Source organism: Vitis vinifera, chromosome 16 (genome assembly GCF_030704535.1).
Source record: "Vitis vinifera cultivar Pinot Noir 40024 chromosome 16, ASM3070453v1".
Taxonomy (NCBI): Eukaryota; Viridiplantae; Streptophyta; class Magnoliopsida; order Vitales; family Vitaceae; genus Vitis; species Vitis vinifera.
This window is the reverse complement of record NC_081820.1, coordinates 21,919,027-21,981,465: the sequence shown is the minus strand read 5'-3', so window position 1 is coordinate 21,981,465 and position 62,439 is coordinate 21,919,027. Positions and strand designations below refer to the sequence as shown.

General features: G+C 32.8%; 9 protein-coding genes across 14 annotated transcripts; 2 read left to right on the top strand and 7 right to left on the bottom strand.

The window, feature by feature from the left end:
- Positions 1-7,526: 7,526 nt before the first annotated feature.
- On the bottom strand, positions 7,527-9,822 carry LOC104882202 (receptor-like protein EIX2). 2 transcript variants are annotated; one of them, XM_010664452.3, is made up of 3 exons: positions 8,290-9,822; positions 8,072-8,178; positions 7,527-7,736 (listed from the first exon to the last, which is right to left on the bottom strand). In XM_010664452.3, the coding sequence occupies exons 1-2, from the start codon at positions 9,788-9,790 to the stop codon at positions 8,087-8,089; spliced, it is 1,593 nt and encodes a 530-aa protein (XP_010662754.2). In that variant the 5' UTR covers positions 9,791-9,822; the 3' UTR covers positions 7,527-7,736; positions 8,072-8,086. The 2 variants fall into 2 exon arrangements, with proteins under 2 accessions (XP_010662754.2, XP_010662755.2); XM_010664453.3 differs by having other exon boundaries at positions 8,072-8,151; positions 8,290-9,816.
- Positions 9,823-12,401: 2,579 nt separating this feature from the next.
- On the bottom strand, positions 12,402-16,583 carry LOC100257448 (receptor-like protein EIX2). The gene is made up of 4 exons (XM_010664458.3): positions 16,474-16,583; positions 13,141-15,835; positions 12,876-12,960; positions 12,402-12,687 (listed from the first exon to the last, which is right to left on the bottom strand). The coding sequence occupies exons 2-3, from the start codon at positions 15,779-15,781 to the stop codon at positions 12,899-12,901; spliced, it is 2,703 nt and encodes a 900-aa protein (XP_010662760.1). The 5' UTR covers positions 15,782-15,835; positions 16,474-16,583; the 3' UTR covers positions 12,402-12,687; positions 12,876-12,898.
- Positions 16,584-17,966: 1,383 nt separating this feature from the next.
- LOC132255311 (uncharacterized) lies at positions 17,967-20,893 on the bottom strand. The gene is made up of 6 exons (XM_059743403.1): positions 20,884-20,893; positions 20,693-20,760; positions 19,109-19,411; positions 18,940-19,004; positions 18,651-18,861; positions 17,967-18,554 (listed from the first exon to the last, which is right to left on the bottom strand). The coding sequence occupies exons 1-6, from the start codon at positions 20,891-20,893 to the stop codon at positions 18,198-18,200; spliced, it is 1,014 nt and encodes a 337-aa protein (XP_059599386.1). The 3' UTR covers positions 17,967-18,197.
- On the bottom strand, positions 20,551-24,199 carry LOC100267733 (receptor-like protein EIX2). Of its 2 annotated transcripts, none has more exons than XM_010664457.3 (3): positions 21,315-24,199; positions 21,096-21,202; positions 20,551-20,760 (listed from the first exon to the last, which is right to left on the bottom strand). In XM_010664457.3, the coding sequence occupies exons 1-2, from the start codon at positions 24,166-24,168 to the stop codon at positions 21,111-21,113; spliced, it is 2,946 nt and encodes a 981-aa protein (XP_010662759.1). In that variant the 5' UTR covers positions 24,169-24,199; the 3' UTR covers positions 20,551-20,760; positions 21,096-21,110. The 2 variants fall into 2 exon arrangements, with proteins under 2 accessions (XP_010662759.1, XP_002268320.3); XM_002268284.5 differs by having other exon boundaries at positions 21,096-21,175.
- Positions 24,200-32,507: 8,308 nt separating this feature from the next.
- On the bottom strand, positions 32,508-35,856 carry LOC100245414 (receptor-like protein EIX2). 2 transcript variants are annotated; one of them, XM_010664456.3, is made up of 4 exons: positions 35,794-35,856; positions 33,107-35,676; positions 32,845-32,929; positions 32,508-32,656 (listed from the first exon to the last, which is right to left on the bottom strand). In XM_010664456.3, coding segments are annotated over exons 1-3 (2,634 nt in total). In that variant the 5' UTR covers positions 35,796-35,856; the 3' UTR covers positions 32,508-32,656; positions 32,845-32,867. The 2 variants fall into 2 exon arrangements, with proteins under 2 accessions (XP_010662758.1, XP_010662757.1); XM_010664455.3 differs by having other exon boundaries at positions 33,107-35,846.
- A 1,970-nt stretch (positions 35,857-37,826) lies between these two features.
- LOC100250543 (uncharacterized) lies at positions 37,827-41,041 on the bottom strand. Its single transcript, XM_002268209.4, has 6 exons — positions 40,419-41,041; positions 39,164-39,741; positions 38,867-39,059; positions 38,694-38,758; positions 38,405-38,615; positions 37,827-38,308 (listed from the first exon to the last, which is right to left on the bottom strand). Exons 1-6 carry the CDS (start codon positions 40,590-40,592, stop codon positions 37,952-37,954), a joined length of 1,578 nt encoding a protein of 525 aa, XP_002268245.1. The 5' UTR covers positions 40,593-41,041; the 3' UTR covers positions 37,827-37,951.
- A 6,490-nt stretch (positions 41,042-47,531) lies between these two features.
- Positions 47,532-50,169, top strand: LOC100245535 (heavy metal-associated isoprenylated plant protein 31). The gene is made up of 3 exons (XM_002268320.4): positions 47,532-48,099; positions 48,180-48,258; positions 49,614-50,169. Exons 1-3 carry the CDS (start codon positions 48,094-48,096, stop codon positions 49,940-49,942), a joined length of 414 nt encoding a protein of 137 aa, XP_002268356.1. The 5' UTR covers positions 47,532-48,093; the 3' UTR covers positions 49,943-50,169.
- Positions 50,170-55,304: 5,135 nt separating this feature from the next.
- Positions 55,305-56,489, top strand: LOC100250657 (uncharacterized). 2 transcript variants are annotated; one of them, XM_010664461.3, is made up of 3 exons: positions 55,305-55,622; positions 55,708-55,786; positions 56,031-56,489. In XM_010664461.3, the coding sequence occupies exons 1-3, from the start codon at positions 55,614-55,616 to the stop codon at positions 56,270-56,272; spliced, it is 330 nt and encodes a 109-aa protein (XP_010662763.1). In that variant the 5' UTR covers positions 55,305-55,613; the 3' UTR covers positions 56,273-56,489. The 2 variants fall into 2 exon arrangements, with proteins under 2 accessions (XP_010662763.1, XP_002268244.1); XM_002268208.4 differs by having other exon boundaries at positions 55,328-55,622; positions 55,705-55,786.
- A 1,068-nt stretch (positions 56,490-57,557) lies between these two features.
- Positions 57,558-61,876, bottom strand: LOC100255723 (pentatricopeptide repeat-containing protein At1g55630). 2 transcript variants are annotated; one of them, XM_002268175.4, is made up of 3 exons: positions 61,727-61,876; positions 59,756-61,596; positions 57,558-58,474 (listed from the first exon to the last, which is right to left on the bottom strand). In XM_002268175.4, exon 2 carries the CDS (start codon positions 61,414-61,416, stop codon positions 59,860-59,862), a length of 1,557 nt encoding a protein of 518 aa, XP_002268211.2. In that variant the 5' UTR covers positions 61,417-61,596; positions 61,727-61,876; the 3' UTR covers positions 57,558-58,474; positions 59,756-59,859. The 2 variants fall into 2 exon arrangements, with proteins under 2 accessions (XP_002268211.2, XP_019081843.1); XM_019226298.2 differs by having other exon boundaries at positions 59,756-60,487; positions 60,668-61,859.
- Between the last annotated feature and the right edge of the window lie 563 nt (positions 61,877-62,439).

Sequence of the window (62,439 nt, the reverse complement as noted above, 5' to 3'; positions counted from 1 at the left end):
GTTCTACGAAGACTTCAAAATAAAGAGCTTCTACTTTATTCTGCGCTTATGGCAACAACTAAGTGGAAGCAACGAACAAGACGCTACTATATGCCTTCAAGAAACAGCTTCAATGGTCTAAGTGTAGATGGGTGGAAGAGCTACTAAGGTCTTATGTGTGGGACCCCATGGTTGTCTAGACGCTAGTTGTGCAAAGAGGCATGCGGGTGACATCCTGATTTACTGCATGCAATAAAGACTTGGAAACGTTGCACAAGAATTAACTCCAACAAATAATTGTCCACGAACTGTTCATCTTTAGGCTAAGAACCATTAGAGCCAATTATTAACAATTATGATATTAATGAAACATCAAAAACGTTGAAGACCACATGCCATCAAACAATCATAGCAAGGTAAGCTCGACAGTTCCATACTAAATGTCACACCCCTGAAGATCACACTAAATTTTTCACAAGTGTGCGATGCTAAGGACCCTTCCTTAGCCAACCTTCCTTCCCAGCCTTTTCAAAAACAAAGTAAGAGCAAAGTAACAGGGACACCAACGATTTACAGGAAACCTTTCCCAACTTGTATTAATTCACTCTACAAGACAAAATTGTTTCCCCTGAGTCAGAGTACAAATCTTCACACCCCAAGCATTAAGAGAACCCTATTCCAATCTCTCACTCTCTGTTTCAAGGATGTAGGAGCCCTTTTAAAAGACTCAGACTACAGTTACATTTTTGAATTTCCAAATTCAAAAGTTGGAGCCAATCTAGTGGTTATGCAACTGGTCAGAACCGCCCATAACTGCCTTGCATAACCACCCACCACCCAAATAGTGGCCTGCTCGTGAACCACCCACTTGCACCAACCATCAGCACCTCAACCAACTGCAAGTCAATTGACTGCTTGACTTGATCACTTGATGTCCCAACTAGCTGCCACTAGCTAGCTGCACTGCCATCTCCTCAAGCCTTTCTCACCAAGCTGTTGGAGAGTCTCCCTAACAAGCTGTCTCATTCCCAGCAAGGTGCCTCTTATGACCGCGTGCCCATCAGCGTGTCTTTGATCAAGGCCTTCTAAGCCAGGCAGCGTGCACCAATCAGCTGACCAAGTGTCTGGTGCATCAGTGTGCCTTCCCCCACACTGATGTGTGAACCCATGTCATATCTAGGTGCCCATGGTTTGGGCATGTTGCTTGCTTCCACTGTCATGTCCAGCTCCATAGCAACGAGCCATGACATTGCGTCCATGGTTAATCCTTCTTGGTGCATAGGGCATTGCGCCCTTGTGTTGTGCGTAGACATCATGGGTGTGAGTCAGTTGTTGTCTAGTGCGCCATCAAGCCATGACATTGCACCCATGGCTTCCTCAGGTGGCTCATCGCACAAGGTTTAGGCGTCCTCGTGCCTACACGGGGAAGAGGTAGGTTGCACCAGGACCCGTGCCATTACGGTCACGAGGTGCACACCGCACATGTCGTGAAGCCCATGTGTGCGTTCTCGAGTGTCGTCCGTGTGTCCTAGGCACGCCCAAGGTCATGTCATGGTGCCCCCTTGGTGTGGTCAAGGTTGTGCTCCCCCCTTTGAGTCACTTATCCCCCCTCCCCCCCTTAAAGAGCAATACGGGTCATTTTCATTGTTTCTAGATGAGACATCAATATGCCTGAGGAGACATAATGGAATATTAAATAAATATAAATTAAATTCTAAAAGTAGCCCTCAACCTTCATCTACACCACCTAAGTCTGGTGCGCACGCGGTGCCCATTTTGTGCGCACGCGATGCCCATCTGGTGCGCGTGCGGTGCACATTTGGCTCGTTCGCAGTGCATGTCTGGCCTGCTCGCGATGTGCGTATGGCTCGCCCGCAGTGTGTGTCTGGCTCACACATGGCCTCCTCACTAGCTCCTAGAGTTTGAACCACCAAACCTCCAGGTTTTCCTTGCTTTCTCCATCTAGGCTCTCATGGGTGCAAGGCCTACCCATGAGGCCTTTTCCTCCATGGTAGAGTTAAGTGGCTAAGGAGCTGACACTAAACCTATACCAACTTTTCCAAGGAATGACATAAGCTTTGAAGGGGCATGAATGGAAAACCCATCCGAACACTTCTTATTGTAAGAACATTTGCTACTTGAATTCAGACACTCCTTGTTGCAGCCACTTTGATTTGCGAGGGTAATTGAATGAGAATATTGTTGGCCTTGTACCATATAGAACCACCTAAAAAAAGCTAATAAGGGAAACACCGTTCTTTGTGACATATGGTGTGGAAGCTATAATCCCAATAAAGATAGGGATGTGCACTCTTCTGGCTACTTTTTTTTCTAAGCCCGAGCACGAAGATACCCAACTTGCAACACTTTGGGCAGATGAAACCTAAGAAACTTCAAAGATCTAGTTGATGACAACTTATTGTCGCAAGTTATGATGCAATATGAAAAGAGGGAAAAAGCTAAGTGCTTCCAAGCGGAGGGAGCAGAAGCCTCAAATCAACATTGAATTGCTCGAGTTAAGTACATCTCACTTGCTAAGGAGTTGGTCATAAAATCCAACTCCTAGGTTTCTATTGGGGACCAAACGCCCATGTTGTTTTGGATAGAATATACTGACTTGAATTTGGACACAATTGACTCCTCCCTACATTCCCCGGTGCATTGGCCCCTCTTCTCTTAGATTTTTGTGTCTGCTAGAGGATCCTATCTCACTAACTCTATCTTATACAATGAAGGCAAGGAGCTCAATAGGAACATGTCACTTCTTGGAACCAACAAAACATAGGAGTTAGATCCTCGTACTTGGTCCTAAGATGACCACATGCACAAGCCTATCTAGGTCAAATATGAGATTTGGGCTTGACATTCAAGGCAATTAAAAAAACTCTCCCTAGGACACTCCTTTGGTCACTCAAGCATAAGTAGCATGGGGCACCAAAGGCCACTTTATGTCAAAGTTTGAAGAAAAAGAAAGGATAAACCATGAAGGTATAACTAACATATGTTAAGATATGTAGAATCTAATTATTATGCTAATAGTGAGGGTATTTTAAGTTAGGGTATTTTTGAGATTTTACACATGTGATTTAGTTACCCTATTTATATTATATATTTAGGGTAGTAACTTTTAGACAGAGATAAGTTTTTTTTTTTTTGGTATTGAGAGAGATTAAAAAATGTAGAGAGAAAAACTTAGAGGGTGAGACGTTTTGGGATTCTCTTGTACTCTCTTTTTATCATAATGAAAATTTGTATTGGCTATAAGTAAATGTAACTCTCACATTATTCAAGACTTCTTTCCTTCTGGTAAAAAACATGCAACAAGAAATAGTACTAGGAACCCCCTTCTTAAAGTCTCTTTTCCGTATATAGAAGGATTCAATGAAAATCAAATCCCTACTAAGGCAAGATTGATTCAAATGAACCTAGAAATATTATAATATTGTAAAAAAGAGGGATACAAGATCTCTAAAAACTTAATTAGAGAAAACCACTCTCCTTGGAATTGTATTGCTTTTTATGTTAAAAAATCCTTCGAGATTGAAAGAGGTGACTTGTAATCAATTATAAGCCTTTAAATAAGGTTCTCAAATGGATTAGGTACCCTATACCTAATAAAATAGACCTTATTGGATGTCCACATAATGCTTCAATCTTTTCAAAATTTGATATAAAGTCAAGATTTTGGCAAATCCAACTTCATGAAAAAGACATGTATAAAACTACTTTCACTGTTCCATTTGGATATTATGGATGTAATGTGATAACATTTGGTTTGAAGAATGCTTCTTTAGAATTTCAAAATATAATGAACAAAATCTTCAATCCCCAAATTAGTTTTACTAATATATATTGATGATGTGCTTATATTTTCAAATTATATTAAGCATCACTTCAAACACTTAACTATTTTTTAAAAGATTATTAAGGAAAATGGATTGGTTGTATGGCCCCTAGGATTCAATTGTTTCAACCTAAGATAAGATTCTTAGGATTTGAGATATATCAAGAGATGATCAAGCCAATTCAAAGATCAATTGAATTTGCAAACAAGTTTTCTGATGAAATAAAAGACAAAAATCAACTTCAAAATTTTTAGGAAGTCTAAATTATGTATCAAACTTCTATCCTAACCTTAGAACAATAATCAAACATGATCAAATTTGAAAGACGCCCCACACTCGTAGGAAGAGTTCCATTAATCAACGGATTATCATCAAGATTTAACACACTCAAGGAGGATAAGTTTCCTATGGATGAAGGAATGTTGCCATGAAGGGAATTGATAGAAAGATCAAGATATTCTAGATATTTGAATTGCCCCAAGGACTTTGGAATTTGCCCCTTGAATTGATAGAAAGATTGAGATATTCTAGATATTTGAAAACGCAAGACTACTGAGATTAAACAACCAATTTGGCAATTCTTGATTGGTACTGTTGTAAGACAAATCAAGGAATGTGAGTGATGAGAAATTGGCATATCCGAGAGATGAAGTCATATTGCTATCAAGTTGATAATCCGACAAGTGCAGCTCTAAAGGGGAAGGGAGCATACCTATGGGTTCAAGCCAGTGGCGTCCCCTGTGAAGGTCAATCCCATCTATGTCTAAGTATTTCAATGAAGAAAGATGAGAAATCCAACTCAAGTTTTCAATAAAAAGCCCATTACCTCTCAGATTCAGGTGACGAAGGTTGGATATATTTCCAAGCTGAGGAGGAACTAGTCCACCAAAACAGGCAGAGGAGAGGTCCAGGAATCTTATACTCCCCATGGAACCCAAAAAACTTGGAATGCTGATCAAGTCCCAGTGAGCCAAAAACTCTAGTTTGAGCAAAGCAGAACTAATCTCACCTCCCAAATTCAAATCAGCAAGTTTGAGTTTGAGAACTCGAGAACTGGCATTGCTGCAGTGGACTCCTCGCCATCCACAACAGTCTTTAATAGACCAAGAAGAGAGCTGGTTTTCAGGGTCAAGGAGAGCTTGTTTCTCCTTTTCATTACAAACCAAGTTGTTTGCCCTGCATGAACGTAAAATTGTTGAGCACAGCAACCAAAGCAAGAGAACACACAGAATTATTGCTTTCAATTTTCTCATGACGGCTGAACGGCACAGTAGAGGAAGAGTTCAGAAAACGAAAACAAAATATTCGTCCACTAGCTGGGGCGTTGAGTATTTATTTAAGGTGGATTTGGCCTATCCCAGCTCCATAATCTTTAGAGTCCATCCGTCTCCTGGAAATTTAGTGGAAAAGAAGGAAGGAAAGAAGATAGTGAGGATGAATTGAAGTGCAACGAAAAAGGAAAAAGAAAAATTAGGAGTCAATAAATTGTTATTATTATTATTATTATGTTTATCCAAATTTACTTTTTATTTTCTCTTTTGTATAAGGAATGAAATCTCTTTCAAATATATAAAATATTGAATAAATTTTATTATACTTGTGTTTTTTCTTTCTTAGTAAATATAAATTCTCTGATACTGTTTTTTTCTTTCTTATTATTTTGGAAAATTCTATGGTACTGAAGCATTTCTTCACATGTGACTTATTACCCTTGGTGGAAAATTGTGGGTATGGTACAGAAAATGAGATTTTGGTGCAAGCATTACCCATTTTGGAAAAGGAGATTTTGATACCAAAGCATTATACATTTTGTAATCATACATTTATAGGCTTTCACATTTGAGCTTTTAAGACTTTGGATGGGAGTTGGTGGTTCCACCCTAGAATTGGGCATAAGTCCTAAAATTTCCGGTCAACAAAAATTATTAATGAACATATGAGATGTTAACAATTATGATGGAAAGTTATTTGCTCCCATTTAAATGGTTTAGTTTGGGGTTAATGACTAATTTAGAAAAAATAATTTGTTTTAGCATTTTAATCATACCTCAATCATAAATATATGTAAATGATTCAAATATTAATTACTCATACTTGAAATCAAACTAATTAATAAATTTAATTATAATAACTGAATAAATTAATTATGATAAAATTAATGAAGACTATCATTTCCTGAGTTATCTTAAGTTCAACTTTATAATTCACTTAACACAAAAAATTGTTCATGCTAAGGAAAAATTTTTAAAAATATTAATTATCATAATAAAATATTTTTGTTTGAAAGTCTACCAATACTAAGAAAAATAGAGATGCAACAAAAACTAGGTAAATTATATACAAAGAAGGATATGAATTAAAAAAACATAAGTGATATTAAAGTTTAGAATCAACTCAAAAAGAACTATTTATGTTGATAAAAAAGTTTAAAGATATATTAGTTATTTAGAAAATTCTTTTTTTCTTTTTTCATTCCTAGAACCAAGGCTATCAAATTTGCAAGACGCCTCACTCTTGTCAAAAAAATTTAACATGCTCAAGGAGAATAAGTTTCCTATAGGTGAAAGATTAATGTTGCCACAAAGAGAGTCGATGAAAAGATCAAGATATTCTAGATATTTGAATTGCCCCAAGGACTTTGATATTTGATAAGACTTAAAATCTTTAGTACCAAGATTAAAAAACCAATTTGGCATTTTTTTGATTGAAATTGTTCTTAGAGAGATTAAGGAAATTGAGAGATGTGAAATTGATATTCCTGAGAGATGAAACCATTTTTCTATCAAGTGATATGCCAACAAGTGCAACTCTGAAAGAGAAGAAACATAGACATAGATTCAAGCATATGGACTTCCTTGTGAAGGTCAACTTTTACCATGTTTAGGTACTTCAAAAAAGAAAGATGAGAAATCTAAAGAAAATGTTCAAGAAAATTATTTTCTCCTATTGGAATATCTCATGAAAAAATATTAAAGAAAATTAAATATAGTTCAAATTAATTTAAAATTTATTTATTTTTAAATTATTTAATTTTTGTATCAAAGAGTTAAAATAAGAAAAATAATTTTAAAATAGCATATAAAAATAATTTATTCATTTTAAATCTTTTTTTTTTCTTTACTTTTTCTCTTTATTTTTTTCTTCACATTTTCTTTCAAATTTCTTGGGAACTCAACATAGCCTAAAAGTTTCTAAAAATATATTACATTATTATCTTTTAATCGATGTGCGGGTAAAGGAGAAACAACTTTGAGTCTCGTAGGTTGAATCTCGGAGCCAATTCCAAACAATGTGTATAACTAGTCTCTCCACTACATATTGATATGTCTTCATTTTTAAAGATAAATTTATATTATGAAATTGTGAATGTGTAACTTTATTTCGTTCATAAATTGTAAAATGTTTTGTCTTTATTTGTATTTAGTTGAATATATATAATTCTATATATTCAAAATGATATATTGCTAATTTTAATGATGACTAATTAAGAAAAATTAAAAAAGAAAAAAAAATCCATCCAAATGGAACCTAAAGACAAAATAAGAGAAATAAAATGTTATTGCCCCTGGGTCTTAGCTTCACCTCACATTAAAATGGCAAGCAACTGACATTATGGTTGAACACAACTACTGAAGGGTCTTTTATTAATTGAAGGGCTAGAATTGCAAGTTTAATAAGGTATGAAGTTGGTACCTTAGAATATTACGTTAAAACACACCACATGTTGACTTTATTATGATATAACAACCCATGACCAAGTAGCAGTGATTAGGATACAACAGGAAATAAAAGAGTAGCAACTACATCATGATGAACAAGAACATCAATAAAGTTGATAAATTACTGCAATTCCAAGTACATTCCACTTGAGTACAGATCTTTCCACCACGCCATTGAAGTATGGACTGCACCCTGAAACATATTTGGAACAAGCTTAAACAACTATAATATGTAGAGCATGTCTATTATATGATTGACATTCTTAGGGATGAGCCCATGATGAATGTTCAGAAGAAAAATATTCCAAGTGGTTACACGATTCCATCATAAAAATATATATATATAGTTCTTCTCCATGATCTTTCACCTATCCCCTCCTATTCTGTGAGCATTATCCTTTTGCATATGCTGATGAAAAATACTTGTAAGTCATAGATCATTTAGTGAGCTTAAAAGCTTTGGAAGACTACTACTATATATAACAAGCAAGTGGCAGGTCTAGATTAAGAGCTAAGAAGGCACTTCACCTGGACATGTTTTTCTTAAGATTCACCACTACCTCTTTCCTCCATTCTTTCCTGTTTGCAGCTCCTTGGACATCTCAAACCTGTCAAAATCGAATTCCATTTTATTCCTGAAATTTGGTCATAGTGGGTTAATGTTTGTATTTGAAAACGAAGTACTCTGCTGAAGCATTTGAATAAATGAATGAGAGGAAGATGGAAAACCTATATCTTTCACTTACTGATGCGGTATCTTCTGAAATGGTAGCGGAGCCAGCTCAGTTTTAGCACTGTCGCCAAATAAACCCGGTCTTTGATGTTGTCAAGGAACTTGAAGTAAGCATGCCTCCAAGCTCTCTTGCATAGAAGAGCACCACAGACTCCCCAAAAGCTCACTATGAATCCAGTTCCCATACCAATATAAAACCATGATCTTTCGAAGCCGTCTCCATTTTCATCACTGGGATTCGGATTTTCATTCTCTGTGCAGTTTTTCAAGAGAGGAGCTCCACAAAGTTCAGGGTTGCCAATGAAATCAAGAGCATCAAAGCTCTGAAGCTGTGTGCTTGAAGGAATTCTTCCAGAGAAATTGTTGTATGACAAGTCCAAGTGACTAAGAAATGTCAAATTAATGATGCTTTGAGGAATTTCACCCGAAAGATGGTTGTTCGAGAGATCTAGAGACTCTAAATATCCAATAACCCCGATTTTCTCTGGCATCCTTCCCATTAAATTATTTCGAGACAAGTTCAAAGACTGCAATCCAAAAAGACTATAGATTTCAGAAGGGATTCCTCCTGACAAATTGTTACTTGAAAGGTCGACTATCCTCACTAATGGAAGGATACTACCGTATCTTGATTCCCTGCCTTTAATGACCAACAAAATATTCTCTGTGTATCGAATGTAAATTATATGATATTTTAAAGCATTAAATTTATCATCAATTGGACTGGGACTTGTAGCCATTGCACTGATATTTTTCAAGCACTTCGGTATGAATCCAGATAACCTGTTATCAGCAAGATCCAATACTATAAGAGAAGAAAGTCGGCATATCTGTGGAGGAATATCCCCAAAGAATTCATTGGATCTTAACCGTAGAACCATTAGATGTGTTCTTTCTCCTATCCAGCTAGGTATGTTTCCGGTAAGTTTATTTCCAGCAAAATCTATGAGGCCCAAAAATGTGCAGTTTCTGAGTGACAATGGTATACCTCCTGAAAAGCTATTATTGTGCAAATGCAATGCCTTGAGAGAAAATAAAGAGCCAATCAATTCAGGAATTTTACCTGATAGATTGTTGCTTCCCAAGTTTAAATGAGTCAAAGATTGCCAGTGCAGCAAACAATGAGGAAGTTCCCCTGACAAAGCGTTATATGGTATGTAGAGTATCTCCAGTTTGCTTCTTCCATTCATCTTTTGGCACAAGAAAGAGGAAATCTGTCCGGATAATGAATTATTGGACATACGCAACGCAACAACATTTGGTGACAAATGTGGTAATTGACCCGTGAAGCAATTAGAATTTATAGAGAAGATAGTACTATTTAGCAGAACTTGGGATAAATCTCCACTTATCTGGTTATGATCAAGATTGATAGTTTGAAGATGTGAAGCCCACTTCCAGAACCACTTTGGAGCTGTGTCCACAATTCCTGCCTCGTACAACTCTAAAATCTGCAGGGATCTTTGTGTTTGTAGCCATAGAGGAAACCTGGGACCCATCTTGCAAAAACCCATTCCTGGAAGAACATGGTATCATTTATCAGACTACTTGTTCCAATACACCCCAGCAAAATGGAGTCGCTGAATGGAAAAATCGGCACTTGTTAGAGGTTGTTCGTGCTTCCTTGATATGAGCAAAAATATTAAGGAAACTAATTTTTTGTATTTAGTTTTACGATGAAAAATATAAAAGAAAATCATTTGACCCCATTGGTTTGAATTTTATCAAATACTTCTCTTATTTTCAGTAAAAGATAAGGTGAATAAAAATTATAAATAAAAAAAATATAAAAGGTATTTAATGAAATTTTAAACCAATAAGGGTTAGATGTTTCTATCCAAAACCATAAAGAAGATGAATGAAATTAACCTTCTAAAATAATTAATTGGTTTCAATTTTTTTTTTCACTTTTTCTTTCCTTATATTTTCCTCTTTATTTTCTTTCCTTCACATTCTCCCTTATATTTACAAAAACCAAACTTAGCCTAAAGGTAATCAACTGCCCCCCAAAATCTTCACTATTATCCAAATACAAGGACTTATAGTCCATGTAAATGCATCAAGACAAATTTTACAAGACCTCAAAAAAGATGACTCATGCCAAGGGAGAAACTGGGATCCAAAATGCAAGAACTTAATGTCATACAATCAATGTTTAAAACAAGTAGAGGGGCCTTTTGAGTTCATATAATTGATTACTTAAAAGTTGTGGTTTGCTAAAGTAGAATGACAATTGTTCCTCACTAATTTCTTTCCCTTCCATTCTCCCTCAAATTTTTCAAAAACCAAACTTAGCCTAAAGTTAATCAACTAAACGCAAAGTCTTCACTATTATCAAATGCAAGGACTTATAGTTCATGGTAAATGCATAGAGACAAACTGCCCAAGACCTCCATAAAGATGACTTATGCCAAGGGAGAAATTGTGATCCAAAATGTAATATTTTAATGCCACATAATACATGTTTAAAACAAGTGGAGGGGCCTTTAAGTTCATATAGTTGATTACTTGAAAGCTATGGGTTTTCTAATGCAAATTTCTAAGTTTAGAATGACAATTTTTTTTCTTTGTATTTATTTCCAATGCCCTCTCAAGTTTTCCAAAAACCATACCTAACCTAAAGTTAATCAACTAATCCAAAAGTCTTCACAATTATCAAATACAAAGACTTGTAGTTCATGGTAAACACATGAAGACAAACTTCCTAAGACTTCCATAAAGATGACGCAAAATGACAATTTCCCCTCACTATTTTATTTCCCTCCCATTCTCCCTCAAATTTCCAAAAATCAAACTTAACCTTAAAGTCATTCAACTGATCCCAAAAGTCTTTACTATAATTAAATACAATGATTTATAGTTCACGATAAACGCATGGTGACAAACTTCCTAAGACCTCCACAAAAGATGACTCATGCCAAGCAATCCAAAATGCAAGAATTTAATGCCATATAATTGATGTTTAAAACACGTGGAGGGGCCCTTTGAGTTCATATAGTTGATTACTTGAAAGCTATGGATTTGCTAATGCAGATTTCTAGGTTTAGAATGACAATTTTTTTTCCCTTATATTTATTTCCTATGCATTCCCTCTCAAATTTTCTAAAAACCAAACCTAGCATAAAGTTAATCAACTAACCCCAAAGTCTTCACTACTATCAAATACAAGGACTTATAGTTCATGGTAAACGCATGGAGACAAACTTCCCAAGACCTCCATAAATATGACTTTTACCAAGGGAGAAATTGTGACCCAAAATGCAAGAATTTAATGTCATATAATCAATGTTTAAAACAAGTGGGGGGCCCGTTGAGTTCATATAATTGATTACTTGAAAGTTATGGTTTGCTTAGGTATATTTTTGGGTGTAGAATTATAATTTTTTCCTCTTTATTTTTTTTCTCTCACATTTTCCCTCAAATTTTTCAAAAACTAGATTTAACCTAAAGTTATTCAACTGACCCCAAAAGAAGCAGAGGCATATATATATAATATAATTCAAGGGCTCCTTATGGTTACAAGCTCATGTTTTCTGCAATCAAAACCCCACAAGTAACATAAAAAATCAGTTTTTTCTTTTTACCAATATATACTATTTCATGGAAAATGATTTTCCTCCTATATTTTGTTAATCCAATATGTACTTTTTTAAGTGTTTTGCCTCCAAATTGCAAGACATTGGGTCAATGGCTGGGTTTTCATATCAATGACTTTCTTTGATGCATTTTCTGCATTCTCCACGACATAAATGTTAAAATAATAATAATAATAATAAAAGGCACTTAAGGCTCCTTTGGATTTGTCCAAATGTTGGACTGCCGCTCAAAGAGAACAATAAAGTCAATCAACTGATCTCGAAAGTCTTTGAGTACCATTCAAATTTGTGGACTTAGACCATCGGGTAAACTCTAGGAAACAAACTATCAAGACTTGTGAAGATCTCTCTTTACTTCAATAATTTAATATCTGAAAAAGATTTCCTTGGCTTTGAAAATTAAGCTTGTGCTTCCCCCAAATCCCAATTCTATTAACATTTCAATGGGGATGGAGCTAAAGCACCACCATCTTAGTTTCCTCATTTTGCTCTTTGTTACTCTATTTCTAGCAAAACTGAGTCAATATGATTTCGAAACTTCTAAGTGGCTGTTTTATTAGCTGAAATACCTGCAAATGATATCCATGAAAATATCTGAATGCTCATCTTATGATGATATATAACAAGAAGTAACCTAGCTAGTATAACGTACATAACAGCAAATAACATAGAATAAAGTATAATATCCATAACAACACCACCAAGTTGATAATTAGAAGAGCAATTCTAAATGCTGCAGACTTGAGAGCAAAATCTTGAGGCGTCTCAGTGCTGAAGTTGTGGAAACATGTCACCTTGATGAGGTTATGTGCTCCCTGCAAATATTTAAAACCAGGTTATAATGAACTAATAGAAAGGTTTAGTTTGGCAATGGAATAATACAAATTTTGAAATGACAAGTTACTTTTCTTCTTCAATCTTCTCCTCTTCTTTCATTTTAGAGGCATCAGAACACTAGTACAATAAGAAAATATCGGGTTAAAAGGGTTAAGAAGACATCCACCTGGAATGTTTTCCCCAGTTTCTTCAAGTTCCACCACCATCCATTACCTTCTCTCTTTCGCTGCGACCCCTTAAACATCGTAAATCTGTCAAAAACAAAATTCATGTCGTCTGAGACAAATACATTCAATTAAGTACACGATGAAACAGGGATAAAATGGCAGAACCTACAGCATCGACAAGAACAAATGAGTGTTTAGAGGAAAATTGAATTTGAAGCAAAACTTTACATGAGGTAATGAAAATATGTTTTTTTTTCCCCTTACCGAGAAAGTATCTTCTCAGGTTGTTTTGCAACCATTTCAACCTTAATGCTATAACCACATAGACCCTGTCTTTCATGTCATCAAGAACCCGAAAATAAGCATGCCTCCAAGATCTTTTGAAAAAGAGAGCTCCACAAACTCCCCAGAACCCCACAACAAATCCTGTTCCCATGCCAATGTAAAACCATGCGATTTCAGGATGTTCTCCACTTTCTTCATTGGTGTTTGTATCTTGAGGCTCTTCATCTTTTGTGCAATTTTTCGAAAGAGGAGCTCCACACAGTTCAGCATTGCCAAAGAAATAAAGTGGATCCAAGCTTTGAAGCTGGGTACTTGAAGGAATTTTTCCAGAAAATTTGTTGTACGACACGTTCAGATAACTAAGAAATGTTAAATTGGCAATGCTTTGAGGAATTTCACCTGAAAGATGGTTTCTAGAGAGATCCAAAGATTCTAAGTATTCCATGCCTCCAATTTTCGCTGATATCATTCCCCTTAAATGATTGCAAGATAAGTTTAGAAGTTGCAATCCGGAGAGACTAAAGATTTCAACTGGGATTGATCCTGATAAATTGTTACTTGAAAGGTCGATGGCCCTAACATATTTAAGAATCTCTTTATACTCTGATTCCCTCCCCTTTATATCTAAAACAAGACTTTCCATGTAAGATTCATAATCATACTCTGCTTCCAAAGCATCATACAAAATATCATACTGACCCCGGATAGGTCCTTCAGCCATAGCACTGAAATTATTCAAGCACTTCGGTATCTCTCCTGATAGACTATTATCAGCTAAATCCAATACTATAAGAGAAGAAAGTTGACATATTTGTGGAGGAATAATGCCGTTGAATTTATTGGTTCTTAAATGGATAACCATTACAGTTGTCCTCTCAACAATCCACCTGGGTATAATCCCCGAAAATTTATTGTCACTTAGATTTATCAGCCCCAAAACCTTGCAGTTCTCTAGTGATGAAGGTACATCTCCATAGAAGGAATTGTTGTGCAAGCTCAATGCTTTAAGTCCAACCAAAGAACCCATGGAATTGGGGATTTTACCAGATAGATTGTTGCTTCCCATATTTATATGAGTAAGAGATTGCCAATGCATCCAACAATCAGAAATTTCCCCGGATAAAGCATTAATTGATATGTCAAGGACCTCCAATTGACTTGTTCCATTCATCTTTTGGCACATGAAAGGGGAAATCGGTCCCGAAAATGAATTGTTAGCAATATTCAACACAACAACATTCGGAGAGAGACATGGTAACCGACCTGAGAAGCAATTAGAACTCAAATCGATGATAGCATTGTTTAGTACAACTTGGAGTAAGTCCCCAGATATCTGGTTATTAGAGAGATGGATCTGTTGGATGTATGAGGCGAACTTCCAGAACCAGTTCGGAGCTGTGTCCTCAATTCCTGACGCGGAAAAGTCTAGATAGGAAAGAGACTTTTGGGTCTGCAGCCATGCCGGAAACTTGGGACCTATCTTGCAAGAAGAAATTAACAGAAATTGAAGCTGAAAAGGAGGAGTCCAATTGGATTTCACATTGAAAAATAAGGATGTCTCTGATATCTGTACTGTCTTCAAGTTTGAAAGTGTTGTAAAATGTGCTTCTGATATAGCACCGGTCAAGGAGTCATGTCCCAGAGCCAAGGCCATCAAATTTGAAAGACGCCCCATACTCGTAGGAAGAGTACCATTTAACCGATTATAATAAAGATTTAATTCCCTCAAGGAGGATAAGTTTCCTATGGATGTAGGAATAGGGCCATGAAAGGAATTAGAAGAAAGATCAAGATATTCTAGATATTTGAAGTGCCCCAAGGACTCTGGAATTTGCCCCTTGAATTGATTATCTGATAGACTTAAAGAAGCAAGACTACTGAGATTAAACAACCAATTTGGCATTTCTTGATTGATTTTGTTCTCAGAAAGATCAAGGACTGTGAGAGATGTGAAATTGACATACCCGAGAGATGAAGTCATATTGCCATCAAGTTGACAATTGGACAAGTGCAGCTCTAAAAGGGAAGGGAGCATACCTATGGGTTCAAGCCAATGGCGTCCCCTATGAAGGTCAATCCCATCCATGTATAAGTATTTCAAAGAAGAAAGATGAGAAATCCAATTCAAGTTTTCAACATAAAGCCCACTATGTCCCAGATTCAGGTGGAGAAGTTTGGAGAGATTTCCAAGCTGAGGAGGAGCTAGTCCACCAAAATAAGTATAGGAGAGGTCCAGAAATTTTAGACTCCCCATGGAACCCAAAAAACTTGGAAAGGGAGAACCTCTAAAATCATTCGAGCTCAAGTCTAAGTGATCCAAAAATTCTAATTTGAGCAAAGCAGGACTAATCTCACCTCCCAAATTCATATCAGCCAGTTCGAGCTTGAGAACTCGAGCAGTCACATTGCTACAGTGGACTCCTCGCCATCCACAACAGTCTTCTTTAATAGACCAAGAAGACAGCTGGTTTGCAGGGTGAAGAAGAGCGTGTTTGAAGCTCAGAAGGGCTTGTTTCTCCTTTTCATTACAAACCAAGTTGTTTGCCCTGCATGACCTTAAAATTGTTGAGCACAGAAACCAAAGCAAGAGAACACCTAGAATTGCTTTCAATTTTCTCATGATTGCTGAACAACCCAGTAGAGGAAGAGTTCAAAGAAGGAAATACGTATATTGCTGCTCCAGCGGACATAAAACAATCCAAAAGTTAGATTCATTCCAAATATTAGGGATGACAAAAACGAAATGCAGTTTATTCCTCCCCTACGTGTCTCCCATACATCCTCTCAGTAGGTATGATATTTCCAAGTTGATATTTATTTCATAACTTTTTCTTATCATGATCTATAATATTAATAAATATATTTTAATTATTTTATTTATTTTATATTAAAATCTAATATTACAATGAGATATGAATATAAAAAAAAATTACAAAAAAAAATATTAACTCCAAGTAGAAATTTGAAACATCTTTCAACATATAACAATCATTGCAAGGGCTCTCATATTTTGTCCAGTCAAAATTCCACAGAGAACACAAAGATCAGTTTTTTCTTTTAACCAATATTTTACTACTTCATAGAAGATGATTTTCCTCCAATATCAATTACTTTGATGCATTTTCTGCATCCTCCATGACATAAATGTAAGTGAAAAACGTAAGGCTCCTTTGAATTTGTCCAAATGGACTGCCACTCGAAGGGAACAATAAAGTAAAGCAATTAATTGGACACCATTCAAACAAGTGGTCTTAGTTGGACACCGTTCAAACATGTGGACTTAGACTACGGGGTAAACGCATATAAACTAACTTTCAAGACTTGTGATCAAGATCTCTCTTTACTTCAATTATTTAATATCTGAAAGAAATTTCTTTTGCTTTGAAAAGCTTGTGCTCCTCCCAAGTCCCGGCCACTTGTATAAATACTTCAATGGTGATGGGGGCTAAAGCACCACCATCCATCCTAGCTTTCCCATTTCCTTGCCAAACTGAGTCATTATGGTTTGGAATCTTCTAAGTGGCTGTTTTATTAGTTCAAATAACTGCAAAAAATATCTATGAAAATATACTAATGCTTAGTTTATGACCATATAACAAGAAAACAAGTTAGTAGCACCTATCATCGGTGGCGGAGCTAGGAATGTGCTAAAAAATTCCTTGATTTATCATTTTTATTCTATTAAAATAAAATAAATTTAAAAACCATTTTCAAATAAAACCAAAATAAAACTCGTGGGAACATAATTGTAAAAATCAAATCATTTTATATATATATATTCACCGCAACAAAAGAAAATCTTTTTATCTCTACTATGCAATATAAATTTGCAAGGATGCATTATAAGCTCATGATACACATCTACTTTTATGTTACGTTTGAGTGAAAATACGTGAAAAAATTAGGGAGCAAAGATTGCAAGAAAAAAAGAAAAAAGGTAAAAGAAAAAAAAATGTTATTTAAGGATCGGTAAATTATTTTTGTATGATATTTCAAATTTATTTCATTTATTCTAACTCTTCTATATAAAGAGTAAATTATAAAATATGTCTCTAATTAATTTAATTATATATTAAAATAAAAATAATATTTAAAATCAATAAATTATTTTTATATGATATTTCAAATTTATTTCATTTATTCTAGTTCTGAGTAAATTATAAAATATATAAGTCTCTAATTAATTTAATTATATATTATTTATTTTACTAGGTTTTATAATAAATTAAAAACCATTTTCCTTAATGGTTTTTGCTTTCATTATTGGTTTTGGAGCACCTCAAACAAAATTAACTATCAGAAAGCAAGAGCTTTCTCAAACTCAGGGCCAAAACCATCTCTTTTAAGATGCTCCTAATATACGCATGGAGACAAACTTCTCATGACTAATGACTTAATGGCTAATTCTTAATTTTGTACCCATCATTTAACTTAAATTTGAAAGATAAATTAAGAATTTTCTTCAATATTGTCACATGCAAATTATTTTTTAGTAGTCATTTAGTTCACTGATTTGGAAATTCTAGTTTGAGTTCATTGGGTATTTGTATCTTATAAATACCACATTAAAAACAGTTTTAAGTTTTTGTCTTCCCGCTTCCAAAACTCTCAAAACTTGACTTTTCAATTGTTGGATTGAGAAGAAGATCAGCATCCCCTAGTAGCCATTGAGGATAGGCGTCCAAGACCAGCAGCCAAACAAGGCCTTATTCTTATGCATTGAGATTTCTCCTATGCAAGCTGTAGGCAGTGGAACAAATGTATGTCTGATAAGTGTTATCCTAAGAAAGATTTGACAAGGAATGTGAATAAAAGGGAACAACACAAATACATTTATTCTTGAATTAAGTATATAACTTATTAAGATATAGTTTTTTCTTCCATGTTTATCCCTACCTATAATTAAATAACTCCAAAAAGGAATATGATATATATGGTACGTATCACGAGAATCGAGGCTAAATACATTTGTCTCATATATATCATAAACATTATATATGTTGATCGTGATTATGAGCAAAATTAAGAGAAAATGTCTATGTATTTTGATTCTCCCAAAATTTCTTCTCCCAGGCCTCCACTTGTTTTATTGAATTTACTTTTCTGTTGAGAAAAGTTTGAAGCTCTAGAGGACTGAAGGGGGGAGGCATGGTGCATGGGCTTGCATCCATGGGATACTTCACCATGGATTCCATCATAAACTTCTTCTTTAATCCTTCTGCACCACAACCCATTCTCTCTGAACATAGCTCCACAGCTTTTTCAGGCACAGTGGGCTTGAACTTCAACAGCTTAGCATATTCATTTAAAAGATGAAACATGTAGTCATACACGTTGTCCATCTTCAAGTCCTCTTGGATGAAATCACTGGCTGCCTTCCCAATGGACTGTGCCTATTATAAATCAATAACAAAATTAATGTAAGATATCAGAGGATGAAAAGTGTTATACCCTAGATTATTTCATACATGATTGAAGCTTCTGCATACCTTCTGCTTATGGCGGTTGCCCCAGTCAACAGCAAACTTAATTGATCTGCACTTGTCATCCTCCCTTATGGGCCAATAGTGGTGCACCGGCATCAAACTCCTCGTGAAGAAATCGTAGTAATGAGGCTTTACTAGTAAGGTAACAGAATCGCAGGCAAGAATGTACTTTTGGCTTACAGACCATGCAGAGCCTTCAATATAAATTTTATACCTATATAAACAGTGGAACATGTGTTAAAATAAAGTGGGACTATAAAATAAGATTAATGAAAAAAGAAAGATGGTTTACCTATGAATGCATTGGCTTGCTAAATCTGATTGTTTGTAACCTTCTTGTGATTCTCGAATCCAATCCTACATAAGATGCAAAACCGAAAACTGATTTTTGCTTTTATGCTGTCTAGTTGGTGATGCAGTCTTTATCAAAGGTGAAACTAACGATAAACATAAGTGGCTACCTGGGTATAGACTCGGGCATTCCAGTCCTGTTTATCTGAAACATTACATTTGAGGAGGTCTAGCCTGGTTGCAGCTACCGCTGGATTTCCCTTCCAGTAAGCATAGGGTTCCCTTTCCATCCACCTGCTCCTCTTGTTGCCTTCTTTTAGGTCCTTCAACAATGATTCCCATGGCTTTATATTGATTTCTGGCCTATAATCCAATTCATGAGTGTATCTATAAGTAATGAACCATGTAGCTAATACCAAAAATGAGAATGTTAAGTTAATAAAAAGGAATTTTCCAGAGTACCCAATCAATTCCTACATCCTTGAATTGCGGAGAACTACACTTCAAGAGAAAAGATCAAGATATTCTAGATATTTGAATTGCCCAAGGACTCTGATATTTGATAAGACTTAAAATCTTTAGTAACAAAATTAAAAAACCAATTTGGCATTTTCTTTTATTAAAATTGTTCTTAGAAACATCAAGGAAAGTGAGAGATGTGAAATTGATATACCTGAGAGATGAAACCATTTTTCTATCAAGTGATATCCCAACAAATGCAACTCTGAAAGAGAAGAAACATACACATGGATTCAAGCCAATGGACTTCCTTGTGAAGGTCAACCTTTACCATGTCTAGGTACTTCAAAAAAAAAAACAAGGATGAGAAATCTAAAGAAAATGTTAAAGAAAATGATTTTTTTCGTATTCGAATATCCTATGAAAAAATATTAAAAAAAATTAAATATAGTTCAAATTAATTAAAATTTTATTTATTTTTAAATTATTTAATTTCTGTATCAAAGAGTTAAAATAAGATAAATAAATTTAAAATAACATATAAAAATAATTTATTCTTTTTAAATCTATTTTTTATTTTATTTTTTTTTTCTTTATATTTTCTTTCAAATTTCTTGGAAACTCAACATAGCCTAAAAGTTTCTAAAGATATATTACATTATTATCTTTTAATTGATGTGCAGGTAAAGGAGAAACAACTTTTGAGTCTCATAGGTTGAATCTCGGAGCCAATTCCAAACAATGTATATAACTAGTCTCTCCACTCCATACTGATATGTCTTCATTTTTAAGATAAATTTATATTATGAAATTGTGAATGTGTAACTTTATTTTGTTCACATATTTTAAAATGTTTTGTCTTTATTTGTATTTAGTTGAATATATATAATTCTATATATTCAAAATGATATATTGCTAATTTTAATGATGACTAATTAAGAAAAATTAAAAAAGAAAAAAAAATCCATCCAAATGGAACCTAAAGACAAAATAAGAGAAATAAAATGTTATTGCCCCTGGGTCTTAGCTTCACCTCACATTAAAATGGCAAGCAACTGACATTATGGTTGAACACAACTACTGAAGGGTCTTTTATTAATTGAAGGGCTAGAATTGCAAGTTTAATAAGGTATGAAGTTGGTACCTTAGAATATTACGTTAAAACACACCACATGTTGACTTTATTATGATATAACAACCCATGACCAAGTAGCAGTGATTAGGATACAACAGGAAATAAAAGAGTAGCAACTACATCATGATGAACAAGAACATCAATAAAGTTTATAAATTACAGCAATTCCAAGTACATTACACTTGAGTACAGATCTTTCCACCACGCCATTGAAGTATGTACTGCACCCTGAAACATATTTGGAACAAGCTTAAACAACTATAATATGTAGAGCATGTCTATTATATGATTGACATTCTTAGGGATGAGCCCATGATGAATGTTCAGGACAAAAATATTCCAAGTGGTTACACGATTCCATCATAAAAATATATATATATAGTTCTTCTCCATGATCTTTCACCTATCCCCTCCTATTCTGTGAGCATTATCCTTTTGCATATGCTGATGAAAAATATTTGTAAGTCATAATTCATTTAGTGAGCTTAAAAGCTTTGGAAGACTACTACTATATATAACAAGCAAGTGGCAGGTCTAGATTAAGAGCTAAGAAGGCACTTCACCTGGACATGTTTTTCTTAAGATTCACCACTACCTCTTTCCTCCATTCTTTCCTGTTTGTAGCTCCTTGGACATCTCAAACCTGTCAAAATCGAATTCCATTTTATTCCTGAAATTTGGTCATAGTAGGTTAATGTTTGTATTTGAAAACAAAGTACTCTGGCTGAAGCATTTGAATAAATGAATGAGAGAAAGATGGAAAATCTATATCTTTCACTTACTGATGCGGTATCTTCTGAAATGGTAGCGAAGCCAGCTCAATTTTAGCACTGTCGCCAAATAAACCCGGTCTTTGATGTTGTCAAGGAACTTGAAGTAAGCATGCCTCCAAGCTCTCTTGCATAGAAGAGCACCAGAGACTCCCCAAAAGCTCACTATGAATCCAGTTGCCATACCAATATAAAACCATGATCTTTCGAAGCCGTCTCCATTTTCATCACTGGGATTCGGATCTTCATTCTCTGTGCAGTTTTTCAAGAGAGGAGCTCCACAAAGTTCAGGGTTGCCAATGAAATCAAGAGCATCAAAGCTCTGGAGCTGTGTGCTTGAAGGAATTCTTCCAGAGAAATTGTTGTATGACAAGTCCAAGTGACTAAGAAATGTCAAATTAATGATGCTTTGAGGAATTTCACCCGAAAGATGGTTGTTCGAGAGATCTAGAGACTCTAAATATCCAATAACCCCGATTTTCTCTGGTATCCTTCCCATTAAATTATTTCGAGAGAAGTTCAAAGACTGCAATCCAAAAAGACTAGAGATTTCAGAAGGGATTGCTCCTGACAAATTGTTACTAGAAAGATCGACTATCCTCACTAATGGAAGGATACTACCGTATCTTGATTCCCTGCCTTTAATGATCAACAAAAGATCCTCTATGTATGGAGTGTAAATTGTATGATCTGTTAAAGCATTAAATTTATCATCAATTGGACTGGGACCTGTAGCCATTGCACGGATATTTTTCAAGCACTTTGGTATGAATCCAGACAACCTGTTATCAGCAAGATCCAACACTATAAGAGAAGAAAGTCGGCATATCTGTGGAGGAATATCCCCAACGAATTCATTAGATCTTAACCGTAGAACCATTAGATGTGTTCTTTCTCCTATCCAGCTAGGTATGTTTCCGGTAAGTTTATTTCCACCAAAATCTATGAGGCCCAAAAATGTGCAGTTTCTGAGTGACAATGGTATACCTCCTGAAAAGCTATTATTGTGCAAATGCAATGCCTTGAGAGAAAATAAAGAGCCAATCAATTCAGGAATTTTACCTGATAGATTGTTGCTTCCCAAGTTTAAATGACTCAAAGATTGCCAGTGCAGCAAACAATGAGGAAGTTCCCCTGACAAAGCGTTATATGGTATGTAGAGCATCTCCAGTTTGCTTCTTCCATTCATCTCTTGGCACAAGAAAGAGGAAATCTGTCCGGATAATGAATTATTGCCTATATCCAACGCTACAACATTTGGTGACAAATGTGGTAGTTGACCCGTGAAGCAATTAGAATCTACAGAGAAGATAGTACTATTTAGCAGAACTTGGGATAAATCTCCGCTTATCTGGTTATAACCAAGATTGATAATTTGAATATGTGAAGCCCACTTCCAGAACCACTTTGGAGCTGTGTCCACAATTCCTGCCTCGAACAACTCTAAAATCTGAAGGGATCTTTGTGTTTGTAGCCATAGAGGAAACCTGGGACCCATCTTGCAAAAAGCCATTCCTAAGTATTCAAGTTGAAAAGGAGGAATCCAGTTATGGCTCACATTGAATACAACAGATGTAAAAGACATGGCTAAGTACTTCAACTTGGAGAGTTTGGCAAAATGTACTTCCGACACTGTTCCTTCTATGGAGTTGTTTGCGATGTAAAGTGTCACCAAATTTGAAAGAAGTCCCAGATTCCTTGGAACAGTGCCATTTAACTTATTACTATAAAGATATAAGTAAGACAAGGATGATAGGTTTCCCAACGAGGAAGGAATAGAGCCATCTAACTTATTTTGATCAAGATATAGCCGAGACAAGGATGATAGGTTTCCCAACCGTGAAGGAATAGGGCCACATAAGAAATTAGAAAAAAGTGAAACAAGTGTTAGATGTTTGAGCTGCCCTGAAGAGTCTGGAATTTGCCCTGTTAACATATTGACTGATAAATTTAGATAGTGTATGTTCTGAAGATTTGATATGGTGCTCGGAATCTGACCCTGTAGAGAATTGTCACTCAGGTCCAGAGATGAAAGACTACTGAGATTAAACAACCAACTTGGCATGTTGTGATTGAAGTTGTTAGAAGGAAGATACAGGACTGTGAGAGATGTAAAATTGACAAACCCAAGTGATGAAATCATGTTATTAAGTTGACAATTGGGCAAGATTAGCTCTGAAAGGGAAGCGAGCAGACTTACAGAATCAAGCCAATGAGCATCCCTGTGAAGGTCAATCCAAGTCATGTCCAAGGATACCAAGGAAGAAAGAAGAGAAATCCAACTAAAATTGTCAACATGAAGCCCAGAATTTCCTCCTAGGTCAAGGTGGCGAAGGCTTGAGAGATTTCCAAGCTGATGAGGTATTAGGCCACCAAATGAAGCACCCCAGAGGTCAAGATGTCTTAGACTCCTCATAGAGCCAAGGAAACTAGGAATGGGAGCACCTCCAAAATCATTTGTGCTCAAATCCAAGAAATTCAAATGTTCCAACTCTAGCAAAGCAGGACTAATCTCACCTCCCAAAGCAGACCTGCCATTGAATTTAACAGCATAAGGGTCGTATGAATTACCGAGATGGAGCTCAACTACGCGACCAGACACGTTGTTGCAGCGGACACCTGCCCATCCACAACAGTCTTCAGTGAGAGACCAAGAAGAGAGGCTGTTTGCAGGATCGGTGAGAGCTTGTTTGAAGCGGAGAAGGGCCTGTTTCTCCTTTTCATTGCAGGCCAAGGAGTTTGGTTTGCATAAGCTTAAGATGGCTAACAAGAGAAACACCATGATTGAATTGGAGTTTCTCATGATTGCAGAAGTAGAAGCAGAGCACAGGCAAGGAAAAGCAAGGGTCATACTACCTACTCTCATGTGGGAGTATTTAAAGGGCGTTTGGCCTCATGTCTAGTCCCATATTCTGCAAATGTTATATTAAAACTATGTCATCGCTTAAAAAAAGCATCTTAAATGTTTAAAAATAAATAAAAATAAAAAATCCTTAGCCTATTTGAGCAATAAATTGTTAAATACTTTGGTTATGTTTATTCACAGAAAATTTCTGAGGAAAATATAAGGAAATAGATAGAAGGAAAATAAAATATATATTTAAAGTTAATAAATTATTTTTGTATGTTTCTTTAAATTTATTTTACTTATTTTTCCTCTTCTATCTAATGATTAAATAATTTGAAACTAATTTAAAATTTCTTTTTTATACTTTTTAGTGAAACCAAATATGAAAACATTATTTTTCTTTTTCTTTTTTCCTTTTTTTAGTACTTTTCTAATCCAAACATAATAATAAATTTTTTAAAATAATTTGTTGATATTCAATTTTTTTTTTTAAAATCTTATATTAGATTTGGGGTATGATGTAGTAGTTTGGATACAACTTATACCACTTTGAGCGTGTGAAAATTTCCATATCATATGAGTCAACATAGCATAAACTTATTTAGAAAGTTGAATCACTTAAATCATTTTTTCTATCCTATGTTTGATTTTTAGAAAAGTACTATAAAAAAATAAGGAAAATGTTTTCTTATCTTTGGATTACTATAAAAACATAGTAAATAAAATCAAATATAATACAAATTAATTAAAAGTTTATGTATTTTCATATCATTTGATCTTTATATATAATAGTTAAAATGAGTTAAATAAATTGGAAATATATAGCTAATAAAAATAATTTACTTACTTTAAATTAAACTTTCTATTTTATTTTATTTTTTATTTCCTTCTACTTTTCTTCTTTATCGAGAACCAAATAGAACTTAGTTTCTTCTTTTTTGTCTTTTTTTTTTCTTCCTTAGTATTCTTTTAGAACCAAGCATAGCATTAAAATTATTGGAAGCCAATTCAATGGTGGAGTTAACATTCAGGAGTTTGAATAAACATTAGAAAATATACTAGTTTTTAAACATTTTCTAATTTCTCATCTTTTGTATCTTCCTTCACAAAGTAAACATAAAATTATGAATTTGTTTTTTTGTTTTCCCAATTCCTAGTATTGTCTAATATATAACAAAAATATGAAAAACAAAATTATTTTTCATTAATATGTATAATTTAAAAGAGACAATAATGCTCAAAAAAACATTATTAGTGTAGTATTATATGTATACAAAGCAATAATAATAATAATAATAAATAAATAAAAATTAATTTAGGTGAAAATCTAATAAATGAAATGTACAAAAATTATTGTCACTAATCCCTTCTCAAAAAATTATTGTGGAAGAAGCAAAATGTTTTTGAGAAAACTTGATTATTATTTATTTATATGACCTCCAAAATCTTCCTTCTCATCCCGCAAAATAGATCCAAATAGATTAAAAAAAAAAAATTAATTGTAGAAAACCTAGAGAGGCAGTGTTTTATGCTTTTGGAATCAAACAACAAGTTGGATAATGACTTTGAAGCCTGCAAAGTCATTAATGGAATATATGGGTAAAGTAAAGGAATTCTTAAATTTATTTTAAAAAATATGTTAAAAAAAATGATATTTTCTAAAAATAAGGGTGCTTTACAATTATTTTTAAAACCATTTTTCAAAGGATGAAAAAAAAAACCTCATTTGAATAAATATATTTTAATCTTTTTGGAACAAGTCACCAATAGATCCAAGATTCCATTTGCGTGTTTACGCTTTTAGAATCTAATTCAAACGTCAGGTAGGGAATTGGGAAATGACTTTGAAGTGTTCAAATATGTGGGTAAAGAAAAAGTAAACCATTTTTTCTATCTTAAATAAAAATTATTCTAATGGATAAAAAAAAAAACCCATTTTTTTCCAAAACAATTTTTATTTTAATTTTATTATTAAAATAAAAAATAGGTTTGTAACTATTAATAAATTTAAAAATAAATCATTTTTAGTAAAATATGAATATTAATTTAATAAAAAAACTCATAACTTAGTTTTTTTGTTAAATCTTGTTTGATTTCCAATATATTTTATTAGTGAAAATTTTGAAAAAATATAATCATGTATGAAAAAAAAATAACAAAGTGATTGATATTCTATAATTTTCTTAGTATTAATTGGATTATTTTTTTTTGTTTCAAATTATTTTTAAAAAATAGTAAATATTATGTATAAGAGTTGCTTGATTTGAAATTTTTTGCTAATGAACAAACATTTTAAAAAGTTAAAGAAAATTCAAAAAAAGATGTGTAATTTAGAAAGTTTATATTAGAAGATTTTCAATATTGGTTTGTGGAGAGAAAATAAAAAGGGAAAGAAATTGTATTCTACTTTATTTGCTTTTTGTACTTTTTAAATTAGTTTTTTTCTATATTTTGGTTTTGTTTTTAGAAATAAATGAATACAACAACTTCTACTTGTCTAAAAATCATTCCTTATTTTTAAAAATTGTTCCAGAAAACAATGAACAAACAATATTATTTTAAATTTATTTTTAATTATAACCTATTTTATATTTTTAATTGAAAACCAACACATCAATGAGAAAATCAAGCATAAGACCGTTGAAACCAACTAGCCTTTTGACTATCCTTAATTATCTCCTTATAGTTTCAATTTCCTAAAATCATGGGTATGATTTTTAACTCAAGAATCATATCCTTTCTTTCCTTGTTTTCACTTTCTATCCATTGCATTTTGGTATATAAAAAATATTGTAGAAACTTTGAATAAAATAACAAGCAACAATAATTCTTGCATTCATTTTTCAAATCTCTAAATTCATTATGTTATCAAAGCTTGCCTCTTCAAAGGCCTATCTATTGAAGGACACAAACTCTCCATTCAATAATTTCATCAATGCTCTAGCCTGATTTCCATCCCGTTGTCCACCATAAACTTTCTCCTCTAGAAGGCTTAAATTCTGCCATCGATTCAAAGTCTCGGCCTAGAACATCATATCAAAAATCATTCACAACTCGTTGATGAAGTCCTTGATTCTGATGGAACTGTGTTAAAAAATCCAAATAAGGAACAATGGATTAATTTTTTTGTTTTAAATTATTCTTAAAAATTAGTAAATCTTATGTAGAAGAGTTGCTTGATTTGAAATATTTTGTTAATGAAAAAATATTTAGAAAAGTTAAAGGAAAAAAAATGTGTAATTTAGAAAGATTATATTGGAAGATTTTCAATGGTGAAAAGAAAATAAAATATCCAAGAAATGGATAAAGATGACGCTCAAATGGGATTTAAGCCTAATAGCTCCAAATTATTTTAGAATTTTTTTCTAAAACAAAATAGCTAATTTTGTTGCAAATCAATTTTATAATTTTTGAATTTTATATAGCTAATTAATTTCCCACAAAAGAAAATCTTTTTGCCTCTATCATGCAATATAGATTTACAATGATGCATAAAGCTCATGATATAGATCTACTTTTTAGTTATATTAGAGAGAAAATAGGGAAAAAAAAAAGGAAAAGAAAATAGAAATAACATTTAAAATCAATAAATTATTTTTAAATGTTATATCTATTAAGGAGCATGATATGTATATTGAGTCTAAATCCTTTAAATTTAAGTTTTTAGAAAATTTAATAGTTTAATATGGTAGTATAGTTTGATTTGAAGAAAAATTTACAATTTTTTGGTAATTCTCCCTCCAATTTGTAATTCTTTTTTAAATATTGGTACACTTATTCTAACTTTTTTATATAAAGAGTATATAATTTTAAAATACCAAAATATCTAACTAATTTTAATTATATTTTATCTTCTTTACTATTTTTTTAATAACATAATGAAAACCACCTCCAAATTGACTATTAGAAAGCTTTAATTTTCTCCATTTCCACGTCAAAACTATCTCCTTTAAAACACTCTTAACAATTGACATTTTGTTGAGATATTAGAAATGTTTTCCTTATATCATTCTTTCCTTGTATCATTTAGTGTTGAGATATTAGGAATGTTTAGATATTAGGAAAGTTGAGATATTAGGAATATTGAGATATTAGGATATTAGTTGTTATTTCCTTATATTATTCTTTCCTTGTATCATTCTTTCCCATTCTTAGAATGGTGATTACCCTCTATATATACTCTGTACATGAACGAATGAAAGAATAAATGAAAAAACTACCATTTATCAATTTGAAGATAGTATCAGAGCCATGGAATTGAAATCCTGGATATTTTGTTGCTATGGTAGTCCGACAACGATCAACCATCCTAAGACAAGCCCTAATATTGATAAGTCAACCTTCAAATGCATTCACTACAATAAGACTGATCTTACTAGTCTGGATATCCCACAATTTCAAAGCAATGACTCTTGGTATGACCAGGAAAACAAGGAAGAACCAAGGGTTTGAACCATGGACCTTTAGATCATGTTTAGGCTATCACCACTTTGTTATTATTGATAATAATCGTGATCAACGAAATAAGGATTCCAAGAAAACCTCGATTGCAACTGTTGTCGAAATAAAAACAAAGGCTAATGTTGCTGAGAAAGCCTCTGCATTGGTAGCCGCTACAAATCATGGTGGTAAGTTTTTAAATACTTTTACACCTGTTATTAATAGTGCATTGATAATTGATTATGGTGTTACAGATCATATGACTTTTGATTCTAGACAGGTTTCACCCTTTAGACCTTCCTCACAAAAAATTGTTTCCACAGCCAATGGTAACACAACCCCAGTCATTGGGGAAGGATCCTTGACTCTTATTGATACTTTGAATTTGGATTCTGTTTTAGTTGTTTCATCTCTAGATTACAATCTTTTGTTAGTTTCTCAAATCACTGCAGCCTTATCTTGTATTGTCATTTTTTGGCTTGAATTTTGTGTGATTAAGGACATCCAAACAAGACAGACAATTGGTTGTGATATTAAGCGGGGAAAACTCTATTACTTGGACTTGCATTCAAAGGATTCAAATAAGTTACAACAAGCCTTGATGGCAAATGGATCTGAGGAGGAGAAGAAAAAGTCTGAAATTTGGTTGTGGCATCGACGTCTAGGACATGCTTCCTTTGGTTATTTAAAAAAATTGTTTCCTAGTTTGTTTGCAAAGAGTGATATTTCTGGTTTCCGTTATGATATTTGTGAATTGGCTAAAAACCATCGTGCTTCGTTTCCGTTAATTTTGAATAAAAGTCTGCTTCCTTTTATGGTTATACATTCTGATGTTTAGGGCTCATCCAAAGTCCCAACTTTGAGTAGCTCACGTTGATTTGTTACTTTTATTGATGATTGTACCAGAATGACATGGTTATACTTGATGAAGACCAAAGATGAAGTGAACTTGTTGTTTCAAAATTTTCATAAAATGATTGAAACTCAGTACAATGCAAGGTTCGGGTTTTGCGTAGTGATAATGGTGGAGAATATCAGAGTTCTGATCTTCAAAAGTATTTGGAAGAACATGACATCATTCATCAGACTACTTGTTCCAATACACCCCAGCAAAATGGAGTTGCTGAATGGAAAAATTGGCACTTGTTAGAGGTTGTTCGTGCTTCCTTGATATGAGCAAAAATATTAAGGAAACTAATTTTTTTGTATTTAGTTTTACGATGAAAAATATAAAAGAAAATCATTTGACCCCATTGGTTTGAATTTTATCAAATACTTCTCTTATTTTCAGTAAAAGATGAGGTGAATAAAAATAATAAATGAAAAAAATATAAAAGGTATTTAATGAAATTTTAAACCAATAAGGGTTAGATGTTTCTATCCAAAACCATAGAGAAGATGAATGAAATTAACCTTCTAAAATAATTAATTGGTTTCAATTTTTTTTTTCACTTTTTCTTTCCTTATATTTTCCTCTTTATTTTCTTTCCTTCACATTCTCCCTTAAATTTTACAAAAACCAAACTTAGCCTAAAGGTAATCAACTGCCCCCCAAAATCTTCACTATTATCCTAATACAAGGACTTATAGTCCATGTAAATGCATCAAGACAAATTTTACAAGACCTCAAAAAAGATGACTCATGCCAAGGGAGAAACTGGGATCCAAAATGCAAGAATTTAATGTCATACAATCAATGTTTAAAACAAGTAGAGGGGCCTTTTGAGTTCATATAATTGATTACTTAAAAGTTGTGGTTTGCTAACGTAGAATGACAATTGTTCCTCACTAATTTCTTTCCCTTCCATTCTCCCTCAAATTTTTCAGAAACCAAACTTAGCCTAAAGTTAATCAACTGAACGCAAAGTCTTCACTATTATCAAATGCAAGGACTTATAGTTCATGGTAAATGCATAGAGACAAACTGCCCAAGACCTCCATAAAGATGACTTATGCCAAGGGAGAAATTGTGATCCAAAATGTAATATTTTAATGCCACATAATACATGTTTAAAACAAGTGGAGGGGCCTTTAAGTTCATATAGTTGATTACTTGAAAGCTATGGGTTTTCTAATGCAAATTTCTAGGTTTAGAATGACAATTTTTTTTCTTTGTATTTATTTCCAATGCCCTCTCAAGTTTTCCAAAAACTATACCTATCCTAAAGTTAATCAACTAATCCAAAAGTCTTCACAATTATCAAATACAAGGACTTGTAGTTCATGGTAAACACATGAAGACAAACTTCCTAAGACTTCCGTAAAGATGACACAAAATGACAATTTCCCCTCACTATTTTATTTCCCTCCCATTCTCCCTCAAATTTCCAAAAATCAAACTTAACCTTAAAGTCATTCAACTGATCCCAAAAGTCTTTACTATAATTAAATACAATGATTTATAGTTCACGATAAACGCATGGAGACAAACTTCCTAAGACCTCCACAAAGATGACTCATGCCAAGCAATCCAAAAATCAAACTTAACCTTAAAGTCATTCAACTGATCCCAAAAGTCTTTACTATAATTAAATACAATGATTTATAGTTCACGATAAACGCATGGAGACAAACTTCCTAAGACCTCCACAAAGATGACTCATGCCCAGCAATCCAAAATGCAAGAATTTAATGCCATATAATTGATGTTTAAAACACGTGGAGGGGCCCTTTGAGTTCATATAGTTGATTACTTGAAAGCTATGGATTTGCTAATGCAGATTTCTGGGTTTAGAATGACAATTTTTTTTTCCCTTATATTTATTTCCTATGCATTCCCTCTCAAATTTTCCAAAAACCAAACCTAGCATAAAGTTAATCAACTAACCCCAAAGTCTTCACTACTATCAAATACAAGGGCTTATAGTTCATGGTAAACGCATGGAGACAAACTTCCCAAGACCTCCATAAATATGACTTTTACCAAGGGAGAAATTGTGATTCAAAATGTAAGAATTTAATGTCATATAATCAATGTTTAAAACAAGTGGGGGGCCGTTGAGTTCATATAATTGATTACTTGAAAGTTATGGTTTGCTAAGGTATATTTTTGGGTGTAGAATTATAATTTGTTTCCTCTTTATTTTCTTTCCCTCAAATTTTTCAAAAACTAGATTTAACCTAAAGTTAATCAACTGACCCCAAAAGAAGCAGAGGCATATATATAATATAATTCAAGGGCTCCTTATGGTTACAAGCTCATGTTTTCTGCAATCAAAACCCCACAGGTAACATAAAAAATCAGTTTTTTCTTTTTACCAATATATACTATTTCATGGAAAATGATTTTCCTCCTATATTTTGTTAATCCAATATGTACTTTTTTAAGTGTTTTGCCTCCAAGTTGCAAGACATTGGGTCAATGGCTGGTTTTCATATCAATGACTTTGATGCATTTTCTGCATTCTCCACCACATAAATGGTAAAATAATAATAATAATAATAAAAGGCACTTAAGGCTCCTTTGGATATGTCCAAATGTTGGACTGCCGCTCAAAGAGAACAACAAAGTCAATCAACTGATCTCGAAAGTCTTTGAGTACCATTCAAATTTGTGGACTTAGACCATCGGGTAAACGCTAGGAAACAAACTATCAAGACTTGTGAAGATCTCTCTTTACTTCAATAATTTAATATCTGAAAAAGATTTCCTTGGCTTTGAAAATTAAGCTTGTGCTTCCCCCAAATCCCAATTCTATTAACATTTCAATGGGGATGGAGCTAAAGCACCACCATCTTAGTTTCCTCGTTGTGCTCTTTGTTACTCTATTTCTAGCAAAACTGAGTCAATATGATTTGGAAACTTCTAAGTGGCTGTTTCATTAGCTGAAATACCTGCAAATGATATCTATGAAAATATCTGAATGCTCATCTTCTGATGATATATATATAACAAGAAGTAACTTATCTAGTTTAACATAACAGCAAATAACATAGAATAAAGTATAATATCCATAACAACACCGCCAACTTGATAAATGCTGCAGACTTGAGAACAAAATCTTTAGGCGTCTCAGTACTGAAGTTGTGGAAACATGTCAACTTGATGAGGTTATGCATGTGCTCCCTGCAAATATTTAAAACCAGGTTATAATGAACTAATAGAAAGGTTTAGTTTGGCAATGGAATAATACAAATTTTGAAATGACAAGTTACTTCTCTTCTTCGATCTTCTCCTCTTCTTTCATTTTAGAGGCATCGGAACACTAGTACAATAAGAAAATATCGGGTTAAGAGGGTTAAGAAGACATCCACCTGGAATGTTTTCCCCAGTTTCTTCAGGTTCCACCACCATCCATTACCTTCTCTCTTTCGCTGCGACCCCTTAAACATCGTAAATCTGTCAAAGACAAAATTCATGTCGTCTGAGACAAATACATTCAATTAAGTACACGATGAAACAGGGATAAAATGGCAGAACCTACAGCATCAACAAGAACAAATGAGTGTTCAGAGGAAAATTGAATTTGATGCAAAACCTTACATGAGGTAATGAAAATATGTTTTTTTCCCTTACCGAGAAAGTATCTTCTCAGGTTGTTTTGCAACCATTTCAACCTTAATGCTATAACCACATAGACCCTGTCTTTCATGTCATCAAGAACCCGAAAATAAGCATGCCTCCAAGCTCTTTTGAAAAAGAGGGCTCCACAAACTCCCCAGAACCCCACAACAAATCCTGTTCCCATGCCAATGTAAAACCATGCGATTTCAGGATGTTCTCTACTTTCTTCATCGGTGTTTGTATCTTGAGGCTCTTCATCTTTTGTGCAGTTTTTCGTAAGAGGGGCTCCACACAGTTCAGCATTGCCAAAGAAAGAAAGCGGATCCAAGCTTTGAAGCTGGGTGCTTGAAGGAATTCTTCCAGAAAAATTGTTGTACGACACGTTCAGATAACTAAGAAATGTTAAATTGGCAATGCTTTGAGGAATTTCACCTGAAAGACGGTTTCTAGAGAGATCCAAAGATTCTAAGTATTCCATGCCTCCAATTTTCGCTGATATCATTCCCCTTAAATGATTGCAAGATAAGTTTAGAAATTGCAATCCGGAGAGACTAAAGATTTCAACTGGGATTGATCCTGATAAATTGTTACTTGAAAGGTCGATGGCCCTAACATATTTAAGAATCTCTTTATACTCTGATTCCCTCCCCTTTATATCTAAAACAAGACTTTCCATGTAAGATTCATAATCGTACTTTACTTCCAAAGCATCATACCAAATATCATACTGACCCCGGATAGGTCCTTCAGCCATAGCACTGAAATTATTCAAGCACTTCGGTATCTCTCCTGATAGATTATTATCAGCGAAATCCAATACTATAAGAGAAGAAAGTTGGCATATTTGTGGAGGAATAATGCCGTTGAATTTATTGGATCTTAAATGGATAACCATTAGAGTTGTCCTCTCAACAATCCACCTGGGTATAATCCCTGAAAATTTATTGTCACTTAGATTTATCAGCCCCAAAACCTTGCAGTTCTCTAGTGATGAAGGTACATCTCCATAGAAGGAATTGTTGTGCAAGCTCAATGCTTTAAGTCCAACCAAAGAACCCATGGAATTGGGGATTTTACCAGATAGATTGTTGCTTCCCATATTTATATGAATAAGAGATTGCCAATGCATCCAACAATCAGAAATTTCCCCTGATAAAGCATTAGTTGATATGTCAAGGACCTCCAATTTACTTGTTCCATTCATCTTTTGGCACATGAAAGGGGAAATCGGTCCCGAAAATGAATTGTTAGCAATATTCAACACAACAACATTCGGAGAGAGACGTGGCAACCGACCTGAGAAGCAATTAGAACTCAAATCGATGATAGTATTGTTTAGTACAACTTGGGGTAAGTCCCCAGATATCCGATTATTAGAGAGATGGATCTGATCGATGTATGAAGCGAACTTCCAGAACCAGTTGGGAGCTGTGTCCTCAATTCCTGACCTGGAAAAGTCTAGATAGGAAAGAGACTTTTGGGTCTGTAGCCATGCCGGAAACTTGGGACCTATCTTGCAGGAAGAAATTAACAGAAATTGAAGCTGAAAAGGAGGAGTCCAGTTGGATTTCACATTGAAAAAGAAGGATGTCTCTGATATCTGTACTGTCTCCAATTTTGAAAGTGTTGTAAAATGTGCTTCTGATATAGCACCGGTCATAGAGTCATATCCCAGAGCCAAGGCCATCAAATTTGAAAGACGCCCCATACTCGTAGGAAGAGTACCATTTAATCGATTATAATAAAGATTTAATTCCCTCAAGGAGGATAAGTTTCCTATGGATGTAGGAATAGGACCATGAAAGGAATTAAAAGAAAGATCAAGATATTCTAGATATTTGAAGTGCCCCAAGGACTCTGGAATTTGCCCCTTGAATTGATTTTCTGATAGACTTAAAAAAGCAAGACTACTGAGATTAAACAACCAATTTGGCATTTCTTGATTGATTTTGTTCTCTGAAAGATCAAGAAATGTGAGAGATGTGAAATTGTCATACCCAAGAGATGAAGTCATATTGCTATCAAGTTTACATTCGGACAAGTGCAGCTCTGAAAGAGAAGGGAACATAGACACGGATTCAAGCCAATGGACTTCCCTGTGAAGGTCGACCGAATCCATGCTTAGGTACTTCAAAAAAGCAAGATGAGAAATCCAACCAAGATTCTCAACGTACAGCCCGCTGTTATATCCCAGATCCAGGTGACGAAGAGTCGAGAGATTTCCAAGCTGATGAGGAACTAGTCCAGCAAATCGAGCATCGTTGAGGTTAAGATATCTCAAACTCCCCATGGAACCCAGGAAACTTGGAATTGGAGAACCTTTAAAATCATTCGAGCTCAAGTCTAAGTGATCCAAAAATTCTAATTTGAGTAAAGCAGGACTAATCTCACCTCCCAAATTCATTTCAGCAAGTTCGAGCTTGAGAACTCGAGCAGTGACATTGCTGCAGTGGACTCCTCGCCATCCACAACAGTCTTCTTTAATAGACCAAGAAGACAGCTGGTTTGCAGGGTCAAGAAGAGCGTGTTTGAAGCTCAGAAGGGCTTGTTTCTCCTTTTCATTACAAACCAAGTTGTTTGCCCTGCATGACCTTAAAATTGTTGAGCACAGAAACCAAAGCAAAAGAACACCTCGAATTGCTTTTCTCATGACTTCTGAACAACCCAGTAGAGGAAGAGTTCAAAGAAGAAATACGTACATTGCTGCGCCAGCGGATATAAAGCAATCCAAAAGTTAGATTCCTTCCACTGTATTACAAAAAAATATTAGGGATGTCAAAACCAAATGCAGTTTATTTCTCCCCTACGTGTCTCCCATACATCCTCTCATTTTTTATGCACTGGGTACGATATTTACACGTTCATCTTTATTTCATAACTTTTTTTTTTCATAATCTAAAATATTAATAAATATATTGTTAACATTTTTATTTATTTGATATTAAAATCTAATATTACAGTGAGATATGAGTATAAAAAAATATTTTTTACAAAAAAAATATTTATGCAAAGTAGAAATTTGAAACATCTTTCAACAAATAACAATCATTGCAAGGGCTCTCATGTTTGTGCAGTCAAAATTCCAGATAACACAAAGATCAGTTTTTTCTTTTAACCAATATTTTATTATTTCATGGAAGATGATTTTCCTCCGATATCAATGACTTTGATGCATTTTCTACATCCTCCATGACATAAATGTAAGGCAAAAACGTAAGGCTCCTTTGAATTTGTCCAAATGGACTGCCACTCGAAGGCAACAATAAAGTAAAGCAATTAATTGAACACCATTCAAACATGTGGTCTTAGTTGGACACCGTCCAAACATGTGGACTTAGACCAGGGGGTAAACGCATGGAAACAAGCTTTCAAGACTTGTGATCAAGATCTCTCTTTACTTCGATTATTTAATATCTGAAAGAGATTTCCTTTGCTTTGAAAAGCTTGTGCTCCTCCCAAGTCCCGGCCACTTGTATAAATACTTCAATGGTGATGGGGATAAAGCACCACCATCCATCTTAGCTATATATATATATATATATATATATATATATATATATATATATATTCACAGCAACAAAAGAAAATCTTGTTATCTCTACTATGCAATATAAATTTGCAAGGATGCATTATAAGTTCATGATACACATCTACTTTTATGTTAAGTTTGAGAGAAAAATTCATGAAAAAATTAGGGAGCAAAGATTGCAAGAAAAACAGGTAAAAGAAAAAAAAATGATATTTAAGGATCAATAAATTATTTTTGTATGATATTTCAAATTTATTTCATTTATTCTAACTCTTCCATATAAAGAGTAAATTATAAAATATATGTATCTAATTAATTTAATTATACATTCAAATAAAAATGATATTTAAAATTAATAAATTATTTGTATATGATATTTCAAATTTATTTCATTTATTTTAATTCTTCTATATAAAGAGTAATTTAAAATAAAAATGACATTTAAAATCAATAAATTATTTTGTATGATATTTCAAATTTATTTCATTTATTCTAACTCTTCTATATAAAAAATAAATTATAAAATATGTCTCTAATTAATTTAATTATATATTATTTTTTTACTAGGTTTTATAATAAATTAAAAACCATTTTCCTTGATGGTTTTTGCTTTCATTATTGGTTTTGGAGCACCTCAAACAAAATTAACCATCAGAAAGCTAGAGCTTTCTCAATCTCAGGGCCAAAACCATCTCTTTTAAGATGCTCCTAATATACGCATGGAGACAAACTTCTGATGACTGATGACTTAATGGCTAATTCTTAATTTTGCACCCATCATTTAACTTAAATTTGAAAGATAAATTAAGGATTTTCTTCGATATTGTCACATGCAAATTATTTTTTAGTAGTCATTTAGTTCACTGATTTGGAAATTCTAGTTTGAGTTCATTAGGTATTTGTATCTTATAAATACCATATTAAAAACAGTTTTAAGTTTTTGTCTTCCCGCTTCCAAAACTCTCAAAACTTGACTTTTCAATTGTTGGATTGAGAAGAAGATCATCATCCCCTAGCCATTGAGGATAGGCGTCCAAGACCAGCAGCCAAACAAGGCCTTATTCTTATGCATTGAGATTTCTCCTATGCAAGCTGTAGGCAGTGGAACAAGGGCAGAGTCATCTTTCGGATTTCTCCAACCATGGCCGTGGGAAACAACAATAGATCTAAATGGTGAATTAAAAAAAAAAAAAAAACAAAACAAAACAAAATAAAAATGTTGTATTGACCAGGGGATCATTCCATCGAGGCTAAATACATTTGTCTCATATATATCATAAACATTATATATGTTGATCGTGATTATGAGCAAAATTAAGAGAAAATGTCTATGTATTTTGATTCTCCCAAAATTTCTTCTCCCAGGCCTCCACTTGTTTTATTGAATTTACTTTTCTGTTGAGAAAAGTTTGAAGCTCTAGAGGACTGAAGGGGGGAGGCATGGTGCATGGGCTTGCATCCATGGGATACTTCACCATGGATTCCATCATAAACTTCTTCTTTAATCCTTCTGCACCACAACCCATTCTCTCTGAACATAGCTCCACAGCTTTTTCAGGCACAGTGGGCTTGAACTTCAACAGCTTAGCATATTCATTTAAAAGATGAAACATGTAGTCATACACGTTGTCCATCTTCAAGTCCTCTTGGATGAAATCACTGGCTGCCTTCCCAATGGACTGTGCCTATTATAAATCAATAACAAAATTAATGTAAGATATCAGTGGATGAAAAGTGTTATACCCTAGATTATTTCATACATGATTGAAGCTTCTGCATACCTTCTGCTTATGGCGGTTGCCCCAGTCAACAGCAAACTTAATTGATCTGCACTTGTCATCCTCCCTTATGGGCCAATAGTGGTGCACCGGCATCAAACTCCTCGTGAAGAAATCGTAGTAATGAGGCTTTACTAGTAAGGTAACAGAATCGCAGGCAAGAATGTACTTTTGGCTTACAGACCATGCAGATCCTTCAATATAAATTTTATACCTATATAAACAGTGGAACATGTGTTAAAATAAAGTGGGACTATAACATAAGATCAATGAAAAAAGAAAGATGTTTTACCTATGAATGCATTGGCTTGCTAAATCCGATTGTTTGTAACCTTCTTGTGATTCTAGAATCCAATCCTACATAAGATGCAAAACCGAAAACTGATTTTTGCTTTTATGCAGTTTAGTTGGTGAGGCATGCAGTCTTTATCAAAGGTGAAACTAACGATAAACATAAGTGGCTACCTGGGTATAAACTCGGGCATTCCAGTCCTGTTTATCTGAAACATTACATTTGAGGAGGTCTAGCCTGGTTGCAGCAACAGCTGGATTTCCCTTCCAGTAAGCATAGGGCTCCCTTTCCATCCACCTGCTCCTCTTGTTGCCTTCTTTTAGGTCCTTCAACAATGATTCCCATGGCTTTATATTGATTTCTGGCCTATAATCCAATTCATGAGTGTATCTATAAGTACTGAACCATGTAGCTAAAAAGAAATTTTTCAGAGTACCCAATCAATATATATTAAAAATTAAAACCCTTACCAGCCCCAGAATGACCAATCAGGAAAGACGATATCCAACGTGGCGTCATCCCCACAATACCGAAACAACGGTGGTGGAGCTGTGGCGTTGGGCCCACGATACTCATTCGATTGAATGACTGGCCAGTCAACGCAATCAAACATCAACTCCAAATCAGGCACTTTCCCAGGGTACCTCCTTAACAACTGTAGGATCCCCCACAGCGTGAAGACATCTCTCGTCTGAAACGCCCTCTGATATTTCTCCACGTAAGCCCTTCCATTCAAAATCACCAATTTGAAAGTAGCAGTCCTTTTGGCCCTCTCCACCATCTCCCTTGTGATCCCGCTCTTCATCCATGGCCGTAGATCCCCGTAAATCCAACGGAAGTAGTGTGGACATTCTGGCGGTGATGGACGGTCAGGATCTTCTGGGGAAAAGGCTGTGGGGTAGTTTCGCGGGCAGGTCCGTGTGAGATTACCGGCCGAGCAGTTTAAAGGATATTCAATTTTCACTGGGGGCTTTTTCGGGATTTTGAAGGGCTTATGAGCTGTCCCGGTCGGTAGGATGGGCTTTTCAACTGACGTGGTAGGAAGGGACTGCAAGTAATATAAACCGCGAAGTGACATGTCAGTAACGGTCAATACCATTACGGTACAAACGCCAATTCATGTATTGGTAAAAAATCAAATTTACTGCATTTAACTAAAAATAATTAAAAATGTTATATATTATTTTATCTTAAATGATTTTCAGTTTCTATTTCTTTAAACTATGTGTTTGAATTATTGTATACTCACTAAATATTTTAACTAAAAAAATAATTTTTTTCATATTTAATTTGAATATAAAAAATCTGAAAAATAATAAATAAGAAATTTATATATTTATAAATTATTTAATCGAAATAAATTTAGATTTATATTAGAGTATTGATTCATTAAAGAAAAATATTTACATAAATTTAATAATAATCGATTGAAAAAGGTGGTGGGAAAGTCTAAATTTCCTACGAGTATACGACACCACCAAAGGCCAAGGATGGACATGCATGGTCTCACCTACCGCCACGTGTTCAAGTAATTACAAAAAAGGAAAAAGAAAAACACGGGTAACCGACACTCATGCCTTATGTGCTACGACTTTGGACCTACAATTTCCGCATCAACAACCTACGCTAAAACGACGTCGTTTACCATGGCAAACGCCGACCTTCCACCGTCGTTTCACTCCAGGAGACTACAATTTGGAATTGAGTGATGATAGTAGCACTCACCGTGGCGGAGTCGAGGAGGCGCGTGGAGAGAAACGCGCCAATGAAGAGGAAGAGGAAAAAAAAGAGGATAGCAGAGGATCTTGCAGGAGCTTTCATAAATGGCCGCCATATGCTGTCGGAGAAATGCCGAAAGTAGCCGGATCCGTGCAGAAAATACCTCTGAAATTTCAGCATACTCGTTCTGGCCTCCGCAACCACCGTACCGTCTCTCTCAACTGCAGCATGCAGCAACGGTAGTACTGGTGCGAGTTTAGGAGTTTAGGCTTCTTAATTACGGAAAGCTTAGGAATAAGATCGGCGGAGGAGGTGGAAAAAGGTGATCAGAAAAGTGACGAAAAGAGAGTGATAACTGATACGGAGGTGAGAGTCAGAGAGGAGAGTGAAAGGAGGGAGAGAGAGAGAGCAGAGGTGGAATCTCGTGAAGGTGCGGTTCCTTTTTGCCCTTTGTTTTAAGTGAAGGTGGAGGGGACATGAGGAGTTGTCGCATGACAACTAGATCGAGTGTTTCCACTGTTTCTCATCTTTTGATAGTCCACAGTTACGGCCTTTTTTTCATTTAAATAATATGACATTTAAAAAGTAATATTACTTTATAAATATTTTGATTTTTATATTTAAAATAAAATAATTTTTAAATAAAATTTTAGTATCAACATAATTTATTAGTATGTACCGAAATCATCTTTATAAAAGATAATTTTAACATGAATGAAAAGTACCTTTCTCATTAGCCAAACAATAAAATTATGAAAATAAAAATAGAATGAATTTGAAGGTGGAGTTTTATATCATGTTTGATCATTGTTTTAAAAAATAAATTTTGATAACAGTTTTTTTTCTTATGTTTTGTAGAAAAAAAAATTATTTGAGAACATGAAAAGTTTATAACCTATTTTTAATATTTTAAAATATGTCTTAAAAATAATATTTATATATAATGTTTTATTTTTAATTATTTTATATATTTGTATAATTATTTTTTTAAACAGTTCTTAGAAAATAAATTAAAACACCTAAAAAAAATTTAAAAACACTCTATTTTTATTTTTAAGAATGAAAAACATAAAATAGAAAACAGTTTTTATTATCAAATTTGTTTTTATCGTTTTTTTATTCTAAAAAACACGGAAATGTTTTCAAACAAGCCCTAACTATTTCATTACATTTATGAAACTAATGGATAACCATCCCAATTAAAATCATCTAAATTCTTACAAGCATATTTTGCTTTACCTAGTTTAACACAGTATTAGGGTTTAGTTTGACAAGAAACAAAGAGGTTTTGTATATTCAAGTCATCTCTCTGCAATTTATATTTCATTTTCAAACTATCCAAAATTTATTTAGCTTGATATGATATTGGGCTCAAATCTTGCAAACTTCAATAAATATAAAATTTATAAAATTTAACTTTTTTTTTTTTAAGATGATCATGATTTGCTTTATAATCTACTATCAATTTTAATATTATAATAATAATAATTTATTTTATCAATAATATTTTTAATGTTTTAACTAATTAGTTTAAGCAAACTATTGGGCCAACCTTGCAATCTAGACTTCTAGAGGTGGCCTTCAACTTAGATAATGTTTTAAAGGGCAAATCTCTACAAGTAAAATAAAGTAAAATATATCGTGAGCCGAAGGTAGGTAAACGAACTTTCCTAATTAAACAACTTCCAAGGAAGAACTCTATTGTACTTAGGAGGACAAGTTCTCTTATATTAAGTTTGAATTCAAGTCTTATTTTGGCGAACCTAAAAAGTTCTTGAGCTGCAAGTTAATGGTCGATGTCATTGCATTTAAGAAAATAAAGTTCTTGAATTACAAGTCAATGGTCGGTGTCACGGCATTTAGGAAAATAGGTTCTCCTACATTAAGTTAAATTATTCTTAAATTATTAATTTAAAACTTATTATTTATTTTTTATTTTAAGTATTACCGTTATTTGGTAAAATTAACTTAAATTTTATTCAAATAATCAAATTAATATATTTATCCTCATTAATTTTAACATCAATTTATATTTTTACTAATTTTAATTAATTTATTTATTTATTAAAAATTCATATTTAAAGTATGGTAGAAATATAAGATAATTACAAAAATATTTACTATAAAAGATGAGTGATAGTTGTAAAATATATTTACATAAAGAAGGTAAAAGATATTCAAAACTAAGAACAAATTAACTATCTTAATTTAATACTCAAATTTATTTTTGATTTTAAGTTATGATGTTATATTATTTTATTAAATATGTTTAATTTATTGAATAACTTAAATTATATCATTAAGTCATATTAAGTCATTAAATTAATTTACTAAATACTCCCTCAATTTGAGTTTTAGATTAAATTTGAATTTAACTCAATTTGGGCTTAAGTGTTGCTTGTTTCTTCTCATGACTTGGGCCTAGAGATGACAATGGAATAGGTGTATCCACCCTTCATCCATTTATCTTCTTCTCAAGCCCTATCAATCATGGAGGGGGCAGAACGAACACCAAACAAATCCATGATCCCTAGTCGGGCCTTAGTTTGGACAAGGTGAATCGAGGATTTGAACAAATTGACCCCACATCAAATATATCATCGTTGATGTGATAATTTGATGGCATATGTACAGTAGATGGAGGGGATGAAAGACATGCAATACATACATGGGTATAAGTTGTGTAAGTTTAGGAGAAACATAAGACCAAAAAAATGCAATGACAATGGGTACCTTGCAAATGACTTATCATACTACTTATTCACTATCCATTCATCGTTCACAATACATGTCCTTTCTAGTGAGAAAATAACTAGGCATATAACATAAAATCTCATTGAAAGGCACATATCAATGAATATAAATCAATATTTCCATCATATATGAAAAAACATCCCTACTTGAGATGATGCATAATATAACTCCTTTCCATTTATTTATATTTATTTTCATTTTGTTAAAAAAATATATATATGGGCCATAATGTAAAAAAAAAAAAAAAAAAAAAATTCTCATATCCACCCCTAGTTTATTTTTTGAATTTTTTTTTTACTTTTAACATTTTAAATTATATTAAAAATAAATAATAAATATTTATAATTTATTCTTATAAAAAATAATATTTCAATAAATCAAAAAATGAAAAAATAATCATTAAAATAATTTATATATATGGGATGAGTGGGATAAAGTCATACTTGAGTTTATAAAATTTCTCAAACTCAATTATATTTATTTCAAACTCGTCGTATTAAGAGTAAAATAGATAAAGTAACCAAAGAAACACTCATTTAATTATCATTACTACATTTAGTCACTAAATACACTTATCACTAACTTATATTCAAGAATGGATTTCAATCCTATACCCACAAAAATAGAAGACAAACACTCTTTAAGTCTAAAAACAATGTACTTGGTGATCAAACCTCCTAAGTAGCACATACCTATAAGATTTTATTCAAAATTATAAAGTTTAAAACTTTCTTTTACAAAAATGGAAGAGGTTGAATTCTTAATATTATATCTTTTATTATTGTATATGTAAAAGACAATAAATGACTTATACTTTTGTAATGTGTGATATTATGAATTTTATTGTTATTTATGAGATTTTATGATGTTGATCATGATGATCAAGACTCAAACAACTCTCAATTTTTTATTCCTTTAAAGCCTTTTCATTTTTCAAAAAAAAAATACACTAATAAAATATTATGAATATTTTTTTCTTCTTAAAGTTTTCTTTCGAACGTACTTATAAAAGAGACATTGCTCCGAGCCGATAATTGGGATTATATCTTGAAACAACTATCACTCGTTAACACCGCATATAGGGAAGCGATAATAACTTCATATTATCATGGAAAAAAAGGTATTTTTTATATTATTTCTATTCATTTCTCTTAAATGCAAGGCATGTACATTCCAATATGACGATGATTAAACACTACTTTAGGTATTAGGGCATATTTGGATCTCTTGGATTTTTTTGTCCTTTTCTTTTTCATCCAAAAAAAAATGCCACATATAATGTCATGTGGACTATCTGGTTGCTTAATTAGCAAGAATATGAAGTGGCAATCCACTTCCGCAAATAAGTGAATTTTATATACGGCATATTACAGTTTGAAGAATTGCTTGGATGATTCGTGTGATAACATGATGAGCTAAGGTAACTTTGAAATATGATATTTTCCATTATTCAAGTGCATGTGTTATGACGACATTCTTCCCATGACCCACTTTTCAATATGAAAAGCAAACATTTTTGCCATGTTTGCTTACTTAGAAAATGTGGGGGGAAATCCGATAAAAAGAAAACACTGATAAAAAGTGAAGAAAAATAAAAAGAAAATAAATTTAAGTTATGCTTAGTTTCTTAAAAAAATAAATAAATAAATAAATTTAAAGTTAATAAATTCCTTTTATGTAAGATTAAAATTTTAAAATATATAAGTCTTTTATTAATTTTAATTATATTTGATTTTATATAATAAAATTAAATATAAAAAAAATCATTTTTCTTATTATTTTTTTAATACTTTTTGAAAATCAAACATGATTTTAAAGCCCATGAATTATTTTTATATATTATTTTAAATTTATTTTATTTATTTTAATTAAATAATTTTAAAATAGATAGAATCAAAATATAAATAAATAAGATAAAAATACGAAATAATTGAATCGAGAGATAAAATAACAATGTAAAAGTTAAATTAAGCTAATAAGACTAAATTTATACATATAGATGATGTTATAATTGATGTCACTTTTCAATGCCAATATGAATCGGGGAAGGAAGGGAGAGATCCTCAATCTTAAATTAAAATCTACCTAGTAAAGGAACACAAAGGTAATCAAGAGAATTTTTTCTTTTGTTTTTTTGAGCTGGACCCATAAAATCATGTCCGGTACCTTTTTTCCTCCCTGACATGATTTTCTGGCTGGATGGCCTAAAAAAGAGGGGAAAATAAGTAAAAGAAAGAAATCGCCCTTTTGTAGTTGACTGACAAGCCATTCAGATGGGGCCACGACACAGCCTTTCATTGAAAGAAAACCAACTTTTATAATTTTACATGATAAAATAATATGAATAAGTTTCTATTTATTCCCTGGCCATTTATTCCTGCCGTGGTGCCACCTAATATCATCACTTATTGTCTGAATTTTCAAATCAAGTGTAATTATGAGGCCCACTCCTTTGATTTTTCTTCTAAGTGTTTCCAAGATTTGTAATATTACTATTTTCACCCTATCTAATTGTTTATTTCTTTCTAATTTATTTTTCATGTTTTTAAACATGCACAAAGTGAGGTTTTTGGAATATAAGGGTGTGTTTGGTCATGTTTTTTAAAAAATATTTTTTATTTTTTAACTTAAAAATAGTTTTTAAAAACAAGTTTAAAAAAATATGATCAAATAAACTCATATTTAAAAAAAAAAAAAACAAAAACAAAAACAAGTTGAAACAACTCCTACTTATTCTTTAAAAATCGACTTCTATTTAATTTTATGTATAAAAATTGTTTCCAAAAAACAATCATAAAACAGTATTAAAAATTTATAAAAACGGTTTCTATTTTTAAAAACAAAAATTTATTTTTAAATCACACGACGAGACTCTAATATTCATATCAATGTGACTTTTTTCTTTTTTCTTTTTGTCATAGAGAGAGTAAGATATGTTTGAAAATATTTTTTAAAAACAATTATTTAATATTTTTATAATAAAAGTCGGATTGGAATATTCTTTTAACTTGTTTATGTGTTTCTAAATATTTTTTAAAAATAATTTTTATTTGTAGTATTTTATTTTCAATCATGCTTTATATTAGCATAATTATGTTTTTTTTTTAAACTAAATTACAAGTGAAAAAAAAATAAAAATAATTAAAATCTATTCTCAAAAATACTCAATTTACATAACAAATTTTCAAAAAAATATCAATTATATTTTCAAATATGAAAAACAGTTTTCTACTTTTAAGAATAAAAAACTATTTCTAAAAACAATTCCCAAATAAATTATAGAATTCATTTGTATTTCTTTTTTTTTTTTTTAAGTGTTTTCCAACATAATGAATATTATTACTATCATTAGTATTTTTTTTATGGATTTAAACTTTTTAAACCAATAATAATCTAATAAAATTATGAGTTTGAAAGTGTGTTTAGTTCATTTTATTGACACAAAATCACCAAAAATCTCTTTTAAAAGCCTAAATGCATTTACCTCAATTTTAGAATTAAAAAAGTTAGTGGACTCAATTTTGAGCAATGACTTTCTTCACTCAACTTCTTAAGGCTACGTTTGGTTCCCAAAAATATGAGAAAAAGTACTAGAGAGAAAATAGAGAATGAAAGTAGAAAAAAAAAAGTGAAAAAAAATAAAAAAATAAATTCAAAATTAATAATCATTTTTAAATACTTTTTCCAACTCATTTCACTTATTTTATTCCATTATATAAAGATTGAATAATTTTAAAATACATAAATCTTTAATTAATTTTAATTATATTTACTTTTCTTTCATATTTTTTATTATGAAATCAAATATTAGAAAACTATTTTTCTTAACATTTTTTTCATTTACTTAATACTTTCTAGGAACCAAATATGGTCTAAAAATCTCATTCCTTTCCCATTAATCACACATTTGGATCAAATTAACTTTTTTCTTAATTTTCTTCTCATTCTAATTTCAATTTCATTTCTACTCCAATTCTATTCTTAGTTAATTTTCTAACACTATCAAACTTTTGGTACTAAATTTGAGATCCAAACAAAGCCTAAGTGGTGGATGGTTCAAAATCATGAGCAAGGACCCCCCTGATATTCTCTTCCTGTCTATATAGTAAGTCCAATATTAAGATGTGGAAACATTGGCCCTGCAACCCATTATGTCTCTGTTCATTATGCTCCCCAAACAGGTCCTTCCAAATCATGAGCATATTTTCTTTACTAATTCCTGAAGGGACACAACAGAATCATATTTACTTTCCCTCGCTCTTTTTCTTTCATCCTTTTTGTCAATCTTCTGTATTTCTTCTCTTTTGCAGCCTTCCAAGAGAATATAAATCATTTGCTCTGTTTTTCCAAACCAGGCCCACCTCCATTGTCATGGAAGCCAGTTCTTCATACCCACATACCTTTAACTTTTCCTTCACCTTCACTAAGGATTATAGGATACCCTACTCTCTGATCAGCTGTGGAGCAGACCACCCAACATCCCATGTCCCCTCCCCCATCAAAAACAACAATATTCAGTCTGAAATGGAAAAATTTTGATAAAAAAACATAGCATTAATTAAGTTACTGATTTCCCAGCTTTTGTCATGGAAATATCTTTGTTTTTCTGAGAAAAATTTTCTGCAGTGACAAAGCTGATTCAGCTTTTCTGTAGAGAAAGGGAGATTAGCTTTGGGTTTTGGGGATGGTTTGTAAAAGTCACGCTTTCCCATTCCACGCGTGATGGATAACTCCCTCTTTGCTTTTTGAATTTCAAACCCCAACGCTCCTCTAAGCGTTTTAAAGGCTTAAACCCTCAGGCACCCTCTTTCTGCGTCCGTGTATATATATTATACACATATAGGCCAAAGTCCTAAGACCCACCACACACAGACGATCAATATATATTCCATCTCTCTATATTCTCAAGAAGCTTGCTAAGAACACTATGTCTGTGAGTCTCTATTTCTCTTATCTCAATCTGGGTATGTGGTGGGAGTGGAGATTCTTATCATATGAATGTGGGTTTTGCAGATGGTGGAGGTAAGAGTTCCAAACTTGGACTGTGAGGGATGTGCTTCCAAGCTAAAGAAAGCTCTCTTCAAGCTCAAAGGTATATATTTATATACTTTACACGTTCTTTATAATGGAATAGTGGTTGGTTTTGCCATCTATCAAGCCTAGGTTTTCGCCTTGCAAGGCTGAAGCCATGTTCTTCTGCCTGATTTGCCTGCATTTTTCTATGATAAGATTGTCTTTGGGGAATTGGTTTATGAGGAATTTAATGTATTCTCATTTGTCAAAAACCCCAAGCTTTCCCAAGAATATGCATGTTTCAGTTTATGAAAATCTTTAATAAAATTGTCTATGTAATTTTTTAACATGTGTATGCAGTGAAATATTATATAAAATAAAGGATATTTATGTCTTATATCATTTATTTGACAAACTAACTAGTTAATATGTTCTTTTATATATATATATATATATATATAGAAAGAAATTGAAAAATAAAGTATCTATAAATTCAACTAAAGGACAAGTCACACTAATCTTCAAAACGAATCATAGTAATCTTCAAAACCATATTTTGTTATATTTCGAAGAAATCTGACCACCTCCAAATAATAGATCGTATATTATAAATATTTTTTTTAGTTAAACAATCTACTATTATATTTACTTCTTTATGAATATAACCGTAATTATAAATATTTAAATCTGAAAACTAACTATTTGTTTTTTTGTTGAATAGAAAAAGTTATATATTTTTAATTTTTTTTCATTTAGTTAAAAATAATTTATTAATATCAATCAATAGAACTAAACTGGATCTATTGATAATAAATTTACTTTACTTATATTGATTGATATCAACAAGTTACTTTTATTTGAATGGAAAAAATTAAAATATTTGATTTTTCTATTCAACTAAAAAACAAACACCTCTTAGTCCTTAACATGTGCGTAATCATGGTGCCCTTGGCAAATGAAAGAGAGATCTCTTGTTTGAGCCTCTCAAGTAGTTATGTGGATCCATATGGTTTGGGTCTTGTTTAGTTGTTGGGTGGCATCCAATAAAAGAAGTGGGCCTTGAGGTCCACCTCCAGCAGGTGTCTCACAGGGCTTGGTTTAGGGTGGGCCTAAAGCTCACAATAGCAATATTACCAAGTCCAAAGGACAGACTGAAAGATCAAATTTTTGGTCTTTCACTTTTCCCCCTTTACAAGATCAAAACATTAATATTTAACTGTTAATAACTTAAAATAATTTCTTTAAGTTGACTTACTAAAGTCTTTTTTAACTTTAAGTAACGACATAAAATTACTTTTCCAAACATACTTAATAACTTAAATTAAGTCATTAATTATATTAAGTGAATAAATTGCTTTATAAAACATTCTCCTAGTCTACAAGTCCCTCTAAGGTTTGCTCTGACGAGGGAAAATGATTTTCAATTTTTTTCAGGAGTAGAGGAAGTTGACATAGAAATGGAGATGCAGAAAATCACAGTAAGAGGCTACTTAGTAGAGGAAAAGAAGGTGCTAAAGGCCATTAAGCGCGCCGGAAAAGCAGTGGAGCCGTGGCCATTTCCGGGATACTCGCACTTTGCCTCATTCTACAAGTACCCAAGTCACATTGTGAACCATTACTATGAGACATCCGGTAATGGAGTGAATTCAAATGTACATACATTCTTCCAAACCCCTGCCATTTACTCCGTCGCCGTGGCCTCCGATGAGGCCGTCGCTTCCCTTTTTAGCGACGAAAATGTGCATGCTTGCACCATCATGTGAACACGGATTTTCTTTCTTGATTCCATCATTCCACCACTTTTTGACTTCGAGCTTATTGTGATTTTTTTTTTTGGTGCCTCTTGAGTCAAGCATTGTATGATTTGTTATTTATTGGATGATCAATGGTTTGTGGTTTTAATTTTTTTTAGTTTTGGGGTGGTTTATAATTTATGTAATTTATGAAAATTTCTAATAATTCGATATCATATTGAACTTTTCGAACTTAACTTTAGCGTATATAAATAAAATTTTAAGCACTTGAATAAACATAGAGATTTAGTTTGATATAACAACTAGCAACTTCTGTATCACAATCATAGTCCATTTTATTTGTCTCTTGACTCATTATTATTGGAGAGCATGATATACAATGTGAGCCAAATTTAATAGACTATGTTTGACTCTTAGAAAATTTGAAAGAAAGAAAATAAAAAGAAAAAAAAATGAAAGAAAATAAAATTGAATTTAAAGTAAATAATTTTTTTTATATGCTATTTTAAATTTATTTAATTTATTTTAATTATTCCATATAAAAATTAAATAATTTGAAAATATATAAATTTCTAACTAATTTAAGTTATGTTTTATTTCCTTTCTTCTTTTTCATAATAAAAGCAAACATGAAAATTATTTTCTATGATATATTTTTCTTAACAATTCCCTTAAATCAAATACAAACAACGAGTTTGAGTTTTTAAAAAAATTAGTTATCCAACATAATATTAGACCAGTAAGTCTCAACCCAAAAAAAAAGTAGTTTCACATGTGCGAAGGTATTGGAGATAACTTTGTATAACGTCCAAATTAATCTTCCAAGGGTGCAATTCCCACAAATTTAAACTTTAAGAAAATTGATTATCCAACTTTTATAACTTTTCATCAATAGAAAAATATTAAGGTTATGTTTGGTTAGCTTTACATTGCATGAGATAAAATAAGAAATAAAATTACATATTCTATCTCATATTAAATCAAACTTCGATTAGAATAAAAAGTAGAGTATATTATTCAATCTTTTTTTTATATCTCTTGTGGTATAACAATCTTAAACTAAGATGCAAGATATACATATCCCATTAATTATAAATTTATTCCATTTATAAGAAATAAAATTACATATTCTATCTCATATTAAATCAAACTTCGATTAGAATAAAAAGTAGAGTATATTATTCAATCTTTTTTTTATATCTCTTGTGGTATAACAATCTTAAACTAAGATGTAAGATATACATATCCCATTAATTATAAATTTATTCCATTTATCTATTTTCTTTGTTTTTATATTACTTATTGTACAAAACAAATTTTTTTATTAAAAATTGTAGTTTAAAAAAGGCAAAAACTTTTAAAAGTACATATAAAATACAACATAAAATAATATTAATATATGATACTTTAATATACAAAATATTTTTATATATTTAACAACATAATATAATATTTTTTATTTATAAATTTAAATCTCATGGATATCATGACAATAAAATAAATTTTACTTATTAAATTATAACTTGTAGAAGAATTGGCTAATAATGCTAAATATGAGAAAAATTTTATTTTTCTTAATGATAAAGATGTAATGTAATTTTTATTTTTATTTCCTTATACACGTTATCACGGTATAACATACCTTTTTCAATATAATATTCAAAAATATCATATCCTAAAATTAAATGAAAATCCTAATATATATATATATATATGATTGATAATTTCTTAAGATAAACATATCTTACTATATTTTATTGATGAAACATAGCCTAAAAATATGGTTAATCAAATGTGATCTAAATATATTTATGTAAACCATCTCATCAACCATATACAAAATGGTTTAAAGACATGAACCATCTCATGCACTGACATTTTTTTTAATTTCAAATTTTCTCATTCATTATTAACACTTCGGAATCTTCTACTTTTAATCTTCTTTAAATAAGGTCGGTAATGTTAATAATAAGTAGAAATCAAATTACAAATGACCCTATGGACCCCGCATTTTTGCTCATGTGCTTCCACTCAATGCCGAGCTCGATTTTTATTTGAAAAAATGTTTATTTATTAAGAAAATGACTTGGAGTCACCACTTATTTTTGTTTTATTTTTAAAGAGAAAACAAAATAAGAAAAAAAAAACCCTAAGTGTGATTTCTTATTTGGAAAAGCAGGTCTATGAAAAACCGAGTTGGGTCCAGGAGTCAGGTTACTTATTGGGAAGATACAGTAAAAAAAATCGAAAGCACTCCTCTAAGCCCCTAAAAACGGGTCTCTACTAAATAAGGTGAAACAAATATGACAATTAACTAAAAGATCAATGAATACCAAAGAGATCATAGATCCAAAGTCCCGATTTTCGTGATTTAATTTTTTAAAATCTCAAACTCTCAAATAATTTACAAAATTCCAATTTCTTTCAAATTTAATTTCTAAAATTCTCATTCTTACATTTAATTTTTAAAAATCCAATTTTTAAATAATCTCTAAAACTCCAATTTTCTAATAACCTCTAAGACTCCAATTTTTAAATAAATTTAAAAAATCCAGTTTTCCCTCGAACACTTTTAATTTCTGTTTGGTGATGCATGTGATATGGTTTGTACTCTTTATTGTATACTGGCCCCATTTTTATGATAGTGCATTGTTCGTTCGTGGCCCGGGTACGCATCCACTCCCATTCTGGTCATTCTCTATGTATGTTTTGATTCTCATATGTGCATGATCGATTTGAATATCTATTGATTTTCCTATTGATTGTCACGTCAGCTTCGTTTTATTAGTAGAGACCCGACTTTAGAGACTTAGAGGGGTGCTACGGTCTTTACCGTACCTCCCCGATAAGTAACCTAACCCCTGAGTCCGATCCGATTTTTTATAGACCATCTTTTCCAAAATAAGGAGTCACACTTAGGGTTTTCTTTCTTATTTTGTTTACCCTTTTAAAAATAAAATAAAATAAAAATAATTGGCGACTCTAAGTCATTTTTTTTAATGAATAAAATCTTTTTCAAATGGAAATCGAGCTCGCCATCGAGTGAAAAACGCATGAGTCGAAATGCGGGGTCCACAACACCACACCTTGGAAACAACTTATTTAATATTGTATTATTATATATTTTATTATTTTTTGAAGTTTTTTTCTAACATTTTCATGTATGAATTTTGATCAATTTATTTTTTTCAAAGTTTATGTTTGATATTTTCAATATTTTTGTAAAATCGATATTTCATAAATTTAAAATATTTTCATCATTACTCATAAATTATAAATGTTTCCCTAGTAAAGTCTTGGACTTTTTTTCATAATAAGGGTCAAAAGAAGTAATTTATACTTTCGGAAAATTTAGATTTGTCCATAATACACGGGATAACTTCTAATATTTGAAAAAAAAATTAATACCTAACAAAGCTTGATAAAGATTCATGGGTCTTTTTATTACAACAATTTTTAGAAATGCTTCTTAAAAGTAATGTTCGGCATCTTCTTCCTATTATAAAAGTTAAGTAAAAAAATGAAAATATCTCAAATTAAGAATCTAGAAGAAGAAAATAGAGAAAGTTCTGAAATATTATAACCTTATTTGATAACTATTTTTGAGAATTTTGTTCAATGTATTGGACAGTGAGAAAACGTAAAATAAAGTATTCTAAAAGAATATATTGCTTTTATTTTTCTGTTAGGGTTATTTTAAAAAACAACAATAGCTTAATTAGTCATTTTTAGATTTTCTTTTTCACAGCCGGTGCTATAATGTTCAATTATCTTATAAAATTGATATATATATATATAATGGGAAAATGTTGTCGAAATTACAATCTTAATTTTTGGAAGTATAAAATAAAATATGCATTATTGAATAAGAATATAAATATATGAAATCAAGGTAAAACAAATAGAAACAAAGACAAAAGAATGAGATGAAAGTACAAAAAAAATAAAATTGTGATACAAACCAATGAAATGCCCATAAAGCTTAAGATTCATTTGTGCCAACAATATGACGGAATGGTCTAGGAAAGAGTGTCCAAATTTTTGCGATGCCCATACCAATGCTAAACAAGTCTTATCCATGTGAGTTGTACTTTTTTTCATATTCGATCAATGACTTGTTGATTTATGACCAACTTCTCTTTCTTTCCTATATCGTCATACTGGACCAAAACAAAACCACTCCGATAGTGTTGTCTATTGCAGAGAGATAAAGTGGAAGTGGTCGACCTGGTACTAGTGGGACCAATATAGGTGGATTGAGCAAGCACTTCATTCTGTCAAATGCAGCTTGACATTCATCATCTCCTCTCAGATAAAAAGCTGATCTACGATCAATCTACTTAAGATCTACGACCAACCTCCTTTTAATAGTTTGTAGACATTAGATAATGATATAAATGTATACAATCAAGTAACAAAAGAACATGACTAAAATATAAAAGATTAAGGTCAAAATATAAAATGAATAGGATGCAAGTGGATTACAAAGTAATGAGAACAAATTATATATATAATATATTTTTATAAATATCAATTTGATATTTAATGTGGGCCAAAAAAGCCGTTGGAAAGGAAAATGACATTACTCTTTCAATAGAGCACTTGATTTGCATGATGGGTTCAACTAGTTAATAAACACCCCTAAATCTCAACTTTTTGGTTAAGAGAATCTAATTATCATTGTCATCACCATTACTATTACCCCAAATTCCCAATACCATCAATATTTTCTCGGCCCCCAACCCTACATGTATCACATCCACCACCTTCCCACCATTATTGCAATGAATCAGAATTCCTTTTTGCGTCAGATACCAACAAACATTTTACCTCAACGAAGGGTCGCAATCACTTTCTTAATGAAGCTGGTGTGGACACACAACCCATGACCGGTTAAGCCTTTTCGAAGGAGAGAATCTTGAAAAGGGCCACAAGAGGCCGCCCTTTTCCAATGAATGACTCAGCCGACTAGACCACACCTGTAATTATCCGTTGGATGCTTTTGATTTGAGCCGTTCAAATAATACTTAGGACCCACGCAAGGACCTTGCCGGCATTGGTACCTCATAGGTGTCCATCATCGCGGGGTCCCACCTATATCATCTACAGGGAATCCACCGTCAATGACTTTTGGATCATCAACTATCAAGTAATGGTGCATTCAGGCGAATGTTGCTAATTTTAGAAAAGAATTTATCTGAAAATACTTGATCCAAGCATTGAAAATTTTACGATATTGAAGTCGTAATCTGTTATTGAAAATGTATCGTGAAATCTAGACCATCAAATGAGTACATAAATATATAATACTAAAATACAAATAAATTAAATTATATACGTGACAAGTTATGATCGATATGAATATGTGATATATTGTGATCGGGTATTATTTTCCTTAGTGTATAAAATTTTTAATAAAAAAAAATGATAGGGTGGGGTTCACATGAGAAAAACTTTTAAGTGTATGCATCATGTTGGGATTTAGAATCAACATAGGCCCCCCCAATCAAGTGGCTGAATTTTGTCAACATTGGAACTAGGGGACTTTCACACAAGCCATCTGTGATGATGCATGCCATTGAATCCTCTGCATCTCGCCATTTAAAAGGGCCCCCACTTTCAATGCCTGCATTCATTCTTTCCTTTGTTCAAAGCTCACGGTTTCTTGACCCCTCCTCCCATGGCTCAGGTACCATTTTTCATCCATTACTCATCACCGATTCGACATTAATTTTTTCTAGTTTCTGATATTCTCTGTTTGGAATCTGCAGCAGAAGGTGGTGTTGAAGGTCATGACCATGAGTGATGACAAGACCAAGCAGAAAGCCATGGAAGCTGCAGCTGATATTTATGGTATTTTTAATACGAATATTTCACTTTTCTCCCTTAAATTCTCGAGGAAAAATCAAAATCTTATGCGTGCAATTGTTTTCTCTGGTTCCTTTTTATTTCAATTTTTGTCAGAACTGTGAAAAATGAAAAATCTTTTGGGAAGATGAAGATTGTGAACTCTCACAAATTAAAAAGAAAAAAAAATTATCTTTTTGTGTCTCTCTCTTGATTTTTGCTCTGAATTTGTAGTGATTTGACTGAACAGGAGTTGATTCAATTGCTGCTGATATGAAGGAGCAGAAGCTAACTGTAATTGGAGTGATGGATGCAGTTGCAGTGGTGAAGAAACTGAAGAAAGTAGGCAAAGTCGACATAATATCAGTTGGGCCAGCCAAAGAGGAGAAGAAAGAGGAGAAGAAAGAAGAGAAGAAGGAAGAGAAAAAGGAAGAAAAGAAAGAGGAAAAGAAAGAAGACAAGAAAGAAGAGAAAAAGGATGAGAAAAAATAAAACCAATTTTCAAAAAAACAAGAATTTCTTCTTCCTTTTTCCCCCCAAATAAGTATATACATATATATACAGTATATTCCTGGCACAAGGTACAAGCTGCAAAGCAGCCAGATGGGTAAGAGCCATTTTTGCATAGAAATTTTCCTTCAAATTTTCTCATTGTACCCATTATTACTACTATAATCTTAGTAGAATAAACAGATGTGATTTAGACCTATTTTTGCAGTGTAAAACGTTCATAGTGTTTTGTTGAATATCACCCACCTTTGTCTTTTGTTGAACTCGAACCCCACATGGCTGCGTGGGCGTCACGAGTTTCCTCTTCTATAATTCCATTACTTAAATGGGTCATTATCTGTCAACCACAAATGCCAGCCAAAAACCAACGGCACTTTATAGCCTTGGGTGTGAAAAATGACTCGCGCATGATAATGCACGACAACATGACTTCATACCCCCGCATTGATCTTGATATACATGTTACTTTATTCACTCTACGTAGTGCACGCTTCGTGTGCCAACTGATTTAGATATGTTTCTCAATCAGGATCGATTACGTGAAAGAATTAGTGTTTATAGTGTTAAGAGACAGGTCATGGCTCGGGTCAATTCTTAGCCGCCGCCGCAGCCACATGACCTTTTTTTGTAAAATAATGAAGGATTTATTAGTTTGTTTAATGGAAGGTGCTCTGGCCCCGCATCTGTCACGTTAATTTGACTTTGATTGAAGTTAGAGAATTATTTATTCATTCGAGTGTGATTTCCACCAATCCAAAAGGCCAAGACCCTGTTTAGAAAGTGTTTTCAAAAACAATTTTATACAACAATAGTTTGTTAACAAACTTCTTCAAATGCCTTTAACTTGTTTTCTATATTTTTTAATTATGTTTTGAAAATAACTTTATTTTTAATCATTTTTGTATCATTATTTTCTAAAACAACCCTTAAAAGATAAGTGAAAACAATTTAAAACAATTAAAATATTTTCTCTACAAAAATCTGATTTTTTGTTTTTTTAGACTATCAAAAGTGCAATCCAGTTTTTTGTTATAAACAAAAAATTGCTTCCAAAAACAATTATCGAAAGGCCTTAGTTTTTTTAGGGTTTCTTTCTATGGGGAATAGACAGGTGGGGTATTGGTATTTCAAGTGTCTACTCTGCTGTGTTGTTTATTGGATTTATAATAGGATTCCAACTGTGTTATCTATCTATCATCAACAGTTTAGTGATGAGCATCAAAAATATTAAAACACTAGTGTTAAAACCTAGCCTGGCACCAAAAGGTGGAAACATGACTCAACATTTCATTCCATCCTGGGAGAATCTATCCAGCAATCAATCACTTGTTACAAAAGGAAAAGTATAATATGAATATGCCAACTTTAGAGCAAAGCATATAACATGGGTTGTCTATACGGACATGAAATAGGACAAGTGCTGCAAGCCTAAAGATCCCTCTTTACAACACAACTTCTCCAGGGATGGTCTGTTCTACTTTTCTCTACATTCCAGCACTACTCATGATCAATAAGATGAGTAAAGACGGCACCAGAGTTGATTATTTGAAAAATGGTACCAAGGTGGTTATACATTCTTCCCACCCAAAGAGGCTGCCAACTGGTCAAAGATCAATACTAGTGTACAGGAAGGTAGAAATTTGAGAGTCCGGCTTTGCTAGGTTTCTTGCATGTCAAGCACAAGAACAACAAATGGGGAGAATTCAGGGGAGGGAGTTGAAAGTTGAGTCAGATAAGCATCTTCAAATAGACGATGGTAGGACAAAGGTACTTGGATTTGGTTCACACTCAAGATGACTGAAAGAACTACGACATTCTCCATTTTCATTTGGGATAATTCTGAACAAAATCAGGTCCTTGATTTTCAGGGAGAAATATAATGACCATGAAATAGAGATCGAGTAAAATGGGTAAAATAACTATGTACTGCCTCGATTATATGCAGATGATGAAATGGTTGACCTTCATGAGCAGAGGGCAAATTAAATGGGTCAGCTTTATGGATGGTAACGGGCCCAGGAAGGCGGCTCTATCTAGAATTTCAGGGGTACATATTGAAATTCAAAAGGAAGACTGCTTATATCAGAACACATACCATAACATAGTCAAAGCAACTGACACATGGGTAGAAAATCTTATCCATAGCTTTCAGTTTACTTTAACATGACCCAAAGGGGCTGCCATCTGCAAAGAAAGAGGTAAGAAACACAATAATTAGTTTTTTTTTCCTACTTTTGCTTTCCTGTTCTTAATCTTGCTTTCACTTTAACAGGAAAAGCAATCACACATATATAAATATACATATACAAAAAATTACACATTCAAACATATAAACACACTCGTAAAACATATCCACACAAGCATATGAGAGTTTTCCTGCAGCTACTTAACAAAGGCACAAACACAGTTAGTATTTGACAATGAAACCTCGTGTCAAATTGAAATGTATGACTAAGATAGGACATCAACCATAAATCTAAGGTTCTAAGGTTATGTATAACAAACTATAAATTTTCTTCTCTTTTTCCTTGTTGAATACTCTTGTCAGGTGCACTTCTGCCGATAGGCATGTCAAACATTTCATACCCAAAACCCTTGTCAGGCCACGTCGAAGTTGGGTGCTTCACATATTCTAAAGTGTCTACGGAACATAAACCTATAGTCAACTCAGGAAGTTTTATAAGAATCTCAATAAAGTTATTACACATTGAAGACAGACTGCATGCAATTTTCATTCGATGATGTTGTGCAACAATCTCCAAAACAGAGGCAAGTTTACTAACTTCTTAGTTTATTAATTTCATACTTGCAAAGGATGTAAGGATTTGCAAATTATTAATAGGTGAACTAAACTTGTAAACATCAAAGTTTCTTTCCCTTGTAATCTCTTACTCTCCTTTCTTCTGTTTTATTTACCAATTTATATATGATTGACATTGTTCTTTTAATCCAAAAGCATATGCAATCCTTCCAAAAAAAAAAGCTTTTTTAGAAACCTTGGTGGATATAATTCCATGAATCACATGATGACAACCAGATTTCAAGCCATAGTATTATACCAAGCACAAACCTCCTTCACCTCTTGAAAAATATTCAGGTATTAAGCATAGGAGGCTTCAAGCCATAATGAAAAGAAATTGGAATAAAAAATAAGCATCTATGAAATGTCAGATTCGAGAGCAAAGCAGCATAATAGGTTCTTGAGTCATGCCCAAAAAATAAAAAATAAAAAGGAAAAAAAAAAAAGAGGAAGAAGGAGAACCCTCTACTGATAAGGATGCCTTTAAAACAGGAAATAGAATCCATAAAAATAAAACCAATTAATAAATGGATATGAAAATAAAAGATTAAGAGAGCATTGGCAGTATTGGCCTTCTTTCGTTTGTCAACATGCTTCAAGAAAATGATTTCCATGCATATTTTAGGAAAAATGATGATTGAATTAATGATACCGTTTAAACTTACACAATGTTTGAAACAAGCAGCAGGCACACTGTCTCAAGGGAGCTGATCCATCAGAGCTATCATCATAAAGTTACAACTGAACAATCTTCATTTTCACAACCACCTTAGCATCTCCTATATCCCTTGAATTTTGAAAGCAGATGGACATATTGACCCTTATCCACCATATGTCTTATTACTTCATGAGCCTCTTTAAGCTTTCCAGCATTTCGCAGATTACCAACTAGGGTATTGTACACAAGAAAATTCGGATTACAACCTCTAGATTCCATTTCTTTAAGCATGGAGCGTGCCTCCTCAAACTTCTCTGCCATACATAGCCCACGGATCATAGAATTGTACGTAAATACATTTGGTAATTGTCCTTTCACAGTCATCTCTTCAAACAATCCCTGAGCCATCTCAAGTTCCCCAGCCACAATATATCCTGTGATCATAACAGTATAGCAAACAACATCAGGCATACATCCAAGCTTAATCATCTCATCAAAAAAATACTTGCAGGCATCCAAGTTCCCAGCCCGACTCAGTCCATCTATCAATGTGGTGAAGTGAAGAACGCTTGGATCAAAACCAACTTCTTTCATATGATTCAAAAGATCAAGTGCTGCAAGTGGCTTGTTCCCTTTTCCAAGAAGATGAAGAAGGATATTAAATGTATGAAAATCTGGGGAAAACCCATTTGTACCCAATTCTTCAAGCAATCTATGGAATTGATCCAATTTCCCCAACCTATATTTTGTACACATAACTATGTTATAAGTTAAAATATCAGGAGAATAATCCTCAAGTAACATCTGTTGATAAACCCATTCTACCAATTTGTACTGCTTTAAACAAAGAAGGCAATGTAGAATTGCATTATATGAATGCTTAAATGGCCTATAATTAAAATTTTTCGACTTTACAAACCTCTCCACAGCTCTCCTTGCCAATCCCGCCTCACCACAAGTACATATCAAAATCTGGAATGTTCTCGCTGTAACTGGAAACCCTTGCTCAATCATCTCATCAACCAATCTCCACATGGCTTTAAACTCATCAGATTCTGCAAAAATCTTCATTATCAGATGGTATGCATTCACAGTATGCCTATAATTTTCCTGCTGACCAGACCACATGAAGAACTTGTACCCCAATTTGGCACACCGTTCCTTATTTGTGTAATTCACTGTTTTCAATATCTCTAACAGAACTTCTCTCACAAGACCACCTGAAACCCTTATTTGCAACTCATCGAGAGCTGCTTTTGTACTGAATCCCGGGCAATCTTGTTGAAGAATTTGAAGAACCCTACTAGCATCAAGCCTCATATTGTCAAAATAACCTTTCCCCGCCAAGAATTCAGCAGGGGAAGAGCTTCCAATGCCATTATCTGAATCAGGGTTTTCATCTGAAACAGGATCAAAATTAGAAACCCCCCAAGCTTCACTCAATGGTTTCTCTATCCTCATGAATCCATCATCCATTTCGCCCCCATTCTCTATCCTCATGAATTTATCATCCATTTCGCCGCCATTCTTTACCCTCATGAATCCATCATCCATTTCGCCGCCGTCAGAGTTCTTAGTGGAAAATGACCGAGAAGAACGGCAAAAACAGGGAAATATCCGAAACAATCTTGGGCCAAATAGAGCAATAGAATTCATTGTAAGAATCATTCAAGCATTTCCCAATACCCATTATTTCTGTAACTTTACTGTAAACCATGAATCACTGATATATCCGAAGACAGAAAACTCCGAAGAAAGCATTCTTTGAGTAAATTGAGAGAAACCCAGCAAGTTAAAAACCCCAAATACCATGCGTCAAAAATACTCTCTTTTTCATGCCAATTGAATCTAGGTTTCGTGATCAAAACACAAAAAGTAGTGAACAAAAAATCAATTAGGGTTTCAGGAAAAAAAAAATTAAAAGGTTAATGGCGGGCATTCTAGAAGGCGTATGACGAGAATGAGACGAAGAGCTAACCTCGGGTTAATCCGATCTTGCTGGAGTTGGATTTTGCCCTAGATTTCGCCTTTGTGAGAGAGTAAGGAGATGTCCGGCAATGGAAGGATGTACGCCAAGAGGGACTGGAGCGTTATGTTTCTATTATTTATTAAATTCTAAGAATATTTTGAATTAAAAATAAGCTTAAATTTGCAAATATAAACTTATAAAATATGAGATTCCGTACCATTATGGTAATTTATGATGATCATTCATAAATATCTTGTCTAACTCCCTGTAAAAGGAAGAGACCCCTAATAAATTTTAAGTGAGTTTTTTGTCTTGCATTATATTCTCTTCCTACATTCTAATTTATCTTTCTTGTTTTATTTTCCTTTTCCTTTATAATTTTACAACACGTTATCAACACCAATAGTCTCTATAAAAGAAATATAAAGATTTTTCTCTATTTAGAGAAATAAGAAAGATGTTCTTCTCTTTAAAAAAATAAAAAAGACGTTATTCTCTTTAGAGAAATAGAAAAAGTTTTTCCCTTCAGAGAAATAGAAAGATTTTTCTTTTTTCTTTCTCATAAAAAGGTATGTGATAAACTTATATTATGATTTTATATTTTATTACCCTTTGACTCTTTATTTTCACTTATTTTTATTGGAGTGCATAAATATCTACAATCTCTATAACCAGAAGTTATGAGATAAATTATAAATTATGGAATAAATTTATAATCAGAA

Coding starts and splice junctions, on each gene's coding strand:
- LOC104882202 (XM_010664452.3), bottom strand. CDS start 9,790: ATGGGTTTTTGCAAGATGGGTCCCAGGTTTCCTCTATGGCTACAAACA. Junction 8,179..8,289: donor TTTCAGAAGATACCGCATCA/GTAAGTGAAAGA, acceptor ACCAAATTTCAG/GAATAAAATGGAATTCGATT.
- LOC100257448 (XM_010664458.3), bottom strand. CDS start 15,781: ATGAGAAAATTGAAAGCAATTCTAGGTGTTCTCTTGCTTTGGTTTCTG. Junction 12,961..13,140: donor CCTGAGAAGATACTTTCTCG/GTAAGGGGAAAA, acceptor TGTTTTTGACAG/ATTTACGATGTTTAAGGGGT.
- LOC132255311 (XM_059743403.1), bottom strand. Junction 19,412..20,692: donor GTAATGTACTTGGAATTGCT/GTAATTTATAAA, acceptor TCAAGGATGTAG/GAATTGATTGGGTACTCTGG. Junction 18,555..18,650: donor GCAACCGCCATAAGCAGAAG/GTATGCAGAAGC, acceptor GATTTATAATAG/GCACAGTCCATTGGGAAGGC.
- LOC100267733 (XM_010664457.3), bottom strand. CDS start 24,168: ATGAGAGTAGGTAGTATGACCCTTGCTTTTCCTTGCCTGTGCTCTGCT. Junction 21,203..21,314: donor TTTCAGAAGATACCGCATCA/GTAAGTGAAAGA, acceptor ACCAAATTTCAG/GAATAAAATGGAATTCGATT.
- LOC100245414 (XM_010664455.3), bottom strand. CDS start 35,744: ATGAGAAAAGCAATTCGAGGTGTTCTTTTGCTTTGGTTTCTGTGCTCA. Junction 32,930..33,106: donor CCTGAGAAGATACTTTCTCG/GTAAGGGAAAAA, acceptor TGTCTTTGACAG/ATTTACGATGTTTAAGGGGT.
- LOC100250543 (XM_002268209.4), bottom strand. CDS start 40,592: ATGCTGAAATTTCAGAGGTATTTTCTGCACGGATCCGGCTACTTTCGG. Junction 38,616..38,693: donor GCAAGCCAATGCATTCATAG/GTAAAACATCTT, acceptor CTGTTTATATAG/GTATAAAATTTATATTGAAG. Junction 38,309..38,404: donor GCAACCGCCATAAGCAGAAG/GTATGCAGAAGC, acceptor GATTTATAATAG/GCACAGTCCATTGGGAAGGC.
- LOC100245535 (XM_002268320.4), top strand. Junction 48,259..49,613: donor AGCTCTCTTCAAGCTCAAAG/GTATATATTTAT, acceptor AATTTTTTTCAG/GAGTAGAGGAAGTTGACATA.
- LOC100250657 (XM_002268208.4), top strand. Junction 55,787..56,030: donor AGCTGCAGCTGATATTTATG/GTATTTTTAATA, acceptor TTGACTGAACAG/GAGTTGATTCAATTGCTGCT.
- LOC100255723 (XM_002268175.4), bottom strand. CDS start 61,416: ATGATTCTTACAATGAATTCTATTGCTCTATTTGGCCCAAGATTGTTT.